Raw genomic sequence first — 72,089 nt, 5'->3', positions numbered from 1 at the left:
TATAAATCAGGTGGAAAGACTAAGAGAAGTCAGAGAAAAGGACAATTAATTTTTCTGCCAAAGAAGAAAAAACAACAACAGCAAAACCTGAAGGTAGAAAAAGTAATCTTGATAGGAAGACAGGAAGGTGTGTAGGGCAGATTACGTCTTCTTTACTATAAAAGAATCTTCTTGTGGTTTATCCATACTTTGAGCAGAATGGCAGTTGGTGAAACACAGGCAACAGAAGGCTTAAATGGGCAAAGGAAGTTGAGTGCTTTTTGCTTAGATCTAAATCGCATGTGAAGCAGGGGTGGGCTTCAAAAAAATTAGTAACCAGTTCTCTGCCCAGTTGCTGGGTAAGTGTGGCCATGGTGGGCATGGCCTAGTTGGCCTCCTCCTGCACCATGGCGGCAGTGGGGGTGTTTTCATCCTCCCCGCATTCTGGAGGCTTTCCTTGAGCCTTTGGGAGGGCAAAAACAGCATCCCTGGGCTCTGGACGCTCTCTGGAGGCTGGAAATGGGCCTGTTTCCAGCCTTCTGGAGCCTCTGGGAGGCCCATTTTTCACCCTCCCGAGCCTCTGTTAGGCTCTGCACTTACCTGGGATCCAAAACAGGCTGTGTGGTGACTCCTGGGAGGGCAGGATGGGGCGGGCAGGGCCAGCCGGTCATTGCAACTACCAGTTCGGTGAACCAGATGTACATTTAACATCCGGTTTGCACCGGTAGCAGCTCACCCCTGAGGTCTAAGGCATGATCACTGTGGAGGCAATCTTCTCCTCCCATTTGCAATAAGATATCCTTGAAGTAAAACCAGGGCCTTTCTACTCCCATTGATAGCTGTATAGAAACCATCTAGTTAATTAAATGAAATGACCACAGGATGCAAGTTCCCTTTAAAACTCAAGAGGAAGCAGAAAAGTGACTGGTGGTTTTGTAAGTGACATAAGCTGCCCAATTCTGTATAGCCATCCATTTAGAGTAGAGTGGACAAATGACTTTCAAGAATTCTCTACCAAGTACTGTGTGTGAGCAATTAGAAGGATGGTTTTTCACAACATCCCTAAGGGAAGAAGAATTTCTCAACCATTTCTCAAAAACTTCCGTGCTAATGAAAAGGCCAGATTGAAGGAAATCTCTTGTTGTACCTCTCCTAGGTTTTAATTGAAGCGTTGGGAATTCAGAGACTCTAGGGACTGTAGCATAAATGATTTAAAAAATGAAATTTAGGCGGTAAGAATACTGTACCTGGAAAATATTATCCAAATCCATTTATTCTTTAAATGAACACTTAAGATAAGTTGTCTTTAATGAGAACTGTTCTCTGCAATGAACTATAGAACTGGCAGAGGGAAAAACACTCAGTGGTAAGGATTGGTAGGAATTACTGCCAATCTGTCCCTCCCAACTATTGCAAAACTCATCAGACAGTGAAATGGGTGGCAGATAAATTTAATAAATAAATACATAGGTAAAACTTATATCTCTCAAACTACAAAATGGAATGCAACAGACCTTGGGAGAAAATCAGCTTGGATATCCCAAAACAATGCTAGCATCAAAATCTATGTGTTTGTGTGTGCGTTTCTTTTCTTTGGGGAGCAGACATAGGAATTTAATTTTATTATTATTATGAACAAGTTATTAAAGATCATTTTTATAGGGCCAATGAAAGGAAATTCCTTCTGAATTTCAGAAACAGAAATTTTGTATGTGTTCTGCTAAAGTTTTCCAGAAACAAGGAGTTTTAGATAGTTAAAACAGCAGTAGAAGGAAACGATTGTGTTCTCTGGAGACTCTAGAAGAAGGCAGAATGTGGTCTTTCCAATGTTGTGGATTTGGAAGGGGTTGTATTTTTTCTGTATCTCTCTTTAATGTTTAATTTCAATTAATTAAAAAAATAATAATCGCTGCCCAGTCATTTGAAATGAGATGGCTGGCAAATAAAATATAAAATCAAATGAAATAATAAAATAAAAAATAATTAAATTAAATCTAGAAATTCCTAGCACCTTTCATTAGTGGTCATACTAACCAGGTCTTCATGGTATTCAACAGCATCTGAAGATTTTATTTTTACCTATTCCTGTACTACAGCTGTCTTCTTGAATATGGTTACTTTATTTGTTTGGGGAAAACAATTAGGAGAATTTTTTTTCAAGTATTTTCAGTAGCTCAGGACATCAGTGGATTCTTCTTGTAGATATCTCATTTGGTTGAATTGGAACAAGACTGTTGGGCTAGATAGGCCTTGGTTGGCTTTGATAACACAAAGTGTTTTTTTTTTTTTTTTTTTTGATAGCTCACTTCCATTATCTGTTCAAGAATTATAAAAAATACATTTTCATAACTGTAAAATGAAGGAAGGTTTTGGTTTCCAAATTGCAGCATTAAAAAAAATGAAAAAGATAAGATTATATTTTAATTGGATGAGTGACCAATACAATTGTACATACTGCTGATGTAAGATTCACTCTTTATTCATTTAATAGAACTAATAAGAAAAATATAAGTGGTAACAGAAATTCATGCACAAGTGAAAATACAGGAAAGGCTCAGATAGCTCAATCTGTCTGTACTTTAGCTAATGGTACACTATCTTGATTAGGATTTTCAGATGCCATTTATTGATGTCATGCTTATGAATCATTTCTTAGTTATGTTTTATTTCCCTGCCAATTCCCATTCTGACAGTAAAGCAATCTGAGTTGGGCTGACTCATAGTTTGAATTCAAGGTAACTTGCAATCCAATGGAAAATTATAGAATGCTCACACATTTCTTCATTATATGTATTTTTTCCCCTTATGATGCATGCTTTGTGATGGCACGGGCAATTCTTAGGGCCTCTAGAATGGTCCAAGTTACCATGAACTGCACTGGTTGCTGGATTGCTTCCAGGTACAATTAAAACTGTTGGTTATCACCTTTAAAAACTACATGGCATGGATCCAGGTTACTTGTGGAACCACCTCACTCGATGGTACTGGCCCAACCTAGCTATCCTAGCAGATAGGGAATACTGTTGATCCCATCAGTCAAGGAATTTCGGCTGGCAGGGCCCAGGAAAAGAGCTTTCTCTGCCATGGTTTCTGCCCTTTGGAATACCTTAGAGGTCAGTTCCCACCCTTCTGACTTCCACAATCTTTTTAAAGACTTGGTTCTGCCAGATGGATTAGGGATCCAACAGGGAAGTATTACACTCAGTGGTAGGATTCTTTTTTTTTTTTTACTACCAGTTCTGTGAGTGTGGCTTGGTGGGTGTGGTGTGGCTTGGTGGGTGTGGTGTGGCTTGGTGGACGTGGCTTGGTGGACATGGCAGGGGAAGGATACTGAAAAAAAATCTCCATTTCCTCCCCACTCCTGGGGGAAGTTTATTGCAAAATCCCATTCCCTCTCCACCCCACTAACCTGCTTTCCAGCTCCATTCTGCTGTGCAGGGCAACAAAATAAGAGCCAGCTGATCAGCTGGGACTCAGGAGGCAGAGAATAGATGGGGGCAGGGCCAATCAGAGGTGGTATTTGCCGGTTCTCTGAACTACTCAAAATTTCTACTACCGGTTCTCCAGAACTGGTCAGAATCTGCTGAATACCGCCTCTGATTACACGGGAGGTAATGGATTAATCTTGTGATCATAATTTTACTTTGATTGCATTGTCATTTTATTGGATTAGGAATATTGATTCCTGATTATTTTAATGTTTTTATGCTATAAACCATCTAGAGTCCCTTTAAAACAAGATGGGTGGCCAATAAATGTAATTAATAAATACAAATTCTTTGCAGAAGTATAATAAAAAGTTTATTGTGTGTTTATGTATTAAACATTCACAGTAAAATAGTTCAATGAAAAGTTAAGGCTATGGTATGATTTATTAGCAGTAGTAGTAGTAGTAGCAACTGCTTTTCTGAACTCTAAACACTGCCACATTTAATGTAACTCAGTGTTTACAGTAGACTTGATGCAAGTCAGGGAAGGTTAAATTTGTTAAGCTAATAGCTGACTTGCAGGATGTAAGAAATAGATTCTAAGAGGGTATGTAAACAGAGGTAGCCTTTAGAATTAAGGTATACTATAATCAGAATCTTACAGTTTACATAAAATGGGAAGGAGAGCAAGTTGGTTTTGAGACAGGGGCGTCTCCAGAGAGTCATAAAAAAAACTGCAAGATGGCAGATAGATTGCTACGATTAATGCCCTGGTGCAATACCACACCTGTCAATGTACAGATTTTGACACACACACACATACACACACACATACACACACACACACACACACACACACATTTGCTTATCTATTTTGGGGACAAGAAGAGTATAAGAAACATTTAAAAATCCAGAAGTCCACAGATTGAGGATTTTGTCCGCTGAAGCATTTTCCCAAAGTGGGATTCAATTCTCTGCACCTACTGAAGAGATGAAGACAATTTGCAAAGAATATATTGGCAGCTCAGCCTGGAAGTAGCAGTTGAAAATTGCTAGAGATAGTTGGTAACCTGAACAAGAGGACTGCCCTTTCTCCCATTCTTGGTGTGCACCTCTGCATCTTGACCTTTGACTCAATGAATAATTTTTCACTGTCTGGAATATTTAGGGACTCTGCATTATTGTTTAAGAGATCAGCATGATGCCTGTTAACATGAGTGGAAATATAGAAAAGAGTGAGTGTGTGGACCAACAGCTGCAATTAATTCATTATTAATATCAGTGTCTTTCGTTAAATCATAGAGAGTCAAATCCTCCCCTTCTTTCAGATCTGAGAATATTAACTAAAAAGTAGCTTATTTTTCCTTCCCTTCCTATGGGATAAATTCGCTGAGCCATTTTTTGTTCCCCAGCCATCTCCTATTATGTTCCTATAGGTCACAAATTTATTTCTGGGCACAGTGCGAGCTGTTTCTTTGCCTTCAAAGCTCAACATGGCCTAAGGGTAGCAATTCTCAAATATTACCTTTCTCCAAATGAGTTTGCCTAGCAATTTTATTCAGAACTCTATTACTTCACCTTCACTGATTGGTGTTTTCAGCAGTGGCAGTATTTCTAGGAAGCCAAATAACACTTGGGATTATTCTTTTATTGCCTGGAATGAAAACTCTCAAGCCAGCAAACTGGTAATGGGGCTGCTTCCCTGTGTAATGTCAAGGCAATTGCCCTTCAAAGACCCTTGATCAGAGCCAGACACTGTCACCATTTCCAAATTTAAGGCCCTAAACAAAAGGGCAGGAGGTACCGAAGGAAAAGATTCTCACTCATATCAAAGCTCAGAATGGCTTATCAAGAATAGAAAAAATAGAGAAGCTATTCAACACAGCTAATTTTAACTAAGGGTGGACTGCACAGTAACGTCTAGATCATACTGTTGATAAAATGATATTTTCATGTCTCTGCTATATTAATCCTTATTCTGCTACAGTGAGAGACTGTTGTTTTTTTAAGTCCAGCCTACCTGAACAAAATTATATTCCAACCCCCATTTAATTTGTTAAACTGTTGCTGTGCTGTTTGCCCAGAGAGCTCAACGTTGCCACTGTCTAATTTGTTTTGTAAATACTTCACCAGTTCAGCAGCAGCTCTTCTGACTACACTTTCCATTACATTTCACTGCACATTTTGTAGAAATAATGCAACTGTCCCACTGTGATAGAGGTTGGAAAAGGGGTAAATTTAAAAGACTGCTTAAATTGGAAGAAGAATGTTTTTGAAAAGCAATCAATTCCCACTTAATCATCATATTTGCATTCCATATGGGCATTTCTAGAAACTGTGTTCGTTTCCATCACAGTTCTGTGCTGTCTATGGAATGTCAATTTCTCATTTCAGACTCCATATAGCTTTTGGTAATATAATAGGTTTATTACATATGCAATTCTCTGAAACAGCTAAAAAAAAAGTGGGAGGGGGGCTTTCAGTGAGATTACATAAGGAGAGAAAAAGGGAAGAGAGAACTGGGTCATGTTTAAAGCTTAGTAAATAAAGCATTTTTCACTATGTATCATAGATCTGAGAAATTGAAGAGTGTAGGTGCTGTGCAGGTTGTCTTAAATTGGCCACAGGGAAAAAGATTTGTCTGGTGGAAGTGAAGCAAAACACAATGTGGTTTGCAATATTCAGAGATGCTTCTTCCCTATCTTGCGCTCTTTTCTCACCAGATAGCCAGCGATAGCAGCTTTAGTGCAGGGGCTGCACCAGCCCATAAATCTCTTTTGCCTTTAATCTGAACGTAGTGGGGAGGGGAGAGTGATTCAGCCTCTGCAATCTAGAACCAAAGGTTGGGATAAGTACAGAGGTGGTATTCAGCAGGTTTTGACCAGTTGTAGAGAATGTGTAGCGGAAATTTTGAGTAGTTGATAGAACTGGCAAATACCATCTCTGACTGCCCCTGCCCCCATCTATTCTCTGCCTCCCGAGTCCCAGCTGATTGGCTGGGCCTTCTTTTGTTGCCCTACACAGGAGAACAGAGCTGGAAAGCAGGTTAGTGGGGTGGGGAGGGAATAGGATTTTGCAGTAACCTTCCCCCAGGAATGGGAAGGGAATTGAGATTTTGAAGTCTGGCACGTCTACCAAGCCACGCCATGCCCACCAAGCCACACCCATAGAACCACTAGTAAAAAAATTTGAATCCCACCACTGGATGAGTACAGAGAAACTGTGCTAATGAGTGTTTGTGAAGTATGGAAAGGTGCACAGCTCACTCTCTTCCCTTTGCTCACAGAGGTGTCAACAGGATGTTTTTGCTAGCAACTGTGAGGATTTGCCCAGTTCTAATGAATACACAAACTATAGTGGAATGAAATAATTATGGTACAAGATGAATGGTCTGCAACTATGCATTTTACTATTTCCGCTTTCCTTTGTTCCAATCTGGGTGAGTTCAGAACTCAGACTGCAGAAATGAAACAGGCTTGTAGGCCACTAAGTTCAATTTCCATTCAGTGGATTACATTCTCCCTACCCAGCTTCTGTCTATAGACATATTGCAAAGGGCAGTTGACTTGATATCTAAATGCTTTTACTATTAGAATTTTTTTATTATTTCTCAACTGGAATCCTATAACTTTATATCATCATTCTACATCCCCAATTTTGGGAAGATAGAAAACAGATTATGATCTTTATTTGTGATATTCTAACGCTTCTCAGATTTCTCTTTTCAAAGCTAAAAATATCCCATATCTGTTGATTTTGCCTGATGGAATTTCATTTTGAATTCTTTGATCATCCTTGTAAAACCTCTTTGTCTTCATCCTTCTTAAAGGAATATTACAATATTTGTTACAAGTTCAGTATGTCTTGATGAAAGTTTGTGAGATGAAAACATGGAAGTTCTCTCAAAAGCTATGTTTGCCTGTTATATAAATTTTATTAATAGTTTTGATGTTATTTGTACTCCCAGTCCCTGTGTGAAGTAGATGTAAAATATAAAATATAATCTATGAGTGGTCTTTAAATTTAGAAAGAAAGAAAAGAAAGAAGGGAGAAGAAAGAAAGAAAGAAAGAAAGAAAGAAAGAAAGAAAGAAAGAAAGAAAGAAAGAAAGAAAGAAGGAAGGAAGGAAGGAAGGAAGGAAGGAAGGAAGGAAGGAAGGAAGGAAGGAAGGAAGGAAGGAAAGAAAGAAAGAAAGAAAGAAAGAAAGAAAGAAAGAAAGAAAGAAAGAAAGAAAGAAAGAAAGAAAGAAAGAAAAAAAGAAATCTTTCCAACCTCCAGTCCACGGACCTGCACCAGTCCGTGGCATGCCAAAAACTGGGCCACGAAGTTCCATCTACAGGATGCAGGCAGCACGCAAAACCACACCCCTTCCAGTGCACGGAAAAAATGTCTCTCCATGAAAACAATCCCTTGTGCCCAAAACCTTGGAGACCACTGTTGTAAGATTTCAATCAATTTTTATTTTCATTTTTGGATGCATATATATTTAAAGGTAAAGGTTTCCCCGTTCAGTCATATCTGACTCTAGGGCAGAGACTTTGCAACTTTAAGACTTGTGGACTTCAATTCCCAGAAATCCTCAGACAGCAATTCTGGGAGTTGAAGTCCACAAGTTTTAAAGTTGCCAAGTTTGGGGACCCCTGCTCTAGGGGGTAGTGCTCATCTCAAGGTAGGCAGTGTTCTCCAAAGACATTTCCATTGTCTTGTGGCTAGCATGTCTATACTTCAAAGGTGCACAGAGTGCTATTACCTTCCCACCAAAGAAGTACCTGTTTATCTATTCATATTTGCATGCTTTCAAATTACTAGATCCGGGGTGAGCAACCTGCAGCTCTGAGCCACGTGTGGCTCTTTCATCCCTCTGCTGTGGCTCCCTGTCACTCAAAATATGTGTCACAACCGCCAATGTGCAGCACCCACCAGCACACGATTTATTGAACTTTTCGACCCTCATGAAGCCAACCATGGATAAATCCAAGAAAAGAAAAGTTTCAGAAGAAAATAGAACATTTAATTGTATGTGGGCAGATTCATTCAGGAGCAAAAGTCACATTAACCCTCCAGTACATGCAATGAAAGGATGACGGCACACAGAAGCAGACGGCATTTTGGTTTGTTGCAGGTAGATAATTTAAGTTTAGCTTTTTATTTCATAAATATGAGGAGGACTGAAATAGACATTGAGTATTTTATTTGAAAGTAACCTTCAACCTGGCGTCTTTTTTTTCTCTAACAGTTCACTGATTTGTTTATACATAGCATAAAGGTTAAAAATGATACACGCAGTGTTATCTTCATAATAGATGTCAACAGGGTTTTGTGGCTCCCAGTGTTTTCTTTCCTTTGGCAAAGGGTCCGAATGGCTCTGTGAGTGTTTAAGGTTGCCGACCCCTGTACTAGATGGACAGGAACTGGTCAAGTAATGGGAGCTCACCTTGTTGCTCTCCTGTCTTGAAACCAGGCTGTTGACTTTCCAGCTCTCAAGCCCAGTGTCTTTAACCACTGAGCCATTGCACTCCAGCATACATAATTACACAAGACTATACAACAAAATCAATCCTCCAAAAATATTTCTGATGCCTCTCGTGTGATACTAGATATTAGGGTATACTAGTCTTATGTTGTATATATGGCCTTCTTATATTCAAAGCAAAATTCTCATGTAAGAGAAACGATATAAAAAAATACAATAAAATAATTTACAGCATTCCACAACCTTATTAACCACATACATCACTGGCTTCTGATTTCAGTTCCTTGATATCACCACAGATGGACAATATACTTGCAGCATTGTTATGGAAATTTAGATTATATCAAATATCTCACCCTTCTCCACTCAGATATTTTTCTCAGATTATGGCCAAAAAGCTGGGAATTCTTAAATCTTAAAGTCTGTCAAAAGCCTGGAATGCTCATTTTCTTAAAATTTGTCAATAAAATATTGACAGACATGAAGGGCACCAATTTGGAGATGACTGACATGCATAATAAGTGTATAAGATATTATAAGGCAGCTGTTACTCTGACTTAGTAAGGAAAATGGAAATGGATCCAGTCAGCAAACTAGGGCACATCTATGCAAGGTTTCTGAAATATGGCCTTGCTTTGTAATTGATGGAGAAAAATACTGTAATTTCAGCACACCCTTACTTCTGAGCAATTGTCCAGGTTGGAGATTTACGATCACTGCCAAATGCTCTTTCATGCCCTATCAAAGATGCAAAAAAAGTTACTGTGAGTCTTCACACCCAAGTAAAAGCAAGAACTGCTTTTCATTTATATAATGCTACTGCTGTTTCTCAGAAATATTAATGAAATAGCCTTTAGATTTATAGCTGCTCAGTATGGATGACACCGGTGACTTTGGAAGGAGATAATCTAGAAACTACAGCTATTTTCTAAGTATGTTCAAAATGGGCAGGAATTCAGAGGCAAAGTTCTTGCTTAGCTCTCTTCTGTGATGACCCAGGGTGGGATACAAAACAAACACCATCACAGAAAACAGGTGAAGCCCCTTTTATTCCTTCATTTTGCTTCCAAGCTCCAAATATTCTTGAGAGAAGACAAAAAACTCCCACACAAACAGTTACAAGAAGAAGGGAAAAAGCAACACAAACCAGGCAAGATAAGGGCTGGAGGATGTCCACAGAAACAAACTGGGAAGGACGCCAAACTCAGAAAGGAACTATAAACTAGAAATATTTACATGCTTTATTTCCAGCATTTGCCAGTATGCAGGTCCAAACTCTTATCCAGTTGTCACACCCGCAGCCCATGAAGTGGATCAAGGCCCTTTCCTCCTGAGGAGACCATGTCTCTCCTTTATCCTCTCCTCCCTGCGTGCCCTAGGATGGATAGGGGATGGGCCTGGGTCCTCCTCTGACTGCTCAGCTGGCCTCTGCCCTTCCCCTGCCTCCTCTACAACCTCAGGAGCCACACTTCCACTCCCTGTCGGCTGTTCCTCCTCTCCCTCAGAGTCAATCTCCACAAGGGGCATGACATCTTCACGGGAATAAAACTTTTTGCTACTGGATGATGTTCTGTGCTGTCCTCAGTTCACCCAAAAATATTTATCAGAAATTCATTTTAGAGTTTTCTGTACATGTAAAAAAAAATGCTTCTAAAGAACAATTAGTTAAGGAAAACACTGACAGAATCTAAATATATAAATATAAATAAAAAAGATTTTATGCAGATTTTCCTCGGGTAGTCATTGCCAACTATAGAGAGTGGTGCTCATCTCCATTTCAAGGTCACTGAGTCAGTGTTGTCCAAAGACATTTCCACAGTCATGTGGCCAACAAGACATCATAGAACACTGTTACCTTCCCACCAAAGTGGTACCTATTTATCTACTTCCATTTGCATGCTTTTGAACTGCTAGGTTGGCAGTAGTCGAGGCAAGGATGGGAGCTCATCCTGTCATGTGGCACTCAGGCCTTGAACCTGGGCTGCTGGCTTTCCAGCCAAGAAGCCCAGTGTCTTAACTACTGAGCCACTGCATCACTGTATGTATGTATATATGTAGCTATGGGCTGCAGGGAATGGGGGAATGGAGTTGTCATGTAATGCTGGATGACAAATCAAGATATTAGGGCTTTGGAAAGGGGAGGATAGACTTTTTATTGTTATAAATATTTGCAACTTTTTTGGTTTTCTTTTTTAAAATATGGAGAATAACCGCTGTATGTGCCAGCAAATTTTTGTAGTACAATTCTGAGTTATTCTAGGATCCTTAGGTGCCTACAAAAGTAATGCAGCTCTGCTTTAAAGATTACCTACCTCCTGGCTGGTTTAAAGTGTTCACACAAAGACACATGTATTATGTAAAATAGAGTCCTGTACTGGTGTAAGAAAGTTTCTGTGTTCTGCTTAAGATAGTCCCACTGAAGGTGGGATACCATTTGAACTGGCAAGTATCAATAGTACAGGGATTTTCTCAGTTCTGGTTGATGTATGGATGCTACACATGCTGCATACTTTCTCTGACATCTGAAGAAACTTTCATCAGAAAAACAACCATCTGTCAGATCTTTATCTGCCTCCAAATAGAAGGATATAATGAGAAAGAGGAGAAAGATATTTGAGAGTCCATTAAGCATAGATGAAATAGAGTTGTTGATGAGAAAATGTGGTAGAAACAGGACAAATGGATACAGTTCCCAAGAGATATGCAACCACTACCATACTATAAACAGAAGTCAATCCTGAGAATGAAAGCTGATTCCCCAAGAGATTGGCCAAGAAGATTTCTCAGCTCCTATAGTTCATTGTTCTCAGTTTTCCACCAACTCTTTCCTGCATGGACATCTAGTAAGGCAAAAAAATGTCCTGCCTTTCTTTTGGACTCTTTTACAACATTGCTGTGCATTGTTAGAAACAGGAAAGAGAAAGAGACAAAATGTTCCAACCAGAATGATATGACTAAGAGCATCATCAATCTGCTGCAGTAGCACTATACTGCCTAAATGTGCTCATTCTAATTGTCACCATCAATATGTCTGGCCAACAATCCATTTATTTTCTCTCTATTTTGTTCAAGGTCTTCTTCCTTCTGGGATAAATCTCCAAAGTACTCCTCAGGTGAAACTTCCAACTCTTCACACATCATATTGACTTCATTGCCAAACATTGTCTGGTATCAATAAACCATCAACTTGAATATCCAGAAGCACTGTTTTCAAAATGCTGGGCACCTGACATGAATTCCATCCTTCCTGAAGAATCACCAGAGACAATAATTGATCTTGGCCTTCAAAGTTGCCAAAGAAAACTTCTCTGGACCTGTTACACCTGCCAATCAAGGCATAGACCATGCCATCAAAAGGTTCCCCTTTCCTGGATGAAAGACAATATGAGCTAAGGGGAAGAAGTATTATGGTAGCTAATAGGTACCATGTTAGCAATGCCTTAAACTCACTACAGTTTGTGCAACTTTAAAGAGGAATAGCTGTGGAACCTTTTGTCAATAATCTTAACAGTTTGTTCATAAATAATAGTTCTGTTTGGATCTGTATGTAATACTTCAATTCCTTCTACTGTACTACAGCGGTTGGGAATTTGGAGAGGCATGTATTCACATACCACATTCAGGTTTCATGCCTGAGTAGAGTTTTGAAAATTGGCTAACCTAGAATCAGAGGTGGGATTCTACCAGTTCGCACCTATTCACTAGAACTGGTTGTTAACATTCTAAGCAGTTCAGAGAACTGGTTGTTAGAAGAAATTACTGGCCTAATCCTGTAAGGAAGGCAGGAAGGAAACATTCTGGTGTTGTTTACAGAAACTGCCTCTCCATTAACCTTTATTACATTCTTGGCAGGACTAGACTTCCTGTCTCTGGAACTTCTCTGGAGGTTTTTCCCCTCCTTTGCTGGTACTTTGCTTGGGTGGAGTGACCATTCAAAGTTACAATGGCACTGAAAAAAGTGACTTATGACCATTTTTCACACTTATGACTGTTGCAACATCCCCACAGTCATGAGAGGCCAGGAGAGGAGATGCAAGCCTCGATATGGGTGATATTGAGTTGGCCACACCCAGCCAATAACATGACCACCAAGCCACATCCACCCAGTCACATGACCACCAAGCCATGCCCACCACCTAAGCCATGCCCACAGAACCAGTTGTTAAAAATTTTGAATCCCACCCCTGCCTAGAATCCATCATATTTCAAACCTTTGGCTTTTTGGCTAAAAACAAGTTAATTCAAATTAAACTTATCTAATATTACAGTACCTTTCAATCAAATATTTAATAATTTACTCTTCTGTCACATTTAATAATAATGATGATGATTACAATAATAACATGACTACTTTGAACAAAAATTGAGGCATCAATGAGGTTCAAGGGGACTTAGATCCTGCTTCTTGGTTTTTAAGCAAAATTACTTTGTGCCCTTGTGGAGAGGTGCAATGGCCTAAAAGTGGAAATACTTGCCTCACAGTCAGGAGCCTGTGAGTTCAATCTTAGGCATTGGCAAATGTTTCTCTGTCTGGGTACAAAGAGTAAATATCTACTGCAAACTCCAAGTAGGCATCGGGAAGGGCACTCAGCCAGTAAATGCTCACCTCCATTTGGATTCGAGGGTCATAAAAAAGATATATATAGAGAGAGTTTGTGCCATTGTGGACCAAGGTTCTAAAGCTGCTCAGAACAACTATTTGTTTAGCTATTGATTCTGACAAACTTTCCCTTAGCATGAGCATCAATATGGGGATCAGAAGACAGCTAATTCTAGCAGGACTATGACAAAAAGCAGTGTGTTTACATTGATCCTGCTGGCCCTTAGAATAGGCTTGAGAAAGCTGGGATGAGTGAGTCAATCCTAGGATGCCATTGGGTTGGCTTACTTTAACTGTAGTTTATTGGCCAAGCAAAATGGATTGGTCCATGCATCTTACTAAATTCAAAATGTGCATATCAGGTGGATGACTATATAAATTAAACACATAAATAAGTATCCCTTACACTATTAACCATGACAAAGAACAAAGAAGTGGTTTAAAAAGACAAGACAACCTTACAAAAAAGCAAAGCCTAATCCCTAGTTGCATGGGAAGGCCCACACCGAACATTTTTCTATCCTTCCTTTGAATTAAAGTCAGAATGGAGACTAATCCAGTCCCGCATGTGTAGTAGAAAGTACTTTATTAGACCTAAAGTCAAAGAGATTCTTATTTATTAGTAGTTGCTGGAATGAAAATGAAAAGGAGCATTTGCTGTCTAAATGTTATGTCAGTCAATGATATTACACTACATCATTCAGACAACGAGACACCAACGTTGGGGCTTAACAACTGCTGATTGTCATATTTACCCCAACAAGAGACATACGCCGGTCACATTAACAGTTCCTGCAAACAATGAGCTGCTAATGATCTCAACGCTGCCTTCTCGGGAGCTATTATTATCATATTAGACAAGCTCATTATAGATGTTAACACTCCACAAGATCCATCAGTCTCCATGAAAAACAAAGGCAACAAGAAAAGTACCAAACAGACAATTTTGCAGTAGTGTGACTGAACTTGTATTCATGCTTATTTGAACACTACAGCCTAATGCACCCAAGATGTGCATTTTTTTTATTTTTTGCTAAAGGATCCTCATATTTCGCATTTAGCTTAATTAATTAATTTTTTAAAGGGTGCCTTAATCATTCTCAGCACACTAATAATGTTAATGGTACCTAATGGTACATTGGACTTCCTCGCCCTTTTGAATCTGTTTTTTCAAACTCCTTCAGGTTTTAGGTTTTATTTTTTTTAATGTAGAAATGATGGATTATTCATTTAAGAAATACTTGCAGAAGTCTCTATGAAGATACGGTAATTGATGGGCTTAATGTGAAGTTAGAAAAACAATGGCTGAGAATATGAGATGTCAACTATACTATTTCCAAGTGCGATAAGGAAATGAATCTATTTCAAATTCATTTTATGTGGGTCTGACAACAATCTGCTATTAATAAATATCAATGTTTGTTTTAAAAGATTTTCTTGCTTTGTATATATACAACTGAACTAGACTATGTTGTTTCTCTGGGTCATATATGTGTCTATATATGGGTATATGCATAATTTGTTGTCATGTTTATGTTGTTAAAATTGGAAGTGGTTACCCTTTGAGAGCTGTATGTAATGAAATCTCATTTTAATGTGTGCTGATTAGTGCACATTTAAAGTGACAATAAAGTTATTATTCTATGCTATGCTATGCTATGCTATCCTATTCATGAGCCATGGTGGCACAGTGGTTAGAATGCAGTACTGCGGGCTACTTCTGCTGCCTACAGTTCGGCAGTTTGATTCTCACTGGCTCAAAGCTGACTCAGCCTTCCATCCTTCTGAGTTGGGTAAATTGAGGATCTGGATTGTTGGGGGAAATATGTGACTCTGTAAACCACTTAGAGACAGCTGTAAAGCACTGTCAAGTAGTATATAAGTCTAAATGCTATTGCAATTTCTATTCTATTCTATTCTATTCTATTCTATTCTATTCTATTCTATTCTATTCTATTCTATTCTACTCTACTCTACTCTACTCTACTCTACTCTACTCTACTCAAGATGGAAATTTATTTTTCCTGACCTTGGAAGTTTGCATCCAATGGATCCAATTCTGTTATGATTATCACATCATTTGTGGTGCAAATATCAACAAATATAGTACTTAAATCAATGTACAGCAAGGCTTTTTCACAATGACATCACCATGGAAATGCTGTCAATAATGCAAATCACATTATTTGTATTATTTCCATTACTATGATGACACATATGCTTCCATTTTATCAGACTTTGAGGAATCACATTTTTAGCTTACTAATTGGGCATTACCACCTAATTATTTGTTAAAATTCAGAGTTCACTGACATTTATCTCACTATTAGGCATTTATTTTCAATGGTCAAAAGTAATGCAAACTTAAACTCACATTCCAGGATCTTCCACATGATCTTTTTGTGAAAGGTTCTTTGTTTTGGAAAGATCTTTTCCTTCTGCACCAGTGCAGGCTTTGGAAAAGACAGTGACTTAGTTAATTTAAAATTTTCCCTATTCTTCAAAAGCAAGAATAATTAAAAATTGAGGACCAGGTTGTAGATGTCCAGAAGAGATTTCCAACAAAACGTATTTGATACATCTGCAAGATGTTGTCCAAACATATTTGATACATCTGCCAGATGTCAAGTAAATAGAAATCTCTTTAATTTTGAGTCTATCAGCTCTTCTATAATGACCCAAGAATGAACCCTTGTTTGATGCTTGGATGCTAAGTGAAACTGAGCTTCTGGGCAAGGTAAGATGCCAACTCTATGGTAGAAAACTTGCCTGAAGTTGTTGGCACTTCTTTTCTTCTTTTTTTCCCCTGAAGCTCGCTACTAATCTTCAAGCATTTTATTATGGTTGTGTTGGTTTTAAGTCTAATACTTAAAGTTATTAAGTAGATTTGCTTCTAACTTTATAGGCTCAATTTTACTTAATTTGAGTAGTGGGAAAATCAGCTCCTGTTATAATCCTATGTTGTAAAACTATCTTAGATATTGCAAAATATACTTCAAAATTCAGCAATGGAGGCTTAACCAAAAGACCATAAATCCTGATCTCTGTGGTCACAACAGCTTTTGCAAAAAATAGATGTGATTAGTTATTTTGCCTTATAATTCTATCTTCCATTATATCTCAAAAGTAACACTATTTATTTGCGTATTTAGGTGATTAAATGAGATGCAAAAATGCCACAGCTAGATGAATAAGTGTTGCCTCTGTACTGCAACACATACAAGAATTCCTGTTTTATGTATATTTAATTGATGCATTGTGTATTATCTGTTTCCCCCCTAAACACTCTGAGGACAATTGCTGTTAGAGTATTCGTATTATTATCAACATATATCATTTTTATTTATTTCTGTATGTGGATGTGTGATTTTACAGTACAAGACGTCAAATGTTTTTGATTAGTAGCTATATCACCAAAGGTAAGCATATGTTTACAGAAGAGTTTTATTCCAGAAAACTGCAAAAACAAAACAATATATCAAAAAGAATTTTATATTTGTCAGATAAGATCTTCCTAGCTGCACCAGATATCAGCTATGATCACATGTTCCGCTAAGCCATTATTTGGGCAGCTCAAAAGTAGTTTGAGATAGATGATGGATGGATGGATGGATGGAGGGAGGGAGGGAGGGAGGGAGGGAGAGAGAGAGAGAGAGAGAGATAACCAGCAACATGAGCAAAGAGATCCAACAGAAGATCATCCCAAGAGAAAAATTTTCCAGATGCCCCAAACTATACGATCTCCCCAAAATACACAAAGAAGGCATACCTCTCAGACCCATAGTCAGCTCCAGAGGAGCACCACTACAAAACTTAGCCAAATACCTAGCAAAGCAGCTACAGCCCCATGCTGAAGCAGCAGCTTCACATGTACAAATCTCTATACCACCTCTTGGAAATGATCAAAGATCTACACGTGGAACAAAAAGATCTGCTTGTAAGTTTCGATGAGGTTTCACTATTCACTCAAGTCCCGATAAAAGAAACCCTAGAAATCATCAAAAATCAATACCAACCACCCAAACACCTCATAGAACTAGCAGAACACTGCTTAACCAACACATATTTCATATACAAAGGACAAAGATACAAGCAAATTGAAGGAGCCCCTATGGGATCACCACTGTCATCCATCATTGCAAACCTGTTCATGGAAGAATTCAAATCCAGAGCCCTAGCCAATGCCACCCACAAACCCAAACTATGGCTAAGGTACATTGATGACACATTTGTTATTTGGCCCCATGGAAAAGAAAACCTAAACAATTTCCTAACACACCTAAACAGCACACAACCCAAAATCAAGTTCACCATGGAAACAGGAACAAACAACTACCATTCCTAGATGTACTAATCTACAAAAAAACAGATGGCACACTAGGACGCATCACATACCAGAAGAAAACACACACCAACCGCTACTTCAACACCCAATCCCACCATCACCCAGCACAGATAAACTCCATGGCCAAAACACTAATTGGCAGAACCAAACGCCTGGCAGACAAGACACACATAAAGACTGAACTATGCACCCTGACTAAAGTACTGACAGCCAACGGCTTCCACAAAAGCAAAATCACCGGCTTGATACACAAAAACACACTGAGACATAATGGAGACCTAGAAGATGAACAGACCTATGGAACAGCTGTCCTGCCCTACATAAGAAGTACTACAGACAAAATCAGTAAGATACTACACAGGCATCACATCAAGACTGCCTTCAAAACAGACAGAAAAATAGCAGCCATCCTAAGAAATCCCAAAAATAAAATTGACCTGGAAAACCAAGGCATATATGAAGTCCCCTGTGCATCATGCCCTGCCACATACATTGGACAGACCAATAGACGAATAAGTACTCGCCTAGATGAACACAAAAATGCAGTAAAAAAGCTGGGACACACTTCCTCACTAGTCCAACACATGAAAGCCACAGGTCATAGCATCGTCTTCAATGACACCAAAACCTGAGCCACTATAGAAAACCCCAGCTACAGAATTATCAGAGAAGCCATAGAGATTGAAAAAAGACCTGAAAGCATGAATAGTAGAGATGACTCCACCAGACTGTCAATTATCTGGAAGCCTGTACGCACAAACAAAAAAATCTCCACACCACACACCAGGCAAACACCTGGGCACAAACAGAACCCCCCCCCCGATACCTCCAACTCAAACACACCCCAACCAGGCACCCAGATGAAACCTAGCTTCCTAATAAATGATAGACATCCATTTACTAGAAGCCAAGCTACACTAAAAGCCTCCAAAACAGGAAACACAATGTTGCCAGCCAATCAAGACAAAAAAAATGCTACAAAACAGACAGAAGATAATAGAAACATCAATCAAGTAGAACACAGCAAACTCCAAGACCAATAAACACAGACCAAGACTCCCAACCAATCAGGATGATGAAAAAAACCATTCTAACACAGCAGTAGGCTAGCACCAAATTTAAAACAGAAATGGCTGTGAAAGCCTGACTCACAGACAAACACAATACAGAAGCCTGATGATGGCAGATGAGATTCTGTCAAAACGTCGCTACAACTTTAAAAGCATAACTATAATGATGTGGGAAAATATCCAAACAAAGCTGAATACCATACTTAGATAGATAGATAGATACAGGGGTGAGATTCTATAGGTTCGCACCTATTCTCTAGAACCAGTTGTTAATATTCTAAGCAGTTCAGAGAACCAGTTGTTAGAAGAAATTACTGGCCTAATCATGTAAAGAAAGCAGGAAGGAAACATTCTAGTGTTGCTCTCCATTAATTCTTATTACCTTCTTAGCAGGACTAGACTTCCTGTCTCTGGAACTTCTCTGGAGGTTTTACCCCTCCCTTGCTGGTGCTTTGCTTGTGTGGTGTGACCATTCAAAGTTACAATGGCACTGAAAAAAGTGACTTATGACCGTTTTTCACACTTACGACTGTTGCAGCATCCCCACAGTCATGAGAGGCCAGGCAAGGAGATGCGTGCCTCAATGTGAGTGATATTGAGTTGACCACACCCAGTCACATGACCACCAAGCCATGCCCACCAACTAAGCCACGCCCACAGAACCGGTTGTTAAAAAATTTGAATCCCACCCCTGCATAGATAGATAGGTAGATAGATGATAGGTAGGTAGGTAGGTAGATAGATATGGATGGATAGATGGATGGATAGATGGATGGATAGATGATAGATGATACACACACACATACACACAGAAAATAGTATACTTTGATTATAGGTCTATGCAGATGTAGATATGTAAAATGATAATAAAAATGTAATATGCAAGTGCTACTTTGGAATAATCCTGTTTTTTTTCATTGTTCTCTCTTTATGAGAACTAAGTAATTCAATTAATAATCCATGCATGAATCTAACAACAGTATTAACTTTGCTAAATTCATTAGACATTGTTCTGAAAAAGCAGTCAAAAATAAGAGAAGAATAAAAACCCCAAAAGCAAAGAAAATACAAAGGGACTTCACCTCTCACCCCAAAGAAATAATTTTATTCATTTAAAATTCAGATCAATAAAGTGATAGAAAACTGAAACAGCCTAGCAATTCTTGGATAAAATTGGATGCTATACCAGCAGGAATGTCTGCAGTTATGGAGAAAGGAATTGAAGAAATCAAGATGGAGGCTATCACTGAGCAACTGACTCTTCATAGCTTTGATTGCATTATCATTACTGCCATCTAGATTTTTTTTAACCCTAGACTAGTGCCCCCCCCCCCCCAACCTATTGGGTGCCAGGGAATGGTCACATGGACTGTATTTTTTTCCAGGGACTGGGCAAGGCATGGTTTCATATGCTGCCTAGATCCTGTGCATGCACAGGTGGATTTTTGCTCATTTGCATCACCCAGTTCCTGGTGGGCTGCAGACTGGTGCCACTCTGCAGTTCATGATTTGGGGAGACCTGCCCTAGACAACACTGGACAAGATACACTTTTTGTTGTTTATTTTCATCTTTCCTACGAAATACAGATTCAAAATCTTCTGCAAGAGGGTCAGGGAGCTTCCAATTAAATATTTGAAGAACATGGGTGGGCTGTGAAGAGAAACTTCTTTCTATTTCTCTGAAGGAATTTCAATTCTTCATGTTCAGATATATTATATAAACTGCCCTGAGATAGATTCAATGTTTGGCAGATTTGTTGGATGAGAAAGAAATGTTACCACTCCCAAAGGATTACAAAGTTGATTTATTGATTTTAATGCAAGCTGGGCAATATCGTCAATAACACAACTGATTGTAGTCTGGATATGTTCTTATTTGATTGGTGTTGAAAACAAGTTGGGAAACTGCCCAATACATGACTAGACTAGACTAGACTAGACTAGGAATAGAATAGAATAGTTGTAAGGGACCTTGTAGGTCATCGAGTCCAACCCCTTCCTCAAGCAGGAAACCCTATATCATTTCTGATAGATGGCTGTCCAGTCTCTTCTTGAAAGCTTCCAGTGATGAAGCTCCCACAACTTCTAAAGGAACACTGTTCCGTTGATTAATTGTTCTCACTGTCAGAAAATATCTCCTTATTTTTATGTTGAATCTCTCCTTGATCAGTTTCCATCCATTGTTCCTTGTTTGTTGCTAACTTAACAACTGTGGTGTTTAAATGAACAACTGTGACAAAGCTCAATTAAGACCTGACTTGCTTAGCAATTGAAATTTTGGGCTCAATTGTGGTTGAGGACTTCCTGTATTAATTCACAACAGGGATACAAGTTGTGTCCCCCAGTATTCTATTGTGTCCCCTGTGCTGTTTAACATCTATATGAATCCACTGGTGAGGTCATTTGAAGTATTACCGCAGGATGTCACGTTTATGATATTGAAAACCTGATCTAATCATCCTTTCCTCATTGACTATACATGGCATTGCTTTCCATGGTTATGGAAGACATATCTTTAACCATTCCATCTGTCATGCCCCTGGTGGAGACTGACTCTGAGGGAGAGGAGGAATAGCCGACAGGGAGTGGAAATGGGGCTCTGGAGATTGTGGAGGAGGCTGGGGCAGGGCAGAGGCCTGACCCAGGCCCATCCCCTCTCCATCCTAGGGAACTCAGGGAGGAGAGGATAAGGGAGAGACATGATCTACTAGGGAGGAGAGGGCCTTGATTCTCTTCATGGGCTGCAGCTGTGACAACTGAATAAGAGGACAAACATGCCTATGGGTGAGTGCTGGAAACAAAGCATGGAAATATCTTTAGTTTATTGTTCCTCTCTGAGTTTGGCATCCTTCCCAGTGTGTGTTCTGATATCTATGGATGTTTTCAAGCCCTTATCTTGCCTGGTTTGTGTTGTTTTTTACTCTTTATAATTTAAATGGCATTTCCTCCTTCTTGTAACTGCTTGTGTGGGAGTTTTTTTGTCTCCAGTCAAGGATATTTGGAGCTTGGAAGCAAAGTGAAGGAATAAAAGGGGCTTCACCTGTTTTTTGTGACTGTGTTTAATTTTCATCCCACCCTGGGTCATCACACCATCTGCCACTTCCCTTACAGTTTAGAAAATCTGTAAAGAGACAAGGCTTTCACCCAGTTCTTAAGTATTCAATCATTTGAGGACCTGTGTTCATATTAATGTATGCGTTCAGCTTTTCTTATTCTTTTTGGGATTGTTACTAGCAGCTGTTCCACATTTCCAGCATGGTATAAAAATAAAGTCAAAATCAAAGAAAGAGATTATCTAGAGAAGGGGTGCCAAACTTGTGGAGTCATGGTGGCATCATGTGACATATCATGACTTTTTCTCCCTTCGCTAAAATGGGCGTGGTAAGCATATGATGCATCCGGCCCACAGCCCACAAGTTTGGCAGCCCTGATCTAGAAAATCCCAGGTTTAATTCCTGCCTATTCATTTTTAAAATATTGGAAAAAGAATTTTCATTTGAAAATGTGGAGGGCTGCTGTAAGTTAGGACTGATTCAGATGGTAGATGTGACAAGATAAATCAAGTCCACATTTTTAATGAAGTATTTCTGTAGTGTCTGTAGTACATATAAAGCACCCTTTCCAACGAAGCATCTGTTTTCCAATTTACAACCTTTTTTCATGACATGGACATGATTTCAGGCTCTGCTAGAACAGTATGTGAAAATTCACTGCCTTTTGTCAGGCATCAATAGATGGGGTGACATATATTCCCAGTCCTAAAAATAATGTAAAGTAAAATAAAAAGGGGGAACAGAGGATCAAAACACTTAAAAAGGAAAGAACCAATTTTACAAGGGAACTCATGATTGACACATTGGCTTGTCAAATCATATTGTGATAGATTTCATAAGAATAAAATAACAATAAATAAAAACAAACGACAGATGGAGTGTGTAAATCAGAATATCCTTGACACCTGTGAATAAACAAGTGACAAGCAATTACAACTTTGCCCCAAAGTTAGGTTGTTAACTACTTCTTTGCTCCCATGCTCATACTTTCTATCCCATGTTTGTTTATTTAATGAATTCCAAAATAACAGCACAAGCCTTCATGGTTCTTATAATGAAGACTTCGTATATTATTCTTTCTAGCAATGGATCTATATTTTCAGTAGGAAAGGACTGGGATTAGACATAAACAGATACAATCACATCCCTGGATGTGACAGGCAGAATTAAACTTATGGTGATTATTGGTTACTCATCTCTTCCTAAAATGGGGCATTTGATGTTCTTAATCTTATTCCTTTTTTAAAAAGAACTGAATACTGATATTCTTAGGTTACATATTGCATGTATTTTAAAGGAAATTGGACTGTGTTGCTTTAAGAATTCCATTGACATCAATTTTCCTCTTAACATAACAGAAAGGACCTTAGAGATCTTCTAATCTAATCCCTTGTACTAGCAGGAGACCCTATACCATTTCAAACAAGTGGCTGTTTCTCACTTCCTGAACTCTTTTAGAAATGCCCACTGTTAGGCATCCAGAAATTAACCATAGTAATCAATCACTCCAAGACAAGCATAATCTCCAATTGATTTATTAGGAACAGCTCTGGTACATCTATGGAAATTTCCAAAACTGAAACTCATTCCCAGTGTATGACACAAATTCCTCCCTATCTCCTCCCACTATTATACTTTATAAATCATGAGAACCAATTAACTACAGCTGGAATTTTTTAATGCGACATAATAAATAACCTTCAACTCCCTCACTCTCCCTTTCATTGTTCACATTCTTGTGGAAGCTGATCTCCGAGCTGACACCCACATTGGTTCTTTTCTGATCTGGGGGTGCATTTTTTTTTAAAAAAGTGCAAGAATGGTGAAAAAAATCCATGCAGTAATACATTAGGAGAAATTGCTATAAAATGTGCCAGATTAGATAAAATATCAAGCAAAGGAAACCAGAATGACACTGTGAGCTGATGAAATTTACTTCTTTATTGCTGCATGCCTATTCACAAGAATCTTGCAGACTGACTGCCTTTTGTTGGGAACTGCCAGATAAGGATTTCGTGGATTTTGGAAGAGGTAAAATCTGGGTGGCTTCTTGCTATGAAAGGACACTAAGCTCAACTCCCTTACCCTTTCCATCCAAGTCACTGGTCACTCTGTCCAATCCAGGTGCTGGCTGGTTGCTTGGTTACTTCACTCCTCCTCTGGCCAGATCCCTGTGAGAATGACCTTGGTTCCTACAAGAAAGCTTTATTGTTTTGCCTACAAAACCCTATCTAACTATTTCCCCCCTCCCTCTGGTCTGAAGAAATCCTGAAGCTTCCAAGATGGCATGAGCCAGTTTCACTTCAGGGTTGACACCACCCTCTAGTTGGAGAGTCCGTCTCAGAAAAGCATATAACAAGGCAAGTAATTAGAGAGAAACATAAAATGTGGATGAATATTTTCTTGACTAATTCTGGAATAAAATAACAAAAAGCTACAGAAATAGGCCAAAATAAAGGAGAGAAAATTAGAAATAAAATTAAACAGATCATAGCAATTAACAAAGAAATAAAGTTAAGGAGCTAGTAGATATAAATGAACTGCTTTATTTTTATGATTCATAAAAAGACTTATTGAAAATAAATTCTGATAATTTAACGATATATACCTAAATATTCTATCTAAATGGAATGAGGTTCGCTACTTACTGTGGAATGTTAATGTTATAATTCAGGGTACATCTGAAGCACTTTGTCAAATTGGTAAGGTTTTTATTACAGATTTATTCATTTCCTGACAAATAATTCAGAAAGAAGCCAAACAGGACCTTCAAAATGTTTCTGAGAATGTGAAGTGATAAGGATTACCTTTTTATATTTTAATTTCCAATAGAAAAATATCATTATTCATAATAAGTACATGAATATAAAATATTAAAGATTTGCATTCCTAACGGTATTTTTTCACTACTATAATAAAATATCTCTCTCTTTCCTTCACACACACATCCACACACACCCACACACCCCTCAACTTACAACCACAACTGAGACCAACATTTCTGTTGTTAGGTCAGACATTTGTTAAGTGAGTTTTGCCTGATTTTACAACCTTTGCCACAGTTATTAAGTGAACCATTACAGTTGATAAATTGATAATCTGGTTGTTAAATGAATCTGACTTCCCCATTGACTTTGCTTGTCAGAAGGACACAAAAGGACACAAAAGGACACATGTCCTTGGACACAGCAATGGTTGCCAAATATCCAAATTTTGCTCATATGATCATAGGGATGCTGCAAAGATTGTAACTGTGAAAAATGGCCAGAAGGCATTTTTTCCAGTGCTGTTGTAACTTTGAATGGTCACTAAATGAGCCATTGTAAGTTGAGGACTACCTGTATGGGAAAATAAATATCTGGAGCAATAGTGTTTAGAAACCCTGCATCTATAATGCAAAAATACTTACCAGACCCTTGCAAAAATTGAACAAAAGATTCTTCAGCTGCAGTAGAAGTCAATCTTCTGAGACTGAGATAGAGTTAATTTTTGTAAGGGTTGATGCATACCAGAAATGGATGAATGTTAATGGGTCAATAACATGGTCTGTTAAAGAAAGCAAAGTTAAGCAAATATTATAGCCAGTACGCCCAAGTTTTGTTAGCTAATGTCAATGGCAAAGATTCACATAGGGTAGAACAAGGATGTCAAGACGCACATTCATTTTTTTTTCATTTTCAGTGTTTTTCTGTTGTTATTATTTTACATATGGAGAGCTTAACCAAAGCCCTACAACATGGTATTGTAAACGTTTCCTGACCAAAAGCCTTGCGAAATAGCAACATGCATTTTGATGGATTTGCTGCTGAATGTTGGCAATGCATATACAGATTAACAGAGTTGGAAGGACCTTGTAGGTTATTTAGTCCAACACCACCATCCCCACCAGGCAGGAAACCCTACACCATTTCTGACAGATGGCAGTTGAGTCTCTTCTTGAAGGCTTCCAATGATGAAGCTCCCACAACTTTTGAAGGTAAGCTGTTCCGTTGGTTGATTGCTCTCTCTGTCAGAAAAGTTCTCCTTATTTCCACGTTGAATCTCCCCTTGAACATTTCCCATCCATTATTCCTTGTCTGGCCTTCAAGTGCAATTCTGCAAAGTTCCAGAAACTGTCAAAAGAGGTATTCTGGTAGTGTCTGCAATGCTTGGAACATTGGTTATCAGAGTGTTTGTAGCATGACTACTATTGTGAGACAACCCAGGAGCAAAACACAGGACACAGAGGCTTTATCTTTTAACAAGACTGTTATATACATAGATACATGTGTTAGGCACATACCAGGCAAAATCAATCTTCAACTCTACAAAGAGAACTACAATGGAGATAGAACATGAGGAGAGAGAGAGAGATGCCGTCTCATGGCCTCCCTTATATAGACAGCTTCTTAAGGTGGCAATAACCCTGCTGACCCATCCTCAGTTGTAAAGCGTCAACAACCTTGCTGACTCATCCTCATGGCATCAGCATTTACAGCAGCCTTACAGCAGTTGGTCAGCTATTAAATCTTCATTACCTTAAGATTGGTTGTCCACCCTTCCTATGTTCCATAGGATGCCAAAAGATGTTGGACTACAAAACCCCTGGTTTGGTCAGAAGTCAAGTGCCTATAGAAGACTAAGCTTCCAATATCAATATGTGAAGAGAGAGAACACAATCAGGATAAGATCTGTCTGGATGATTAGAATGACCTCTTGTGAAGAAGTTCTAGTGATGGTCTGATGACCTTCCATTAACAGCTTTAAATTGCATTGAGCTAAATATTGAGAAGCAATTATAAAATTGTCCTATCTTTGCACAGGTATTGCTAAGGCCCTGATGCAGTATTGATTGTCTGTAGAACTAAGAAAGAAAGATTTCAAAATTAGTGGGATTGATTTTAAAATAACACTGGCATTTTGGAGAAAAAAATCCCTTGGTTTCCAAAGGTTTCTTACTATGTTGTGTCACAGGATACACATAAGGCAGTTCCAATTATTTTTATTATGTGTCATGGTTATTGATGGACTAAGGCTGGCTAGATATTTCACAACAAATTCTTTCATTGCCAACATATCCTTATCTACATTTAAAGTCCTTTTCTTTTAAAGTTCCTTTGACTGATTTAGTGGATAAGAAAGGAATGAAAAATAGCTGTGAGCTTAAGCTATAAAATGATAAAGGGTTTAGGTTTTCTCCACATGACCCCTTCATATCATAATAATATAATTATCACTGTGGTATTATTTACCCTTTGTAAGTAAGCTTTTAAGCATATTATTTGAGGTTAATATCTTCCATTATTATTATTATTTTTCTCGTTCACATTATGAAGGCTCATGAAATCTGACATAGGGGAGAAAAGAAAAGAAGAGAACAACATTCAGTAGTTACCCTGCAGGGAATTAATCCTCCATTATGAAACTGAAACCAGATTAATCTTCTAAACTAAATGACACACTTTTTCCAACAAGAAATTAAAGTTTAAGAAATAAAAAATAAATGTGGCACTTTTTCTGCTGTGGTAAATCGAAGTTATTTTTCCCACCATAAACACATACATTTTTTTTCCTTTTTATGACCTTGTACTCCCTTAATTGAGGGGTGGGATTGGGGTGAATAAATAGAGCTGAGCATTTACTGAGTAGATACCCTTCCTGACGCCACACAGAGTTCACAGCAGATATTTTCTCTTTGTGCCCTGAGAAACAACAATTTTTACCTAGGATTGAGCTCTCAACCTTCTGAGTGGGAGGCAAGCATCTTCACCACTAGGCCACCATGTATATCAAGAAATAAATCATTTTAGAGGAAGAATCCAGAATATGCAACTTCCAAATGTGTTAAATCACACGTTACAGCTTCATTCATCACTGAATGCAGTTCAACAACATCTGGATACCATGTTCCAGATTTGTATATACTCTGCAAATAGAAGGAAAATAAAAGTTCATTGGTGACTGTAGGCAATGAACAGGCTGAACCCAAGGATGGGGTCAAATGTAGCATCAATCTGGAGTCCCCATGGCCCCGAAAGAGATCTAAGTCTAACTCCCCTTGAAGTCTGTTGACTCTTTATCACTAATTTGCCTTGACCACTAGTAGATCAGATTCTTGTGTATTGGTTGCACAGAATAATCATTATTCTTTTAAACTCCAAACCCCTAAGGGTTTATTGTGCACAGCACTGGGTTAACTAGCTCCCAAGAGGTCTGCAAACATTTGTGACATACAATAATTCATGTTCTTATGTCTTCTATCCTATCAGGTGCAGTATAGAATACTTGATATATTGTAACCCCCTACATGACGATATTCAAGTTGAGTGCTGGTTTTAAAGGTCAAGATGTTGCTCATTGGTAATCAGATCTTACCCAACAGAGTACTGGTCATCTAGCATCATTCTGGGGACTCTTAAATCATTGCATCTCCATGACCACAAGAAAAGATGCTAAGACAATAAGGCATGAGCTCTATTATTTTTCAAATATTCATGCAGGCTTTTCCTGATGCAATCTCTTTCTGTTGCTATGACCAGTTGCTCTGGATGTTTATCTGCCATCACCCCCAAGTTATGCTCAAAGGTTGGACCTTCATTTATTATTCTCTTGCCATTTTATAAGCCCGTGCAGTGGTTCTCAGCGGTTTTATCTAGCAATAAGACAGAGTTCAAACTTGGGGGGAGAAGTTGTACTAAAATCTAATTGACTGGGTGAGAATTAAATGCAAGTGGGTCATATTACTCGGAGGTTGCTAACATTTCTTTCCTAAAGTTGCTTCTTCTTTTCTAATTCCTTCTGGCTTTATTAGATGTCATCAACTGCCAGCAGACTATTTCTGCCTTCAGGTTTTTCAATTATTTATGAACATGGAATATTTTCTCTGTTTCACCACTGATAATTTCCATTTCTCACCTAAATGATTTTGTGCAAGAACAGAAAAATTGGTTTAATTTTTGGAAGCACCTTTTGTCTTTAAAAAAAAAAAGGGTGTACTTTCATACATTCCCTTTCAGTAACCTATTACTGAACATTAATGTTAAGGAGTGTTTTTTTTTTAAATTGAAGTCTGCATGAAGAGATCTAAAAATCTGAGAACTGGGTTACAAAAATCTGGAAACTGGCCACCTGCATCCCTTGGAAATCCTCAATTTATATAATATTTTTGAACACAGACCTCCTTATAATGTAGCCACTTGTTTACAAAATACTGGAAAGCGTGCTGACTGTTTTTAGGCATAAGAGAGGCTGCTTATTTTGAGATAGTTCAGTCTACCAAAATCAGATTCCAGTTCCATGTGAATGTATTTCATTGAAATGTTAAGATAATCAAACTGTGAATGGGATTTGCATGACGAGTTAGTGAATTACTTAACAATGAACTTTATACAGGCCAGCTAAGTATCATTAATTCATTCTTCTTCACTTGGATATATTGTTTAGTTCTGCCATCTGGGCAAATACAGGCACTAGGGCAGTGTTAAGTGGAGCAGTGGGTTGTTATTACATTCTGGATAAACCCACTCGGTATGAATGTGGACTGTTTATTACCTTCTAACAGAATAAAATATCATTCATATTTGAAGTTAACCACCCTGCTGTTTGTTTGTTTTTATTTCTTAGCATGTATATACTACTAAAACTCTTATGTCTGTTTGATACTTTGTAACTTTCAATGGAGCAAAACTCTGGACAATAGGGCAAGACTTTATCAGCAAGATACCTCAAATAAGCTAATTTACCAAATGCTAAGATCTATTACCCCTCTGGGAATGAAATTTGGGGATATTTTTTGTCACTTCAGCACCACTGTGCTATTGCTGTTCAGCATCATCACACTGTTATGGTCAGCTATGATCACATGATCTTCATTTTTCAGCATTCCCTTACAGTATCCCACAAGTCAATGGGGAACGCGGAAGGAACGGATATGAATGGTGATTCTCTTTCCTACATTCCCACTAATAAAGTCTTTGCTTATAAGACACTTCAGGGAGAAGGTTAAGGGAGAAATGGTGCGTTCTATGTCAGTTCCATTGTAGTTGCACCACTGTAAGGCACTCAAGGACTCTCTCGCTCCCAAATCTGCTTGGTAGAAGCCACTTACCTGCCTGTTGGGAAGGGGAGGGGGAAGGGAATGGAAAGGAAAGGAAAAGAAAGGGGAAGTGGGAAGGGAAAGGGGGAAGTGGGAGGAAGTGGGAAGGGCGGAAGGAGTTAAGGGAGGAATGGGGGAAGTAGGAAGAGTGGAAGAAAGAGTAAATGAGAAAAACAAGCAAACAAGAAAGCAAGAAGGACAATGGAGGGAGGGATTCAACCTGAAGCAAAATTCTGCTGACCATGTTTTTCTTTTGTTTTGAATTTAATATTCCTGTACCTGCTTTTGATTAAAGTAAATTGGGAGTCTTTGATTCCTCTTCAATCATTTATAAGGTGCCACAACCACATCTTTCTTCCCGATGAAATCAGAGCTCAGAATTGGAGGAAGCGAGACCCAAAATTTTTCTATTCTTCCTGAAGGGCTTTTTTTGCACATCAACAGGAAAAGACATTGTAGCTTTTGGGAAAAAGCTTGGATCTTACCCTATATTCCATATTCCTTTTCTTTAAAGAGGTGAGTAACTTGTAAAATGTGGCTTGAAGTTTACGCATAACCAGAAAGCAATGTGATTGACACATTCATGAAAATGTTAAAAGACTTTTGAAAGTTAATGGCTTAGCTGAAGTCAGTAAATTCTCTCTATCCTAGCAAACTTGCCCTGCATTGTTCTTCAAAAATGTAATGGCTGCAAGAACTTTTATCAAGCTTGTCATTTTACTACGAAGAGTAAGAATGTTTTGCTTCTCATCCAAGAAGCTTCTTCAGAACTTCATTCAGTGCTGATACTGCAGCCATTATCCTAATAAAGATTAGTATGTTGATTTGTGAATGAAAAAAATGGATAGTTGTCTTCTATGGATTTAAACTAAAAATGGAACAGCATTCATTTAATATAAGATTTCTGAATTCAAGGAACACACAATGAATAATCTAAGGTTTTGCCCAGCAACAGTTCCTGCACGTTTTAGACAAAAACTTTTTTTCCACATTTGCAGACTGAGAACAAAAGTGGGGAAAACTGTCAGTTTCACTTTCTCACACATTTGTGAGCTTTTTTCTCCTTCAATTTCCCATGAAGAGATGTGAACTCAAATTCTCCTTCTCTCCATGAAGAAATGTCAGTCTTTAAAAAAAAATGAACAAAACCCTCATTATGTGAAAGTTCCAGCTATTCATAACCTAGTGATAAATATGCAAGAATTATTTCTTCTATATTCTGAAAAATATGACAAGCCTACCAAAAAAGGAAGGCAATCCAATCTCTATATGACAAGTGCAACTGAACATTAACAAATTCATTGACATTTGAATGACAAACCTTCACATTTGGGAGGTTTCTTTTGCTTTAAACACTCAGCATTTTTCATTACTATACATTTTCTTTAAAATAGTAAGTAAATGTTTGTTGATATTCTTGCTGTCTTGTTCTTACATTCTAACCCTGAACCTCCCTCTCCAGATCCATTCATTCTTGTCAAGGTACTTACCTGCAAACTTTGGAGAGTAAACTTGGGGCCATATTGCTAACTAATGTGGTCAACCACTGAGATATTAAGATCAGCTCATAATATCTTTTCTCTCTCCCTTACTTACTGAACTTCTACTTATTAATTATTGATTGAGTATATGCCATCAAATCCCTTTTTTACTACTAGAAACCACACTGATTTTCTCAAACCTGTAACAGGCACACAGGATGTTTTCAGCAGGAAGGTATTAATCCAGAAGAAACCTCAAGTTTTGAGCTAGTTCTATGTGGATGGTCACAACTCCGCTGCCAGTCAAGGATAGAATATCTCTGGAAGTAGATGCCTTATGAATCCATCTAGCTGGGATTCAGTCTAAGTTTATTTCTCTCCACCTAGAACTTGGTATTTTGTCTGGTTCTACATCACAGAATCTGTCCAACCAGAGTAGAGCTTTATAGCTGAATACCATCAATATACTGATGATATTTTACCATGGGGATCCCAAAGGTGCTTTTTCAAGAGGCAATTGGACTTTCTTTGTTTTTCCTTGAAGATGTTTCACTTGTCATCCAAGAAGCTTCTTCAGTTCTTCAAGGAAAAATAAAGAAAATCCAGCTGCCTCTTGAAAAAGCACCTTTGGGATAACCATGGCCTGGATGACTGAGAATCTCCATAGACATTCACCCTGGGCAAAACCAATGTTCAAAACTTTGTTATTACAAGTAATGACTGAGTGAGCTTTGATTTTTGTGAGGGCATAATAATGAAACCACAAATTGTATGAAGTTGTAAAAAGAATGCTCAGATATTACTTTAAGGCACGGGTGTCAAACTCATGGTGTCACGTTACCATCATGTGATGTTTCACAATGTTTTTCCGATTCACAGAGCTGGGGTGGACGTGATCTGCATGTGATTCCTTTGACCTGCAGGGCGTCAGTTTGATAACCCTGCTTTAAGGAAACCATTTCTGTAATGTGTTCCCCAACTCTCCATCCATACAGTTTTGTTTACTCCCCAAATACCTATGCCTTTGTGTTAACTGCATTTAAAATTAAATAACAGTGATTATCCAATGTCTATCACAATCTACAGAAACCTTTCTGGGAGCATGAAGTGAGAAATAAATAATCTATACAAAAAAGGAGTGACAAATTCCTATTCTCTATCCTTACAGGAAAAAAAAACCCTCTCTGCTCAGGCTATATCACTGATAAATAAGCTGAATAAGTAAAGTATTTATTTAAATATCTGGAATACTCTCACCTGATTCTGTGGTTTCTTCCCCAAACCCCAAAAACTTTAACCTTAGACTGTCTACGATTGACTTCACCCCTTTCCTAAGAGGTCTGTAGGGGGCATGCATAAGCGCACCAATCGTGCCTACCGTCCCGTCCTATTGTTTCTTTTTATTTTTCTTATATGTATCCGTTTCATGTATTCATAATTATGTTTCTACTTATAAGCAAATGACTTGTAAGCAAATGACAAATCAAATAAATAAATAAAAAAATCTATACCCTTTTCCACCTTTTTAAGGGTCAATATTCAATCTGAAGTTGAATATTTGCATATAATGCCATAATTAACATCAGTAATCTTTTGTCCAGTTTAACTTCTCTAATATAATCTATAGCTAATTATCAATAGCACCAAAGCCTACATGAAATGCAACAAATGCAGCAAACAATTTCTTTTAACACATTTCAGATACTTTTTTTTTAATTCAATGATCCAACAGACAATTGTTGAGTGTTTGCTGGCTGGATATTTTGCATATGTCTCAGCCATGCATACAATTAGGCTAGTTCATCTATAATTTTCTGGAAGATTTGATCAGCTTTGTTATAAATTAGCAACATGATGTTTGCGTTTCAACCTTGGAGGAATTGGCATGAACTACATTATTAAAAGGTTTAACTGAAATGAGCTTCCAGCAAAGGTTGTAAATTTTTAAGAAATCTCCTGAGATGATGTTTTTTCTAGAGCATTACCTTAGGGTAAGCCCAAAATCAAAACTTCAACTTCTTTTGGTGAGACAAGAGACCAGACTTTTCAATCATCTGGGAAATTAAGAGAGTAGAAAAGGGAGCAAACAATCTAATATGGCTTCTTGAGATTCATCAGTGCTTGTTTCCAGGCAAGGGAAATTATTACCTCACTCAAGGATGCATTTTCCACTCCACATATTGTATAAACTGTGGTTTCCCTAGCAGTTTTCCCTAGCCAGGTAGGGCAGAGATTGCCAAGCTAACAACTCAAAGAATTCTGTCTTTGCGTTCTGGATCCACAGAATGCAAATCCATCCCAGATAAGCTGGATGGTCTTGTCTCATCCAGCTGGCATCTAACAGTGAATGAAAGTGATATTTTGCCCCTCTAGATGTTATCCATATTCACTAGAAAGGCACATCAGATGGTCATCCATCTTGTTTTTCTCTAATAGGGGCCAAGTCACTTTTTTTTCCTGGAAATATTGTATTGCTCACTAGAGCTTAGCAAACATATGTTAGGCTAATCCTAGAATATTGTTCAATTGTTTGGAAACCTTACCACACATTGGACATTAATACAAGCGAGTTCAGAAGTATTTTACAAGAAAAGTCATGTACTCTTCCGCCCATGATAGAATACTTTATGCTACCAGGCTTTAATTTTTTTAAAATTGTAATTGTAATGTAACACATGCAAACAACTGCTTTAAACTTAATGTAAACCACTTTAAACTTTGAGTCTATCATCTGCACCTCTATTACTGTCTGATTTGGTTCTGCAACCCAACAGGACAGGCACAGACTTCAGAGGATAATTAGGACTGCAGAAAAAACAATTACTACCCACCTGCCTTCAGTCGAGGACCCGTATACTGCACGAGTCAAAAAGAGGGCTGTGAAAATATTTACAGACCCCTCACATCCTGTTTCAACTCCTTCCCTCAGAACAATGCTATAGAGCACTGCACAACAGAACAACTAGACTACAAGAAGAGTTTTTTCCCTGAAAGCCATCACTCTACTAAACAAATATTTCCCTCAACACTGTTCAACTATTTACAAAGCCTGCACAACTATTACTGGTAATCTTCTCATCACTCCTTATTACCCTTCCACTTGTGACTGTATGACTGCAACTTTGTTGTTTGTATCCTAACGATTTATATTGACTGTTTCCTAATATGGTTTGATTGCTTATTGTACCCTATGACTATTATTAAGTGTTGCACCTTATGATTCTTGACTCTTAACGAATGTATTTTTTCTTTTATGTACACTGAAAGCATTTGACAAATTCCCTGTGTGTCCAATCATACTTGGCCAATAAAGAATTCTATTCTATTCTATTCTATTCTAAACTTCATTGTAAAAAAAAAGATCAATTTTTTGTGACAGAGTTGTCAAGATCTGGATATCTTACCAGTCCAGTTGTCTCAACTACTAACTTTCATATTTTTAATTCTAACTTAACTTCTGTGGATCTCATCCAATATTTAAAAGGTCCCTAAGGGTGTGCGCATAAGTGCATTGACATGCCTATTGTCCCTGTCACATTTTTTTTTATTTTTTTTTCATTTTGTTCATTCAAATTCATAATTTTGGTTTGATAAATGAATGAATGAACAAACCAACATACAAACAGACCAGATAGCTATCTATGGATGCAGTAAGACTAAAGTAGACATGTTTTGCTGTTCTTAACATCATAGGGTAAGCTCTTATCCATGTGTGATCAAATTCACATCTATTTATGAATGCTCACACTGTAAAAGATGACTGTGTTAAGACTGAGAGCAGGGTCAAGTGTATCATCAGTTAAAGGTCTTTGTGCTCCCCAAAGGGTTCAGCACCTTATGAATTCTGTATACTCTTATCTAGCACCTATTTGCCTTGACTGTTAATAATTCAGATTCTTGTGTGTAGATAGCATGAAATAAACTCATTGTGCCTTTTACCACTACCCCAGCTACTGATTTATTACCCTTTACATAAGCAGCAGTCCTCAAATATTTTCATCTATAAATCACTTTACACTCTTAAAAATGATTGAAGGCTCCAGAGAACTTTGATTAATTTGTATGATACCTGAGAAAATTCATTCATTCATTCATTCATTCATCCATCCATCCATTCATTTGACTTTACAAACTCCTCTGAAAGAAACTTGGGAATCCCAGATCACACTTTGAGAATAACTGCTTTAGGCATCTGTTAAGGTATTTCAGAATTTTTTACCACTATATGAGAGGAAAGAGAATAAGATTATAAAAATAAATAAAATAGATTCATGGTTTTTTTTTTACTGTGTTTTATCATATTGTATAGTTTTAGATCCATTCTCTTAATCTACTATGCCATGGATGGGTTTGCAGTTCCAATCGCACATACTTTTTTTTCCTGATCTGTATGCTTCACACATGGTAACCCTTCACTAACTTATCCTTTTAACTTTCATTTGGAATTATGTGTTTGGGTGATATTGCAAAAACAAAAGTAGCGGATGAGCTTCAGCCATCAGATAGCCTTAATGGTCTCATTTATTTTAGCTACTCGATACGCCTTAACAATAAGCTATAGATTAGAATGGGATGACAATACGGCATTTGCAGAGGGTTTCACTTTTTTAATGTCTCAATAAGAAGGAAGCGATGCCCTGTCTCCACACCAAATTATCAGGATATCAAGTAAGAATATACATATGCACCCCCTTCACATCTGTATACAGGCATGTATGTGTGGGTGTGGGTCTACACACATGCACACACACAAGCACACATACATAATCCTGTTGTCAGTGTGGATTGGTCCCTGCAATTTTCTTGGCAAGATTTTTCTCCTAAAGCTGAGACGGAGTGGTGAGTTCAAGGTCACCCACTTGACACTGTGCCCAAGGCAGGACTAGAATTCACAATCTCCTGCCTAATATCTTAACCACTATACTAATTTGACTCTTTAAGAAAATATTAGCATTCCTGTTTGGTGCAATAAACTATGGCCTGTTGTCAAATAGTGTGTAAGCGCACCTTAGAGAAATTTCTGCTTCCCTGAATTTAATGAGAATGAGATTTAAATGTGTCTAGGATATTACTTAATAATGCTGGCTTTATGTAAGTCAAAGCCTGTAATTAGTACATGTACGCTGTTAAATTTGGAGACAGAAAATCAATTCGGGAGATCTTCCCTACCCCACTGCCCAAAGTGCTTTTCCTTAAGTTACTTGATTAAAAAAATAGCTGAAACTTTTTAACTTGGGATCACATCAATGATCCCCCTGTTTAACATGATCTAGGATTCACAGCATGTGTATATATAACTACATTTGGGGGGGCATAAGGACTGGTCTACCATCTAGACTTTTGTTTGGTCTAGACTGGAGGTGTCAAACTCAATTTCATTGAGGGCCGCATCAGAATTGTGTTTGACCTCAGGGGACTAGGGTGGCCATGGCCATGGTGGGTGTGGCCAGCTCGACGTCACTCATGGCAGGAGCACCTGTGGTGGCCTGAGTGATCTGCCAGTGAAAACAGGCTCCTGAGTTCTGTTTTTGGCTGTGATGGCCTCCTACAACCCTCTGCCAGTGAAATGCCCTCCCAGGCTCCATTTTTGCTGGCAGAGGCACTGCAGGTTGGTCCTTCGCTGCGATCCGTGGGCCTTGAGTTTAACACCCTTGGGCTAGACCCCAATAAAACAGTTTGGAACATGAGCTGCTAAATTGAAAATAACTTTCCCCAAACATGAATCTCTCAAAGTTACAGTATCTTTAGCAAGCTACATGAGGACAAATGAATTAGCAATACAGGAATTGCCTATTTTTATTTAGAACTAATATGGGAGTATAAATATGGTAAGATGTTAAGAGATTTTCTGATGCAGCTGACAGGAGGTGGGTCTTTTCTGTGATAAAGGGATAGACTGCAGTTGTGACTTCTGTATAGAACAGTTGCTTGAACCCTTTACAGTCTGAAAACCAACTCATCCATAGAAGATGTTAGCTGGATTCATAGTGAAGAGGAACATTTAGAAAAGGTACAATCTGAAACTATGTTATGGCAATGATGGCAGCAGATTGTCCATCTTTACAGAGCCCTGACTACTCAAGTTTAATTCCAGAACCACAGTGTAATAGAAAGAATGTTATATGTTCTACTTCATCATCAAGTTCCTCACTCTCAACAATCCATGAAACTGTTGCTTGCACATTCTTCATCAGTTAGTTTTTCTGCCATTACCCTTCTTTGTCTTCTCTATAGTTAATGATGGAGCATAGATATCTTTATATAGAATGTCCACTTTGACATAGCCATAGTGGAGAGGGAAATGGCTGCAGAAATGGCCTAGTCTACTGCTTCTTCTCCTCTTCCTCCCATCTCAAGGAAATACTCAAATACCATTACCGGGACAGATTGGTCTCAGTGGATACCATACTGGTTTCCAGTTTGCTTCTAGACACTAGATCTATTTCAGATCTGTTTTTGACCTTCAAAACTCTTCATGACATTGAACTACGTTATCTGAAGTAATACCTTCACCTAATTTCACCTGCCCAGCCCATCAAGACTGGCAGAAAAGTATGTTGTTGCTCCCATTTCTCTCTCTCTCTTTCTCTCTCTCCCTCCCTCCCTCCTTCTTCTCTCCTCTCTCTCTCTATCATCTATCAATTTTCCCTATCCCTCCCCACTTATCTATCTATCTATCTATCTATCTATCTATCTATCTATCTATCTATCTATCTACCTACCTACCTACCTACCTATCATCTCCCATCTGCAAAAGAGCCATGGTGGCTAGAATGTAGTATTGCAGATTAACTCTGCCAATTGCCAGCAGTTCTCACACATTCAGGTTGACTCAACCTTCCATCCTTCCAAGGTAAAAGGACCCAGATTGTTGGGGGCAATATGCTGACTCTGTAAACTGCTTAGAGAAGGTTAAAGCACTATGAAGCAATATACTGTATAAGTCTAAGTGCTATTGTTATCTGGCAGGACCCACAAGATCTTCCATGGCACACACCCTTGAAACATTGCTCTACCCCCTCAGGTGTGATTGGCCCCATCTTTGACATCTTTCCTGAAATCCTTTAAAAATGGCAATGTTATCAGACCTCAGGATCTCAAAGAAATGGCAATTTGATGAGATGTGCTGTTTTTAACATCAGTTCTCTCCACTATTTTGTTATTAATCATATTGTTATGTCACTTCAATGTAATTTTTAACATTTAGTTTTGATGGTTGGCCAACTAAAGTTGCTTTACTGTGAAAAGGCTAAACAAATGTGACTAATAAATAAATAAAACTACATTTAAGCTACACACACAAAAACACAACCCCAAAAATGGAAACGGATAATGTATGAAGTAGGCAAAGAACTGTGAAAATTAAATCAGACTGTCAAGAGGATATCACCAGCTGAGAAAGAAAGGGATCTTTTCTGGCAATCCTATGAGGCCAAAACCTTCCTAATGAAACAGAGTTATTAAGAGATGGGGTTTCAGAGAGCATTTAAACAACACATCCTTCTTCTTAGCTTTTTGAGATGCTAACGCCATTCTAAGAGAAGACAGATCTACAAAAGTCCCTATTTAAACCTTGCCTCTATAGTGTAATGAGTGTAATAATTAAGTCAACTCTTTAGCCACCATCTCCCCAACTAGTTGGCGTGTATATCCCTTACAGAGATAATATAACTTCCCTACCTTACAGGAATATAATATAATAGCAAGGGCTCATCGTACTCACAGCTTTATACAAATGCCAGCTATTATTACCATTACAACTTGCAATGATTGAATGTTTTCACCCCATCTACTCTGATAGCTACTTTTATATTTTCAGATAAGTACAAATTGTCTTGCCTTCTCTCTCCCATTAGAATATTATGCTTGAGAGAAACAGGCTATCTCAGGAGCCCAAAGTCAGGAGCAATATAAATATAACTTTATTATCACACATGAAAACATGTCACACTTGAAAAGCAAACATTAAGCACTCCTGTCCTGGCCCTCCATCATTTCAATCACTGCAATGATCAAACACATATATTTCCTGATAGTAATCCACATCTCAAAACAACAACAACAACAACAAACAAACAAAAAAGAGATTTACTGTATGTACAGATGGCTTTGTCATTCAAATGGCAATGAACAGGAAAATACATATTGCCTGATTGAATCATCAGCATAAATGGTTGGTTTGCTGCTACAGCAACAATAATAACAAATTCTTAGGCATAATCTTGATTTATTACATGTGAATACACATATCATTGCAAAAGGTTGTTCTTGGTCAGTAAGGAATTTCTTCATAAAATTTAGAAGGCACTAATAATTCTTATCATTATTTCAATGACCTATCTTTTCTAGGATTTATCGAAGTTACTGATATGAGGAACCTGTCTAATTTAAACCTCATGTCAACAATCTTTTGAGTGGAACTGGGCTAAAGGAGAGACTGATTCAAAGTTATCTAGTGAGCTCTGTCATTGATTTGGGACTTGATCTTGGGTATCTCAGGTCAAAGTCCAATATTTTGACATTGCATTGGAGCTTTTTGTAATCATTTAATTATAGGATAGACATGGCTAGGCAGCCAGGCCACACTAGAAGTGAGAATTAAAGCATTAGTTATTCTCCTTCAGTTCTATGTTACAAAACTTTGTAAGGTTTTGAGCTTCAAATCAGCACAGATATATGCCACTTTCTATTGAAGTTTGTAGATACTAGCTGTCTCCTTAACTCAGACCACAGTGGAAGATTGATGTTCTGCGTAACCCAACCAAGGCTAAATGTTTGCAAAAGCTAACTAATTTAAATGTGAGTAAATAGAGAGTTAGTCATAATCAGCAGGGAAGTTTTTTGCATAGATAGAAGTTGAAATTCTATTTCTTCTTTAAAAAATAGAGAATAGGGCCTCTCTCCCAAAGTACAAAAAAAAAGGAGGCTGTTAGAACTCTCCTAGATAGTGAATATCATCTTTTTCAGTAAATACTGCAACTTGTAACAGCGCTCCCAGGTCTTGCCAGAATGATAGAAACTTGAGAGATATTTGACAGTAGTATACAATATGCAGAAAGTTATCCATATAACTTATGTACCTTCAAAACCAGTAAAGTCTTGAGGCACAGTTAACACTAATAGAATTAAGTATAGGTCTGGTTTGATGACCTCTGATTAAATTTTAGTGACATGAATAAAAATACTCTTGCATTACTTTTTACCAGCTTTTTTTCATTTTATTAAGGTACTTCAAAATACTGTTCAGAAGAATTTCAGTGAAATTCTCATGGATGGTGTGTATCTTCCTTATACTCCTTAAATAAGAAGACAGATGTTTGAATGTTTTGTTTTTTGCTTATCTTGTAGAGTCATCTGTCCTGTTTGGCATTTCCTGGGGTTCCCATGCTTTGATTAAATTCCAAGAAAATGACAATATAAAAAAGTACCTTCAACAGAAATTTTTCAGAATTGAATTGCAAGCAACCTAAGGAGGTATCAGAAAGATTGAAAATTCAATTATCAAAATCAATTATCAGCACCAGCATCTCCTAAAATATTCTCTCTCCCTCTGTCGTGGCGTGTCAGGGTAGGTCATATTTTCAGAAAAACAGGTTATATCTATCTACCTATCTATCTATTATCTATCATATTTAAGAACTGCCCATGTCCCTCATAGGGGGATTCCAAAAGTAACATAAGTTCTAAAACTGTATCAGGATGGATCTGAGAATAAATATCCTAAAACAGAATAGAAATATGGAAGCATTATTCATAGGTGAAGAAAACTTCATAGAAATTATGAAGACTATTTTGGCATTTATTTGAACTTAAATATTTAAAGTCACAACCCTCATTTCCTGGGACCACATGCTCACAGTAATCAGATTAGATCAGCTTTTTAGAAGAAAATCCCATCTCAGAGATTGAAATCTAGCCTCATTAGCACCTTCTGAGCCCTTGGATTTTAAGAAAAGGGGAAATGGAAAAATTGAAGAAAAGTTCCCAGGTCACATCAGGAGAGCTTCCAATCCCCAGATATGATGGAACACCAGAAACAGAATGTAAAAAAGCAATATGGAAATAGCTTCAGAATAGCTCATCTACCTGACCTAAGCTTAGGACATAAAATTGACTGCTACAACGTCCTACCTGACAATGACTACATCAGGTTCAACCACAATAACACATGAGCAAACAATAGATACAAACTCAAAGTAAACCACTCCAAACTCGATTGCAGAAAATACGACTTCAGCAACAGAGTGGTCAATGCCTGGAACTCATTACCTGACTCTGTTGTTACAACCTCAAACCCCCAAAACTTTAACCTTAAGGTGTCTACCATGGGCCTCACTCCATTCCTAAGAGGTCTGTAAGGAGGCAGACTTATGCTGGTGCATAAGTGCACCAGCATGCCTATCATCCCTGTCCTACTGCTCCCATTTATTCGTACTCATTTATTATGTATATACTTATACCTATTTATATGTTAAGTTCATACTTATACTTGTTTTCTCATACATGCTTGACAAACTAAATAAAATAAAAATAAGAATGCACTTCTTGGTGTTTTGAAATTCTGTATGAACCACAGTCTGGACAGGCTGCAAAATCCAACTACTTTCACTATTTCATCCCTTCAACTGTCTCTCGATCCATGGAAGAGACCCCTGCAATTCAGCCATTTCTTTTTTGTCTTTCCCCTTCTTGTAGCTTGGTAGAAATAATCCTGAGTGTGCCTCTTTGAGAATGCATTTCATCAATCTTGTGATTTTGTTCTACAGAATTTTTTTTTTTTTTTTTTTTGCGAAAGGTAATGGTGATCTCTTTACATACTTGCTTGTTTGTGTGGACATCTTTCCTAAGGAGAGTATATATTTTGCAATGATAACCCAGAGAGACTTTTTCATGATCTTTGTATATGCATTCCATGTTGGCAGTAGCTAGTAAGAATGGAGAAAACACTGTTAGGAAAAGCACTACAGGAGCATTTATGTCAGTCCTAGAGCTGTGAGAAAAGGAAGGAGAAGAGGATTCTTACAAGCACAATAAAACTGTTCACGTCTTGGAGCTTCTGACTTTGCGGCTCTCAGAAATTGCAGGTATATTATATATATATATATCCCAATAAATTTTCTCTGCAGCATATTGTGAAGGCTATTAACACTAATGTAAACTTAGCATTCATTAACAGTCGTGAACTGTCTAAGGTTGTAGTTGGAAGGTTAACTTTATTGCAATTAGATTCCTAAATCTAGCACTTTACTTATTCAATAGAAGGAAATGGCAAGTCTTTGTATTGGAGATGAGATCTCAGTAATTATACTGAGAATTAAGTAGGTCTTGTATAAATAGCCTCATCCAAGTGGATCTAAGATTCATATTCATATGTACCATAATAGAATATTCCAAGCTAGACTTTGGAAAGGAAGAGGATGAGAAAGAGGATCTTACGTTTTATGTGGAAAATACAAATGCCCTCCAAGACAAATTATCCTCATCATAGATCAAGGCTGTCAAGTCCAACCTTGCCAAACTAGATTTCTCCCCAGCTTCAATACTCAAGTTGGACTACGACCAAGCAAAACAAACAAAACCTTGCAACAAAGGGCAGACGACATCGAAAGGCAAACAGACTTAGGGAAAGCTCTGCTGTTTCTGGCTCCAGACGCCATAAGATATGTTTTATTTATTTATTTGATTTGATTTGTCAATTGTTTACAAGATAATAAGTATAAGTGTATACATAGTTATGAATACATGAAATGGGTACATATAAGAAAAATAAAAGAAAAATAAAAGAAACAATAGGACAGGGACAGTAGGCACGTTGGCGCACTTATGCATGACCCCTAGAGACCTCTTAGGAAAGGGGTGAGGTCAATAGTAGACAGTCTAAGGTTAAAGTTTTTGGGGTTTGGGGAAGAAACTACAGAGTCGGGTAGAGTATTCCAGACATTGACCACTCTGTTGCTGAAGTCGTATTTCCTGCAATCAAGCTTGGTGCGGTTAACCTTGACTTTGTATCTGTTGTGTGCTCTTGTGTTGTTATGGTTGAAGCTGAAGTATTCATTGACAGGTAGGACCTCTTGTCAGCTATCTCAGCCAGTTGAAGACAGTAAATCACCAGAAAGGATTTTTGTTCGCATGTTGCCATGCACTTCCATCGGCCATCCTATACAGCAAGTATAAAAATATACCACTGACTGAAAGGTTCTGTTCCTGTGACTCAGGAGAGGCGGAGACTATGGGTCACATATTCCTTCAATGTTCCTTTTACACAAAGATTCAGGAAAAAAAAACATATCCTGCCAAAAACTGCTAGGTATCCTGGCCATTGCGACACTGCTTATCTCCAGTAGCATCTTTAAGGATGAACAGTCCATAACTACAGCTCAGGCGATGAAATTCTGCACAGCAGCACTGGGGATTTGTCGGGACCATGTGTCTAATCCACCACAGCTATTTTATGCAACAAATGTGGCAAACCCTTTGTGCTGCTTATTCCTTTCCCTTTTAGTATTAAACTGATTATGGATTGTAATTTAGTATAGTTAAACCATATGTAAGTCTCAGGTTGGATTTTATCATGTAGTTGTTATTTATTATTTATACTGGAATTTTTAATTGTATGTTTACAGAGTGTTTTTATTTGTTCTGGTCTATGACTATAATAAACTGAATTGAATTGAACGCATCCTTTACTTTTGCATAAGGAATTTGGGAAAGGTGAACATCAAGCTGAAGAATCACTTTTATGCACACTAGAGTTTTGTCCATGATTATCCTGCTGAAGGAAGATACCAAAGGAAATAAAGGAGAGGGAAATGGGGTGTAAGAAAAGATGTATGCGGGATTAAACAAGAAACTAAGCACCCATTGCCGATTCCAAGAAATTTTTACAGAAAAGGGACATGTTCCGTGAAAGAAATGGAAGTAGTGAAGGGATAATAGAGCCAGAGGGAGCTGCTAAAATAAGAATATCACATAGATTTTCATGTACACTTAGTAAAAGGAAACATCCCCTTACGATACGATATATTTCAAATGTTCCATATCAAAACTAAATGAAAATTTATCGCTTATATATTGGTCTTTGGGCCATTGTAGCTCAGAATATAATTATTTGTGACTGGTAAACTACCTTGTGATTTATAGTTTGGATATAAGTGTTAGTTTGAGGTATGATTTCTATTAGCTCCAAATATCTTACCAAACAAAACCAATTTGGGAGGCTTTGACAAACAAAGAAGCTAAAAAAAAGAGCACCAAAATAGCAAGTAATTTATACAACAATATTGTATTCCTCAACTATAGTTACTGAAATTCACATGCTCTCTACATTGTGATATAGAGGTAGTCCTCAACTTACAACAATTTGTTTAGTGACCGTTATACAACAGCACTGAAAAAAGACTTATGAGCGTTTTTCATACTTACAATATTGTACAGTCCACATCGTCCCAGGATCAAAATTCAGACAATTGGCAACTGATTCATTTTTATGACGGTTACAGGATCCCAGGATTATGTGATCCCCTTCTGTAATTTTCTGACAAGCAAAGTCAATGGACAATCCAGATTCATTTAACAACCGTTTGACTAACTTAACAACTGCAGAGATTCACTTAGCAACTATGGCAAGAAAGATCATAACACGGGGCAAAACTCATTTACTCATTCTGTCTTGCTTATCAACAGAAATTTTGGGTTCAATTCTGGTCATAAATTGAGGACCACTGATAGTGGCTAAGATATTGAACTAGAACATGATAGAGATGCACAACCACAAAAATGCAATCTTTTAGAGCAGGGGTGTCTGGCCTGCGGGCCAGATGTGTCACGTGCTGGCCCAGCCCCCGCCTGGTTTAGCAAAGGGGGAAAAAGTCCCGATCGTCATGTGACGCCGCCGTGATGACGCGAGTTTGACACCCCTGTTTTAGAGTGATCTTCTCTGCTGAACTTACCTCCTAGGATTCATTTCAGTGGTAGGATTCAACTTTTTTTACTACTGGTTCTGTGGGCATGGCTTATTGGGTGATGGGTGTGGCTTGGTGGGCGTGGCAAGGGAAGGATACTGTAAAATCTACATTCCCTCTCCACTCCTGGGGGAAGGTTGCTGCATAATCCCCATTCCCTCCCCATCCCACTAACCTGCTTTCCAGCTCCGTTCTCCTGTGCAGGGCAATGAAAGAAGACTCAGCCAATCAGCTGGGACTTGGGAGGCAGAGAATAGATGGGGCGGGGCCAGTCAGAGGTGGTATTTTTGCTGGTTCTCTGAACTACTCAAAATTTCTTCTACCAGTTTTCCAGAATCAGTCAGAACCTGATGAATACCACCTCTGGTTTATTGTTATGCAGATACAGTGAAGGGTCATGGAAGCTGCTTTGGATCCCTGGAGAAAAAGCAAAATATAATTACAACATAAAAACAAACCCTGAAAACATTAAAATAAATGGACCTCAATATTACATACCCCTATGTTTAGGGGAATACCCACTTACAATGACAACCACTGCAAGGCAACCTCATTAAATTCCAGGATTATCTAATTTATTTTTATTGTTCGCCTCTTTCTATCTTGGGCCACCTTAAACAGCTGATCCTCCATAAAGTTCATTTTACACTATTCTATTTGGTCCAGCCAAGCATAACTCAGGTCTCTATGATAGTGGTCACCAACTGGTGATCCATGGACCACTGGTGGTCCGCGAGAAAATTTTGGTGGTCTGCAGAAAAAATATTTGCATTTTCTATATTGCACTAAATACTATTTATCTTTTTTCAAAAATTCATATTAGTGATCTGTGGGACTAAAAATTATGAATTTAGTGGTCCCTGAGGTCCAAAAAGTTGGTGACTCCTGCTCTATGATATCCAAAATGGGGAAAATATTTGATAGATCTAAATACTTTCTATGGAAGTTAATTCAGCAATATACCATAACTGGGAAAGGAACTTGGGTAGAAGAAGCCAGAACTAAATGCTAAAAACAAATACTTCTTTAATCAATGCTAAAAATTACTACAGAATCTGAATTGGCCATGTCAGCAAGTATTCTAGGATGAGAACAAATGTCAATTAAACACTTTTCCTTGGCTAGAGCCTACTGCTTCTTTGCCCTTCTTATCATAAAGCTGACTCAACAGAAAGAGATTTTGCCTGCAAGAAGATTTTATTTTTAATGTTAAAAAGGGAGTTGAATACTCCAACTGTATGGGCTTTACAATTCACCTTTCAAATAGTGTCACTTAGCCTAAGGGAATAGTAACTTCTTAGCATGGTTGCTTATAACAGTGTTCCAGTTGTATAGTTAAAATATAACAAATCTGACTCAGCCAAATAAACTTTCAGAACACAGGGGGTAAGAGAAGCTACCATGGCTTATAAAAAGAAAAAGAAAATAATTACTGATTATGTTTGCGCATCTTGGTGAACCTTCATTATTTTGAACCATGATGATTATTCAACCCAATTTTCAGGGTTTGCGCAACTTCAGTCTGGGGGCACAGTAGGCTAAAATGTGCTTGGTATTTGGTGGTTCAGTACATCATCAGAACTCAGCTAATAAGCATTCTGGAACCTTGAAAAGCTTTGATAGCTATGTAAAATGTCTTTAAGATTAATGCATAAAACATATTCTAAGTATGAGAGATTAATCTAAGGAAGACAGTTCGATGCCATACAGATTTGGACTACAAAACCTATAAGTTCTTACCACTGCTGACCTGAGATAATTGAAATTCTAATCCAAAGCATGTAGAGGACACCAAGGTGCCTACCCTTATTCTGTACTACTGTATACCGATAACCAAACAATTGTTAGCCAGATCATAATATGGGTGATTTTGCATAGTCAAAAGTTAAATATCCTTGAAGGTCCTTGCTAGAACATTGATAATAATCCAGCAAGTCCTATCAGGGAGTGTCTCATGATATACTAGGATGTCTCCAAATAAATACTGATCATATATCATAAACCTTTGTCTTTCTCTGCAATTTTGCCTCAGCCCTTCTTACTGAAATAACCTTGTCAGAGGTGGTTTTCAGCAGGTTCCAACCAGTCCTGGAGAACTGGTAGCAGAAATTTTGAGTAGTTCATAGAACAGACAAATACCACCTCTGACTGGTTTTCCCCCGCATCTATTCTCTGCCTCCCGAGCCCCAGCTGATTGGCTGGGTCTTCTTTGGTTACCCTGCACAGGAGAACGGAGCTGAAAAGCAGGTTAGTAGAGTGGGGAGGGAATGGGGATTTCACAGTATCCTTCCCCTGCCCTTCCCACCAAGCCATGCCACCAAGCCACACCCACCAAACTACGCCCACAAACCAGTAATTAAAAAAAAATTGAATTCCACCACTGGACTTTCTTATGTGACGACCCCATTGCTATAGAACAGCTAGCCTCCCAAAAATGAGACCACACCTATGCCAACTATTTTCAAGAAGACAATCTTATTTTACTGAGAATTTGGGGTGCAAGTAGAAGTTTATTGGTCTGCTTTATTGTTGATTATTAATTATTGGCTGTGTGTGTGTGTGTTATCTTTAAGTAGAACTCTTGGAATTGGATTCTAGGGGCCATGTGGGTATGGTTTTAAGGTTTGTTTTAATTATTTTTATTGGTCATAAATTGCCCAGAGTTAGTGAAAGAAGATGAGAAAGAGTGTGTGTGAGAGAGTGTGAGAGTGAGGTATTATTCTACCATCCATTCAAAAGTACAGTATCCAAAATAAAATCAAACAACATAAAAGCAATGGAATGTACAATAAACACATTTAAAAGTAGGAGAATAAAAAAACTGAAAAAAAAAACAATTCACTAAAATGCCATGGCAAAGAACAATTTTCCTTTTCTCCTAATGCCTCAAAGACAGTTACATGTTGTAGTGGCATTGAAGAAGATCATTATATTTCAAGGAGTTAGTGACATATTTTGATTTCCCCTTCATTTTAGGATATATGAAGCTCATTCTGAATCTGTTTATATATTTCATTTTGTTGGGAGTTACGATTCCCCCTCTTCTAGGGAAACAGCCCACACCCTTAGTCAAGTAGGGCTATTAAAATAGCTGGAACTGAACCCAGAGGATATTTCTTCCAACAATTTGTTAAGTTGCAGATGCCTACCCTAGCTGGGATGAGGAAAAAAGCAAAAAGCAAAATGTGTATATAGAGAGTGGGCTTTGCTGAGGGATACAGGAAGACCAATTTGGCTAAATAAAGATACTTAAAAGGGCAATATATAAAATAGGATCACATGAGATTTTTTAACATTAATTATTTCCTTCTGTGTCTCATTATCTGTCTTCTATGCAACCATGTTGTTTGTTCCTTAAGATTTGTGCCTTCCCCAATTTAACTGAGATTTATTGTGGGAATGATCAGTGTTTGTGTGTAAACCTCAGTTTTGTTTTCCTCTTGGTATCCTTGTTTGTTTGTATGCGCGCACGCACGTGTGTGTCTAAATCTTTGTGTGTCCTCAATGTAACTTATTGCAACTGTTAAGTGTTCTGATCCCTTCAGATATTAATTTTAAATTGTTAAGAGTTGGAGACGCTGAGGGGAAAAGAAAATGTCTTTGCCCAGTCTGGTTAGGCCAATTAGAATAGATGAGGAACACAGTTCAATTTTCTTTCCTCTCTGTGCTTTTAAGAAAAACCCAAGGTTATTAACGAATGTTTTAACTTCATTTTCAAGAAAAGTTTCATCCTTGCATTTACTGTGTGTTTAAATAACTTTACTTGATCTTTTTTTTCTGAACCATGTGAGAAGTGAACCAATGTAACTCCATTTTAGATAAGCTCTCCATTTTGTATTCTGTACTTTTCCACTGTGTGTGTATGTGTGTGTGTGTTTCAAAAAGCAACCTCAGCGGTTTTTCGGAGAAACAAAGAACAAGGAAGTGGTTATTGCTTAACTAGTATACGTGCAAAGCCCCAGATAGATGAAGCAACAGAATGTTCCGTATTGCTGATACATTGTATCTTGCTTTTGTGTATTGGGAGTATAAGAATGTATGCTTGGCTTGGCTCTGTGTTCCATCTTGCTGCCTTGGATGTGAACCCGTTTCTGCAGAATCGTAACAATAAACTGCTTTGTTTGAAGAAGTTCCGTGTCGTGTCAGCTTCTTGTGCGAACGCAATACCACAAGTGGCGAGCCAATGCAGGAGATTCCACGGCGATCCTTGGGTCTCGGGGACAGGTGAGTAGTGGCCACTCTGTCTCCTTTTGTGAGACAAATCTCTCCCCGAATCCTGAGAGGTCCCAGGAGTCCCGAATCTTGCAAAACCCAGAGAGATAGACCGACCGGACTTCGGAAGCAGTCGAGACCGGTGTGAGAAAAAAATTGAGCAGGTGGTCTGGGACCACGGGAGAAAAGAAAAAAAGAGAAAAATTGAGCAGGTGGTCTGGGACCACGGAGAAAACCTGAGTTGGGGACGCCCACACATCCGCATACCTGAAGGAAGGTTCCCGGAGTGATCAGGTAATATTGTTTCTTTCCATTTGGGGTAGATAGAAAGCAAGTCCTTAAATTTTCTTTGGAAAAGAAAGTCCAGCGCCTGCTGGAGGATTGAGGCTAGGAGACTGGAAGAAAGAGGTCCTTAAACTCTCTGGGAGAATCCAGCGCTTGCTGGAGGACTGGGACTGGTGAGTCAAGGCTCTGGGAGCCTGAAAGAATAGAAATGGGGAAAGGACAAAGTAAAAAGTTAAGAGAAAACTTAGAGACTGAGATAAGAGATGAAGAAAAAGAAGGCAGAAAACCTATTCCAGTAGATTCGCCTTTGGGACAACTGTTGCAACAATGGTTCTCCCCGAATCTCAAACATTTTACTCAGAATCTTGAGAAGAAGCACATGATTTATTTGTGCAAATATAGGTGGCCGAAATATCCACTGATCCAAAATTTCCATATCACTGGAGTCCTGAGGGGGAAACCAGTACCTATTGGATGACCCAATTGCGAGACTATATTCTCCAACACAAAATGACCACCCAAATTGCATACATAGAGGTATGGTTTCATGTGAAATTTGCAACAGGAGGGCAATGAAAGCGAGATGGATGATTGGCTTCAGAGTCCGCCGCCCTCAAATCCTAACTTGAACAATGTTCCAGCGGCCCCGCCATTGCCGGCGCCACAGCCCCCTCCTCAGCCGCCTTATCCGAGGCTGAGAAAAGAAGTGGAACAGTTGAGAAGAGATGTTCAAAATTTTCCCTTCAGCCAAAAACCTGAAGTGGATGCATTTCCTCTTAGGGAAGTCCCTAATGGGATCAATGCTGCAGGCAATCCGGTGACAGTCTTTGTGGCTGTCCCCATAAAACCAGCCGAGTTGCGAGAATTGAAGAAGACTCTTCCAAAGCTTCATGAAAATGCTCATGAGGTGGCCGAACAGTTAGAGCTATGGTTGGGTCTGAATGATTACACTTATCAGGAGCTGATGTACATTTTGGGACATCTATTTACTCCTGAGGAGCGGAATCTCATCCAGACCTCAGCCTGGAGAGTGTGGAATGAAAGAGTGAATGGGCAACAAGGGGCAGTGGCAGGAGATCAAAAATTCCCCATAGAAAATTCAGAAAATGGATAATTGGGGAGCTGTGGGAATGGTTGATCTCCTGAAAGCAGCCCAACAAGTTTTTGTGAACAGAGACACTGTAAAAACCAGACAGAAATCACAAATGATGGTTGCAGCTGTACAGGCTGCAACAAAGAGCGAAGTAAAGAAAAGTGGGAATTTTGGGAAGGGTCCAATTGGAGAAAGAAGAGAGAATTTTGGGGGATACAATCAGGGAGGTTTTCGAGGTAGAAGAAGAGGTTCCAGAGGAAGAGGCATGGGAATGAGACAGCCTGGAATGGATAGGAGTTGCTTCAGGTGTGGGAAGGAAGGTCACTTTGCGCGCGAGTGTCCTACCAACCGAGAAGAGCGGAGTTATGCATTGTATGATGATTAGGGCTGTTCCGGCTCCTTTAAGAGGACCTGCGGGGAGCCATTGGTAAACATTTTAGTGGGTCCTAACCATCAGGAGCGGCTGTTCCTGATAGACACTGGCGCAAGCCAGACTTCTGTGTGTGACCCGGTAGAGGGTGCACATAAATCAAGGAAAGTGATAAAAGTAGTTGGGGTGAGTGGAAAATCGCAGGATGTGAATGTGTTTGAACAAATTAGACTGGAAATGAATGAAGTGGTGACTGAAGCTGAAGTGTTGTATATTCCTGATTCTGGAGTGAATTTGCTGGGGAGTGATTTGTTGCCTGTGTTTGGTATCCAGCTGTGGGATACTGGGAAGGGAATAAGGATGATTAGTTAATGATTTGAGGAGGATCTCCTGATCCCTATACTATCTTGGGACGAATTCCTCCCAAAGACAAATGGTTTACTGTGATAGATTTGAAGGATGCATTCTGGGCATGCCCCCTTGAGGAGGGAAGTAGAGACCTGTTTGCATTTGAATGGGATGACCCTGAGACTGGGAGAAAAGAGCAATTAAGGTGGACAGTACTTCCCCAGGGCTATACTGAGAGCCCTTTGTTGTTTGGACAGGCTCTGGAAGAAAAGTTAGTGTCTTTTGAGAAAGGGAAAGGGATCGTGTTGATTCAGCATGTGGATGACTTGTTGTTGACTGGGGAGAAAGAGAAAAGAGTTTAGAGCAGCATCTGTGGCTTTGCTAAATTGGCTGAAAGAGCAAGGATTGACAGTTTCAAGGGAAAAGATCCAGTTTGTGGAAAGGAAGGTGAAATATTTGGGGCATTAAGTCAAAAGCCTTTGGATTGTTGGGGTATTGCAGAGTCTGGGTGGACCAGTACACTGTGTTAGCTCAATTCCTGCACAGGAAGCTGGTAGGAGAAGGGAGAAGACAGGAGTGGGAAGCTGAGGATCATGATTGTTTGTTGCAAGTAGATTTGATGACAAAAGTGAGGGAGGATCTGGAAGAGACTCCTTTGAAAGATGGGGAAAGGTGGTTTGTGGATGGATCAAGCAGGGTTGAGGAAGGAAAAAGGAAGTCAGGATTTGCAGTCATGACAGGAGAAGGGGAGGTCATAGAAAAGGGCTCCCTTCCTTCCTCATGGTCTGCGCAGAAGTGCGAGTTGTTTGCTCTGGAAAGGGCCTTAGAGTTGGCTGAAGGTGTGGATGTGATGATATGGACAGATTCCAAGTACGCTTGGGGTGTGGTCCATACGTTTGGGAAAATTTGGCAAGAGAGAGGATTCATAAAATCCGATGGGAAGCAGATAGAACAATTACAGCTGGTGGAAGAGGTATTGAATGCATTACAGTATCCAAATCGGGTAGCTGTGGTGCATATCAATGCACATCAGAAAGGGATGGAGAAAGAGGTTGTTGGAAACAGATGGGCAGACAAATGGGCAAAAGAAGCAGCTGGGGAGGTAATCCTACAGATGGTATCAGTACCCATGTTGCAAGAAGAGCCCGAAGAAGTTTGGGAGCCAGATGAGAAGACTAGGGAAAAGTTGGAAAAAGAGGGATGTCACAAAGCTGAGAAAGGATGGGTAACAGCAGATGGGGTTAGAGTGTTGTCTGAAACCCAAATGAGGAATGTCATGCAGTACTTACATGAGGGAAGTCATTGGGGGACCGAAGCTTTAGTACAGGCAGTCAAGCCCACATATTGGAGTCTGAATATGTGGACTACTGCACATGCTATTTGTTGGAAATGTTTAATATGTCTTAAAGTGAATAAGTCATCGGCACGGAAGACTGACAAGGGGGGTAGACCCTTGGCAGTCTGGCTGTTCCAGAAGATACAGATTGATTACACTGAAGTGCCACCTAGTGAGAGTTGGAAATACTTGCTGGTTATTAAGGATCATTTGACTGGGTGGATGGAAGCCTACCCTGTCAGGCAGGCAACAGCTGCCACAGTGACTAAGATTCTGCTGGAACAAATCATACCCAGATATGGCATGCCAGAGGTAGTAGATTCAGACAGAGGCACACATTTTACACAAAAGATATTACAAGAAGTCATGAGGGCTGTGGGGGTGAAATGGGATTTACACACACCATGGCATCCCCAATCTTCTGGGAAAGTAGAACGTAGGAATTCTGAACTCAAGAAACAGTTGACAAAACTAGGTTTGGAAAATGGCCTGCCATGGACAAAGAATCTTCCCTTAGCATTGCTACGTATCCGCACTTGTCCAAGAAAAGATGTTAGAGTATCCCCTTTTGAAATGTTAATGGGACGACCCTATCTCACAAACTTCGGGGGTCCCATTCCTGAGTTTCATGATATGTTTGTGAGAAAATATCTACAGACACTGTCCAGGTCTTTATTGTCTCTCCATAAACAGGGACTTTTGGCACAACGACCACCTTTGGTAGGGACTCAGCATCCTTACGGAACCAGTGATTGGGTGCTTGTGAAGACTTGGAGGACTGAGAAATTGCAACCTAGCTGGGAAGGACCGTATCAAGTGCTTCTTACCACGGAGTCTGCTGTCCAGACGAAAGAAAGTGGATGGACTCACTACAGTCGTGTGAAAGCAGCTCCAGAACCTGAGAAGCCTTGGAGAAGCCACCCAGTGGAAGGACAACCTTTGAAATTGACTCTGAAAAAGAATCAGGACTGAGAAATATGTTTCTGTGTATTTCAACTGTACTTGTGAGTGTTTTTGTCTTGCAACAGGTTGAAAGAGCAGGAACCGAACAGACTGAGCATGTGCAAAAAGCTGGAGACCTGGGAAATGATTTGTGGACAGAGAATTCGTATATTAAAGACATTAGGGAGACCGCACAAACTTTGAATCTGACAAATTGTTGGTTGTGTATGCATATGCCTGGAACAGGGAGAGGAGGGGTTATATTGCATGGAATACCACTGACACAACAGATGATGGTGCTGGATGGGAAAACCAAAGCCAAGACTGGACCTATAGGAGGGACTGTAACGAAAAAGGTATTCATTCATTTGAGGGAGACAGCTTATGTTTGCTTTAAAAGAAGTGTTAAAGGAGGACCATTCCTTGGAGATTGGGAAAAGTGTAATAAGCTTGGGAAATGCCTGAAACATGTTTCAATCATAGTGTGGTTACCACTTATGAATGTAAGAATGAATATCTGCCATTCTGGAAATATTATTGTCAAATGTGTGTTGACTTCGAAGAAATGATTAACTGGACTAGAGTGTCAAACTTGACTTGGGTTATGAGAAGGAATAGATGACTGCTGTGTGGGAAATACGCTTACAGAGAAATACCAAAATTATGGTCAGGCACTTGCACTATAGGTTTTGTGTTACCTGCAGTTTACAAGTTGAACGAACTACCCAACACTCGAATCCGGAACAAAAGAAAGGTTGATACTGGAATACATCACAGGTCCTGGTATGAGGGACTAGCAAGAGCCTTAATATTCCCTCTTGGGGTAGGTATGAATTATAGGGATATGACTCAAATGAACAACTTTACTATTGCCATGTTTAATGACACTGTTAGAAGTATTAAAATGATTAATCAAGAATTATCTGAAGTCAGGCAAGTGACCCTGCAGAATAGATATGCTTTGGACATAATCCTTGCAGCAAAAGGAGGAGTATGTGCTCTGGTACATTCCCACTGTTGCACATATATCCATGACTATGAGCCCAATATTACCAGAACCATAAGAGATATGGAAGACCGAATTTATGAATATCAGAAGGAATGGGATGAGTCAGGTATAGCAGGATCTTTGTGGGACGCCCTATGGTCCTGGTTACCTGATGGTTCCTGGTGGAAATCCATATTAACTACTATTATAACCATAATAGTTGTTTTGATTTGCTTGTGCTGTTGCATACAATGCATTCCTAATTTGCTTAACATGAGTACTCAAGCTTGTAGGAAAATTAAATTTCATAATGGAAAAGGAGAGAAGCTTCTGTATAGTAACTCAAAAGTAGCTTTACAACAAGTAACAGCTGATTTATTTGCTTTTGAAACAAAGATGAACCAGAAAAGGGGGGAATTGTGAGAAGTGAACCAATGTAACTCCATTTTAGATAAGCTCTCCATTTTGTATTCTGTACTTTTCCACTGTGTGTATATGTGTGTGTGTGTGTTTCAAAAAGCAACCTCAGCGGTTTTTCGGAGAAACAAAGAACAAGGAAGTGGTTATTGCTTAACTAGTATACGTGCAAAGCCCCAGATAGATGAAGCAACAGAATGTTCCATATTGCTGATACATTGTATCTCGCTTTTGTGTATTGGGAGTATAAGAATGTATGCTTGGCTTGGCTCTGTGTTCCATCTTGCTGCCTTGGATGTGAACCCGTTTCTGCAGAATCGTAACAATAAACTGCTTTGTTTGAAGAAGTTCCGTGTCGTGTCAGCTTCTTGTGCGAACGCAATACCACAACCATGTGAAGACAGATTTTTTTCCCTTTCTCATCTATTATGTCCCCATTTTGTTGAAATTGATTTATCTGTTTAGATGTATTATTTTTCTTCCTACTCAAACCATGTCTGCAAGCTATCTACCCCCACTCCCCCCCAAAAAATCTCTAAACCCTTTACAATGCCTTTCCTGGTAGAATTACCAGTGAAGAGGGGAAGGGACCCTTGTTCTGTATCTTTCAGCCCTACAACGTGTGGAAGCAGATGCTACTCCCTAGAGACATTCCATCCATTAGAGCCAGGAACTGGTTTGGATCCAGCATCCACTGAAAGTCATTTCAGCAAACCAGAATGGAGCAGACCTTCCGAAGCCTGACTGACCACCCATACCACCAGGCCAAGCCTATGCCAGCCAGAGACATGAAGGAAAGGACCCTGAGATGGACCAGTAAAAGACTAAAACACTCTTTTCAATCTCCAGAAGATAGTTAAAAAGATTATGGGGCGGGGGGAAGGTGGAAATTCATTGTAATTGGAAATTCATTGTAATGTGAAATTTATTGTAATGTGTTTTTTTTTCTTGTATCGTTTATATTGTAACCAGTTTGATGTACTCATGTAAGGATTGTATTTGAGCGGCTGGCCCAGCAAGTTCTGCACACCTTGGACTTCTGTCTGGTGGGAGGGAAAATTGTACAGAATGTTTGTATTATCTGTATTGTGAAACTAGCTACATACACAGGCACATACACAGAGGTTATCCCTTTCACCTACCTCCACACAAAGCTGCTCCTAGTTTTTTTTTTTTTTTCTTTTTGCTGCTCCTAGCTTCCTCTTTTTTGTGTTTATTGCTTTTTTTTTGCTGCTCTGTGGCTTTAAGGCCCAAGCAAAACTCCCTGCTAATTCCATGGGGGAGGGGGCATCCCTCTCAGACAATTCCTGAGGAGATAGCAGAAAAGAGATCTCCAAATCCCAAGTCCTGACTGTGCCTCACAAATGATGCTGCCCAGTTGCCCAGTAAAGTAGAACATATTGTACTGGTGGTCTCATGAGTAGAAGTCCCAGGGCCCATCGTGTATAATTTTAAAAATACTAAACAGCTTGGATCGCACACTGACTAACCTCAATTTGGCCTCACAAACCCTGGAAGCTAAGAGCTAGGCAGTTAGTAACCATAACCTTGGAAATGAGCAGTCTGTAATTTAAAGGCTGTGGAAAATGTAGAGGCTTCTGCTTACCACCTGACTGTAAACTCATTCAAAAAGGGTACATCAAACATCTGAAAATTAATTGGCATGAAAAAATTGGATTACAACAAAAAAATAATAATTTGGGAGCCATTGAAAGAATCCTTTTCTGTTGCCTCTTTTTTCAAAGTCCTCCCTTTGCATCAGAAAAATTAAAAGCACCCATCAAGACTCCCTGATCTGATCACTTTTTAAACTTTTCTCAAAACATTCACGTGTTTTTGGGAAAAAAAAGAGGGATTGTTGGAAGTTACGATTCCACCCTCTTCTAGGGAAACAGCCCCCACCCTTTGTCAAGTAGGGCTGTTAAAATAGCTAGAGCCAGCTTACTTTTCACAACAAAGGAAGGAGAAAATTACAGGCATGAGATACAGAGAAAAAAAACCCTATAAACTAGCTAAGATCCTTTCCCATAGAAATCAAATCGATGGCAAGTTATAAAAACTTGTGAAAAGCAAACCAAAACGCATAACAGGAAACTCAGGATATTGCAACCTAATGCAACAAACAGCCACTATAAAACAATTACCAAGATCCCAATATCGAAAGACAGGAACTCATCACACACACACACAAATCAAAGACTTCAAAGGTTCATACTTACAAAAATCAAAGGATATGAAGGGTATAAAAAAAAGTTTCTCTACTCACAAGATTAGATTAATCCTAGGAACACTGTGAGATTTCTTTTCACCTGCCTTCCTATTAATAAACTGATTCTGACTTTCAACGCAGCTGACCAAATCATTTTGCATTTCTCCCAGCTGGGAAATTTGAATCCGCAAAAAGAAAGAACTTTGCCTATTACAAAAGGGCAAGGCTTCTTTTTCCTTTCCTCAATTCTTACTAAAAAAAATATGGGGGGATTTTTACACAGCTGCAGAGTATTACCTTATCAGAACTATTTTATGGCATTTTCGCACATGACAAAACACATGTCTGTAGAAAAGGTGGGTTAATTAAAGACATCTCCTCCCTTGTAACTCAGAGTCTATGAAAACTACTTGGAAGAGGACCTCCTTAGAAGATCTCATAGCCAACATAGGAAAGACAACCTTGAAAATGTTTGTGACATTTGGGCTTTCAGAGTGAATGCCAGAACTTTGAGTTGGTCCCTGAAGGGAATTGGCAACCAGTTGAATTCTATCACAATTAATGTGATCTGATCTGGTCATACCCATTTACAACCATGCACCTGAATTTAAACTTCTGGAACACTTTTCAGGGCGGATCTCCAAACATGTCCTTTCTGGAACCTGTAAGAACACATATTCAGTCTACAAACATATCTAGAAAAGTTTGTAGGTAACTAACGTGCCCATAACTACTAAAAAGCTCTCTTACTCACTAAAATAAGATATGAGCTTAACAAAACTGTTAAAATCAGTTTTGTTCAGTACTATCAGTACTATAGAGCATCACCTGCCTCTAATTTTCAAGCTGCATTAACTGAAATAATCTAAATGGGACAAATTGGGATTATTCTATCAGAACTATAAGACAGGCAGTGTAGAAGTGAGGAAATGTTGTCTTTGGAAAGATTCCCCAATGTCACCAACAAAGCAGAATTTGATAAACTATGGAACAATACAGAGCAGAGACATATTTATTGCTACTATACAAAAGAGCACAATAATGTACATTATTTCATGTAGTCTGTAAGGTCTTGGGCAAACTTGTGCAAGATAGCTATAAATTTCAGATTGTAAACATGAAAAACTTTACCTCACTAGGGTGCAGCAATGATCCAATTCATCTCATGAAGGCCTTTTGTATCATTTTGATAGTTATCTGTAACACTTCCAGGAAATTTGTTTGCATTTTATAGGATTAGATACCGGGCAGATTTTATTTTTTTCTGTACTTTTTACAGATCAGGATTTATCTTGAATGGATGTAATTTTGAGTTTTTATCACAGGCAATTGGAATGTATTTTACCTCCTTGCAGTATTAAATTACTGTAATAAACACAAAATACAGTATTAAACACTGAAATACATACAAAAAAAAATCAATAGGGAAAAAAAGAATATGTACACAAAATATTTGATACTTTTTTCAATGCTCAGGATATGATTCCCCTCTCGTATTTTGTTAAGCGTTATGTTCTAGTGATAAAACAGTTTGTCAGTAAAACACAGGATATCTGAGTTTTAATTTGCTATAGGGTAGTGCAAAATGGCTAATTACAAAAAAATAATCAGCTCATGAGGGAGAAAATACATTTTAGAAATATGCAAATGCATTTCCACTGCAAAGATGCTTTCAGCAAATTAAAACTCAACACCAATTGGTGCACAAGGCCCACCACTGACTGTAATTTATGCTTTCTTACTCTAAAAATGAAACATAACCCAGGGCAAGGCAATCACACCACCAGAGTAGCACTTTACATGAAGGGAGCATAATCATTTCATGCTAAGAGTTTTGTGGTAATTGTTTCACAGTTGTGAATATTGGACCATAGAAAAACTAGACAGAAGGAAAATCAGCTCATTCAAGCTGCGATGTTGGAGAAGGCTCTTGTGCATTCCTTGGACAGCAAAGGAGACAAACAAACAAGTGTTGGAGTATATAAAACCAGACATATCACTGGAAGGCAAAACCACAAAATTCCGACTTATTTATCTCAGCCATGTCATGTGTTCAAACTCATTGGAAATGGCAATGTTATTCTCAGAATGATCAGCTATTAAAGGAAACGAGGCCATCAAAAAGCACACTGGTTAGATAACCATCAAGGCTGACACCAGTCAGAACCTAAAACAGTTGAAAGAAGATCAGAAAATATGAAGACCCCTGGTCCATATGATCACAGAGAATTGGACATGATTGATAGATCGTATCAAAATCACCTAGAGCTATTTCATTTCATTTTATTTTGGAGTGGGGATATCTAGGAGGCATCTTTTGACTGTTAATAATGTCAACAATGGTAGCCATGTTCATGTGATCATAACTGCCATCTTGAAATATTTACTCCCACCCTTTGTCTGTTGGGTGGTATGCCAAGAAGAGCATTCCAGAAGATACCTGGGGCATATCAAGCTCTGGGTCTCAGATTGCAGAAGCATTCCATGTAGTTATCCAACAAGAGCAACTCCATGTTAGAAAATACTATAAATCACGAGAGATCCAGAATGAACCAAACATGTCTTCGAGATGAGTTCAGCACTGGCACTGGACAGGCATCAAAAGTTCTTACAAATTACTTGAAGCAAGCCAAACTTGGCAGAAGGTATCAAACTTTATGTTTTAACTCTTCCAAACTAATCAATGGCTGGCAAGCACAGAATGCAGGCATTTTTATTTAATCTTCTTCAGTTTTGCATGCTCAGTCCAACTTATTGTAGTTACAAAGGCAATTGCACAAGGTGACTGCAAATGTATGGAGAGGATTCAGCAAATGACCCTTTTTGTTTACTTACGCTTTTTGTAATAATCTTGTCTTAAGCCTTTCCCTTTCTTGCATTTTTCTCTTGAGTGCCTATCTGATCTTTAAGGTGCTTCCAGCTCAACTGCCTTTGAGTCCTATGAACAAGTGGTGCTGGAACTCTGCTTTTGTTCATTCATTCCTGCTTGAAATTCTTACTTCTCACTATTTCAGCATTTTCTTTGACACAGTCAGAACAAAGGAGATTAGAGTGGCTCTTAATTTTTTTTTTTTAACAGTATTGCTATCTTTTTCTTTTTGTTCCTTTTTTCTTATACACCGTGATCCAGCCAAGAGCACAGAATACAGGCCACTGAGAGATTGCCATGATTTATGGGTTCTAACACTCACATTTTAGGCTTAAGAGATCTATGTTCTCCTGCCCAGTTTGGTAAAAGCCAATGAACTATTTTATACAATATAAAGAGAAAATGCGAGATGTTCTGTGTATTTAAACATGTATGATTTACAATCGGTGGAATGACTTGCCTCCAGAAGTTGTGAATGCTCCAACCTGGATGTTTTTAAGAAGAGATTGGAAACCATTTGTCTGAAATGGTATAGGGTTTCCTGCCTGAGCAGATGGTTGTTGGACGTGAAGACCTCCAAGACAGTGGTAGGTTTCAATTTTTTTTACTACCAGCTCTGTGGGCGTGGCTTGATGAGCAGGGCAGGGGAAGGATACTGTAAAATCTCCAGTCAGAGGAGGTATTTGCCAGTCCTCTGAACTACTCAAAATTTCCGCTACCAGTTCTCTAGAACTGATGCTGAATACCATCTCTTCTCCAAGACCCTTTCCAACTCTGTTGTTCTGATTGTCTTTTATTGGTATCATGATCCATTCCAAAATGGAAGGTGAGGAAGGGCATTGGAGAGAAAGATATTTTTAAAACATTAACAATGTTATCTACATGCTTTAAACCCCCTTATCTGCTTTATCTGTTTTATCATATGAAGATTAATATAGCTAGTTCACCATCCATTTCTGACTATCTTGATTGACTGACTGACTGATTGATTGATTGCATGCCATCAAGTCATTGTTGACTCTTAGAGACTATATAGATTTTCTCTAGGCTGATCAGTCTCTAAACTGGTCCTTCCATTCTACCAACACTGCACTCGTGGCTACTGTGAAAGAGACTATCAACCTTGCTGTTGGTTGTCTTCCTCTCTTTCCTTCCACCTTTCCTAGGATTAGAGCCTTTCTTTCCCAGAGAGCTAGGTTTTTGAATAATGTGTCAGAATATTTTAAGCCTGGTGTCAATGCTGAATCAGACAATTTAATTGAACCTCCCAACTGAAATGAACATATTACAGTGTCTTGAGTTCAATTTCCAAAAGATGTTAGTTGCGCACTCCAAGGAGGAGAGATAACTGCTTTAAAGAGTTAATTTAAGACTAAGATGTATGTAGATAATTTGCCTACATAAGTGTGTTTTGTCATTCTACCACTTAAAAAGAAAAAAAGCATAGTCAGGTTGAACACTGGACAATAGTTTTTTTAAAAAAAATCCAAATATAGATTTTGGAGGAAGGAACACACAATTCATCCCATTGCTCACTCAGATTCAGGTGTCTCTTATCAATTAAGTTCCCGAAGTTCTGCAAACCAAGGACTTCCCCAAGACCAATTAACAGTAAGTGCCTGCTCACATCAAGAACTCTGACAGTTTTCCAAGACCAGCTGGACTCCAAATTGAATAGTTTATCAGATTATTGAGAAACTCCCCAAGTGCTCTTGGAAATTCTCCAAATGTATCAGATACATGGAATGGGTCATCTCAATAGATCCAGCCACCTGGCAAAGATCCTGGGGAGCTATAAGTTGCTTCCAGTCTAGAAAGTGAACTGACCATAACAAAGGGTTAAATCTAACATCCTTCATACCCAGATTAGAATATTGTCAAAGTAAACAAAAAACAGATATTATTTAAGGTAAACCCAAATGGTTGGCATGGAACCATAAATTCCAGAACCATCCCTGAGTCTAGTCCCAAGGCAGAGAGGTTAAAGTTCCCAAAACAGGAAGTTTGGGAAACCACACTCTTGACAAGAACCAGGAGCTCAGAAAGAGATCCTGATGGGCAGCTAAGTGCTGATACCCAAGTAAGATGCCTGACTTATTACCATATTAACATATAGGCTTTCACATTCTGTAACTCCTGGGGCAGATACCATGATAACAAGTAAAGTCTCTTTCACAACTATTCCTACCTGCTCCTCCTATCTCTAGAAATGAGGCTGCTGAAATAGCAGATGGGATAAATTGTAGAAAGGGCTTTCTTGTCCAAATTTGTGGCAATGCTCACCACACCTGCTTGTTCATCTGATCAAATCTACAACATATTTTGCACACCAAGGTCAGTTATTGGAATAAAGTTCGGTGGTTTTTTTTTTTATGAAGGTACTTGAAAATTCGATTTTTTTTTAATTCGAAGAAAATCACTTGTAGGAAGTTAGCACCCACCCCTCTCTAGAAAATTGAAATATCCTAGGAAATATTAAAAAGGCAGAATATTTCCCCTAAAAAGAGTAGAAACTCAAGAGCAGAAATACCTCAGAAGCAGAAACTCACCCCCACCTTTGTTAATGGGTGGGCCATTAAGGCCTGGGCCAGAATACTTCACATAACAAAGATCTCCAGGTAAAGCTATAGCAGTTGCCAAAAGCCCTTTTCAGTGCATTATCATCCAGCAAGGCTCAACCAAGCCTGGATTACCCCAAGTTTCCAATTTATATACATTTGCTTGGAATTGGGCTACTTGTACTGAAACAAATATCTGCTTATCTGTTCGCAGTTGATCAAGTTCTACTGCCATCTGTCTTTGGCCATTCTGAAACTGCTTGAATAAGCAAAGATGCAAATATAATTCTGAGGATTGCACCTCAGTAAATCCCTCTAAATAAATGATTGCAAATGATTTAAATGTGTGCTCACTGAGCATGCAATATATTTATTAGGAAACATTTCATTCCTGGTGGTTAAATACTGCAAAAGACCCAAAGGGAAGATTAGTACCTTTGATTTTAAATCTTAAAACATTTTTCTTTTCAATTTGAATGTTATTAAGCAGTCCATTGTAATAAAGTTGTAAGTGCTGTTTAACATATTTTATATGCCTTGAAGCTGTCTCTCTGACTGTCATACTCCAGGCAGTAAAAGTCAAGTTAGACATATCCTTTATCACTTTATGTTCTTTATCACACTTTTTTTTCTCTCAATTCACACAATATAGTATTTTGATTTCTCCTTTTTCTTTCTTTTTTTTGGGGGGGGGCAACAATCCTTGTCTTATATGCATTGTTCTTCATCAACAACCCATTGTCTTCTGCAATATAATTAGTTTCACTCTGTTCTGAGTGGTTTCCACATCCTCATTCCTTACATCCAATTCAGACTCCCTCTTTGGGAGATTAAACTTATCTTCAAATATTTTTCATGCAGGACATTTTCCTGAAGTCATTCTACTTTCACTGGCTGCTTTCACTTTCTTTATTTTTCTTCTCTTACCAGCAGGACCACCTAGGTTAGTTCTGGGAATCCTCAATTCCTGCCAATAGTATCTCTTATGCTGGGATCCCTTCCTCTATGTATGCTCAGGATTAGCCTCTTCAGGAATGACCATAGAAAGCCTTGTCTTCATTCTGTGGAACAGCATTTCTTCAAATATCCATACAGTTCATAAGATGTGGTTCTTCCATAGGAAGACTTGGAAGCTATGATGCTATTCCTTCCTAACTATGCTTTTTTGAGTGGGGATGATAGATTATCCTAGTGTTATATTTTGTATCAATATTTATTTAATTATTTAACTCACTTTTTTATTGTGTTAACTCAATTTATGTTGTTTGGGAAAGAACAATTCAGAGTCAATGGAACTGCCTATAAGATCACTAATGTGCATCCTTATTTTATTAATTCATAACAATAGATAAAAAGTAGGTGTTTATAGTACACGAGAAGAATTGCTGGCAATCTCCTTCTGAAACTTGAAGCCTATAAAATAAATAGATAAAATTATAATTATAAGGCAAAAAAAAGCTTATAACATATTCAGAACTTCTTATTAACCTTATAGCTTTCACTAATTATCTCAACCATTTATCATAAACAAATCAATCAACTTTTTTCATTCAGTCCTTTTCTGTTTTCTCATATGATTAATGCTTAACGCTATATATCCAAAACAACCTTTTTTTAAAGCAGTTTTTTTTTCTAAAGCAGATGCTCCCTAAACCATCACAATTCTCACTCAATTTTTGTTCTTTCTCATCCCATTTTCACTTACACCCAATAAAATAACTCAATTCCTCCCAGATCACATGCAAAGGTGGCAATTTGTTCCTCAAAGTCATCCCTAGTTCTTTAATTGCTACCTTTCATTAGAGGGTAACATTCAGCTATTTTCAACCTATGGGTTTTGATTCTCACACTTCATAACAATTTAGATGACCCCAGTTCATACTTTTTGACATACATTTTAGCCCTATCCTGCATAATTAAGTCTACATTTTTATCAACCCATGGATTCATCAACTATACTCCATAAGGTAAGCTCATCTTCTGTCAGACCTGTTCCACTGAGGTCCCTAGGAAAGAAAGACCCTCGCCTCCATTTGGGCTGTGCCAAGTAATTTTAGGAACTCTATTTTTTTTTTTTACAATTTTTACATTCTATGATTTTATTTTGCAAACACACTCATTCATTTCATTTATTAATTCAATCTATCTATCAATGTTATTACTATCAAGTCTCAGTCTATCTTATGCTATGGTCATCACCAGTTGAACCTATAGATTTGATCTCTGTTACCCATTATGGTTTTGGTCAATCATTTAATGTCTTTTTTTTTTTGTAAAAGAAGGGGGAAAATATGCTATTTATATCTCACTAACAACAGCGTGTCCTATTAATAGTGAGGACAATAGTGGTGAGTTTCATCACTTCTTGGCCAGTATACTATAAATGAAACCCAAGTCCACTTTCATCCTCATGCATGCTCATGCCATTTTATGCAAACAAAAACTGTCATCTAGAGATTATGTGGGGAGGTACAGTATATAATGCCATTTAAAGTGTGAAAATGAGATAATGATAATTCCTCAATTCCTGCACCATATTACAATTTTTCATTTTTTTGTAGATTAATGAAATTCTGTAAGTCATAAAAGTACTCATCTATGCAAACATAGTTAAACTGGAATTCACTCTCATCAAGCAAAGGTGATTTAATTAGGTAAATTAATTAGTCATTTAAAAAACTAAACAAATTCATGGAGTAAAGGAATATTAATGTACATTAGTCTTTATGACAGGCTGTTAATTTTAAATACCAGTTGATAAGGAACAAAAATAGAAGAGGGCCATTGCTCTTTATTTATAATTTTCTTGGAAGCCTTTAGTTGGCCATATATGTTGGCCGTATATGTTCACAAGGAGGGTTTTTCTTTTGTTCCATAAAACAAATTTTTATTGATTTTTATTTTTTATTTTATTGTTTTTTATTTATTGTTTTTTATTTTTTATGCTTATGTTCCTATTACACGAGTCAGGTTTGGGAGACTGAAAACTAGAAAGTAAGATTGTGATCGTGATAGAGAAACAATTTAACCAAGATACAAGTCATGAATATATTCCAGTGCTGTCAACAAACCTTCTTCATGTTTAAAAGGGAAATGTATGAGTAAATAAAGGACACTCCCATGGGATCCCTGATATTAGAAGGCATTGTTGAAACAGTCCTACATCAACTGGAACACCGTGCATTTCAAAACTATACACATACATTTTGGTGCCACTATGTTGTCACATTTGTTGTCATTAAAAGAACTGCATGGATTTTTCATACCATACTTATTGAATTCCATTTTCCCAGACATAAAATTCACAGTGGAGGAAGAAACAGCTAAACAATTGCCATTTTTAAATGTAATTAACAGATGGGAAGATTGGAAACTATGGTATAGTGCAAGGCTACCAACACTCCATGCATTTTGAGCTTCAACAGTAACCAACCACCGACACATAAAAAGTGTTGTGTCATAACCCTATACCACTGGGTAAGAACACAGTGTAGTACCCAGCAAGCAAAACACGTGGTGAGCAGGTACCTACATGAACAGTTTAGGCTGAATGGGTACCCACAAGCATTTATTGCAAGATGCCTGCACAATATGTTGGGAAGAAAAAGGAAGAAAGAAGGTATAAAACTATCTATATGGAACATCCTGTTATATATTAAAAACATTTCAGAAGCAGTAGAACACAACTTCCGAGATCTGCAAGTGGTCATTGCCCACTGCCCAGAGGGTACCATACGAGGACACTCAAAGATTGTTTGGAAGTGGGAGGAACTTTGAAAGTAATTTATCAGATTCCCTGCATTGCCTCTACTACTATATAGGAGAAATGGGGAGGAAATTACCAGATTGTGAGAACATGAGCGAGCAGTTAGATGAGGAGAGCCAAATTTATTGGTAGCCTCACATTGCAATGAACACGGACATGCATTCAATTTCACAAGTACTAGGATTGTTAGCCAAGAAGGGACAAAAATAGCAAGAGAAACCTAATAAATGGGCACCTCATCCAAGTGGCTGGATATTAAGTTGCTAATTGTTGTTTCCTTGTGCCACCATGCCTCAGCTCCTAAGTACCTGATAGGCTAGTGGTAAATCACTAGCCTATCAGGGATTTAGGAGCTGAGGCATGGTGGCACAAGGAAACAACAATTAGCAACTTAATATCCAGCCACTAACACCCTAATTAATAACTAAACACTGCATGCCACCAGGAATTATATAAATACAATGCATAATATGTATATTCTGGAGAGAAAAAGGTTCTCTGATGGTGTATTCCATCATGAGACCAAAAGCCTGGAAGAATAAATGTTTCGTTCCAGTAACCAACTCAGATTGGATCCCAATAGGAATTATTCTCATCTATTTCACAACTAGGGTCAAAGCAAGAAACTTTACCCAAATCACATTTACTAAAAAAAATTCCAATTTGAATAACTCTTTGAAAGCAGTTTGTTTCCTGTCAAGCTTGGGGCAAAACAAAGATGCATGCACATGTATAGATACAGTGCAAAATACATATTGGCAGAACATGTGTGTATGTGCATGTGTAAAAAACAAAGATTTCTTTTTCATAATTTTAAAAACTTTAGAAAAGTTTAAGGTTCTTCAGAGAATAAAAATGTTTTTTTTCCTGTAGTGTTTTTAAAGAACTTTATATTTTCTTTCTATTCTTAGTATTTATCACATTTAATGGAAAGAGCTCTTACAGTCAAAGGACATATGACAATAGTAACTCAGTTCAATACCCAAAACGTTTATGTGATCCTTAAAAATGGCAGTATACAGAGCAAAAGAAATTAACTTCAGTCAAATTTTCCTCATTTCAAAATGTAAAACTAGTCAGTTATCTGGTGCAAGAAATATTGGACGTGATATTCCAGATACTGTATTTTCTATTGCCAGTTATTTAAAAGACTGAGTAAAATTAATTATTCTTATGGTTCAGTTTTTAAAACTGAATATAATAGGAGCAGATTAAAAGGACAAACCACTTTCTTAATCTATGTAATATCAGATACTGTTTAATTTCAATTATTAATTTCATTTGAAAAATTAATGCTCTGCATTGATTCAGAAAATTCTGCAAATTTGATTTGGATATTCAATTAACTTATCAAATTGGATTGAGATGGTCTGGATTTCTGAAGTGATTCCAAAAAGGCCATTTCTGTATATGTGCAGAAGTGTCTCAATCAATTGAGAAGGATCCAATCAGATTTGACAATTCAATTTGATTTTCGCATTCAACTCAGAAAGTCCATTTCTTTTGAAGATTCAAATGATTACTAACTGGATAGCCGAAATTTTGCCCAGCCTTACTGGCTTCTGTTTTTCTAGTCATCAAAATGGAGAAAGAGTACCAAGATTTATATTAATGTAGAAGCTTTCTTCTCTTTCAGCTATTATAAAATAGTCCGAATATTGGAAATACATATCTCAAACTATGTGGAGGATGTTCTCGTGTCTTCCAGATATATACTGATTAAATCTAAGTGGGAATTCCGAGAGCTGTCATCTCATTATCTCTGGAGACCATCAAGTTAAGGAGAATTCAGCGTCAGAAATAAATTGACCAGAAGAATATCAAAACGGCTATTTAGAAAACCCTTTCGTTTGCAAAGAATCAGCTAATTCTCTCTCTCTCTAAATCTTGCAGATTGTTGATTTCATCTTTATTCTGGATCAAAACCTTTATTATAATTCATAAGAGTACAAAATATATAAAAATATTGATGCAATAAGACTTCATCCTATATCTTGCATGCAGGATGGAATGTACTGTATATTACCCTCAAGGATGCTAACAAATTGTCTATAAATATTAAACAGTTTAAACCACAAGACTATTTAACAAAAACACTCTAATCAAAAGGTATTTGGGTTTTTAAGATGAGCTTGGCTAGCCATTTTTTACACCTGTAAGATCTTTGAATAAACACCATTAGCATTCTCTGATTGACTTCAAGAGTAATACCTACTTTACTCACATTTCAATTTCAGATGCTTTCTCTATTCAAAAAAAGAATTAGCTGTGAACTGTGTCAGCTTTGGAAGCCATATTAAAACCAGAAGCTGTGTATTTTATGTCATTGCAGGGGTTTCTTTTCAAATGGGGGAGGACAGCCTATCAAGCCCAAAATTGACATATGTGTAGCCATTTAATTAGACTTAATATATATATTCTTTTTCTTACTTTCTCTGTGGCAGTCATGGGTCAGGGTTTTGGGCTTGCCACATTCCTAAGTGGGGAAGAGTGGAAATAAAGAGAGTTGTTTTGGCTAGGTGATTCTTCTTTCCATGGGAAACAAGCTATTTGTGTTTGGGCCCCTTGAGGTGGAGATTTACGACATTAAGCAACGTTGAATTACTTCAATTGGAGAATATGACTTTGGGAGTTTGTTTCTAACTTGTAATATTGTGCAGTAATTCTGGGTTGTGTCAGATCTGGAATTATCATGGACTTTGCCAGTTTGATGCTTTCCTAAATAAAAGAAATATTTTTTGAAGATGGACTTTGTTCTTTTCTTTTTAAATGTATTTCATCACTTGGAAACCTGACATCCACAGTGCCACATTCCTGTGACTGGGAAATTAGGAGGGAGATTTTTATAGTCTTAGTACTTAGACATAATAGCATTCTTCTTTTTGGTCAAGGTCATGTTCTTCAGTGATGGGATTCATTTTTTTTTTACTACCGGTTCTGTGGGCATGGCTTGGTGGGCATGGCAGGGGAAGAATAGTGTAAAATCTCCAGTCAGAGGTGCTATTTGCCGGTTCTCTGAACTACTCAAAATTTCCGCTACTGGTTCTCCAGAACTGGTCAGAACCTGCTGAATACCACCTCTGATGTTGTTCCTGCACCTGGAAGAGGAGTGGTTGATGGGATGTCTCAAGTTGGGACAGATAGTGATTGGACCATGTGATGGACTGATGGGTGCAGGGGTTGGGTTTTGAGTTTTGATTTACTGAGGAAAAACCCAGAACTCTCAGATTCAGGTTTTCCCAGATGTGTCAGTATGACTTTTCCAATAAAAAGAAACCTTGATAAAATGCTTGTCTTGGAGTTATTGATTGGACTCTGGTTTTGCTGGAATGCTGACATTCTGCCTTACTGTTCTGATTTCAAACATTCAAAATTTTTACTCACTCATATGAAAGTCATTGGTTTTTCGGCTTTGCCTGTATAGCTAGGGGCATGCTTTATTCCTAGGTTTATTGTGAAAATATGGCCCCTCCCACTTCCTCCTTTCCCTCCTTCTCATTGACTCACATACTCACATGCACACATACAAATACTAGATATATTAAGAACTTAAACTCAGAAGCAGAAATAAATAAATAAAAAACCACAGCTGTCTTCCAACATTAAAAGTTAGAACTGTTAAAAATAAGAGATATTTGCAATCTTTGCTTCAAATTTGGAATGCAGTGGCATCTTGAACATAATTTTATGCCCTTAGTTTTTGGATGCTGAATTCACCTGGTTATTATTAAGATATGCTATTTCCCCTTATGGTATGTGTATACGGTTGCATGTCTCAATATATTCTCATAGGAATGTAGAAGGTAAAATAAAGTTTATTATTATTTATTAGATGTGCACCTTAACTTTCTCCTCATATATAAACACTTGAGGCAGCTTGCAAGATATACGAAATAAAATATTTGTTGTTTAAACAGCAGAGGTATATTGAAAAAGGATTCTCTTCTTCAGATCTAAATGACCACACAAATTTTAGCGCATAATAAACTTTTAGCCATATAGAATAGAATAGAATAGAATAGAATAGAATAGAATAGAATAGAATAGAATTCTTTATTGGCCAAGTGTGATTGGACACACAAGGAATTTGTCTTGGTGCAAATACTGTCTGTATACATAAAAGAAAAGATACATAAGTCAAGAGTCAAGTATCATAAGGTACAACACTTAATGATAGTCATAGGGTACAATGAGCAATCAAATCGTATTAGGAAACAGTATGAACAATTTAGGGCTTTTGACAGACTTCTCTTATAACCATACGAATTGGAAATGTTAACCCAAAAGTGTATCTGAAAAATCTAAATCAAAAGATTTATTAGGAAAACAGCTGAAGTTTCAACATAAGGATTCTACTGCGGAAGCTAATTTCAAATGAAAAACCTATATATAGGCAAAAAAAACATATAGGTGAAGATAGCAAAACAATCCTTTTTTTCATGATTTTTCAATATACAAGGGGAGGGTGGTCTTTTAGTACCTATTAATTGTTTTAGAAATGATTACTAGATTTTTAATTGGTGTAGGAACCATCGGTCCAGTTTTGAAGATAAGTAGCCACACCTTGAATTGTTCCAATAGTTAACCAGTAGCTAATGAAATTTCTTCAAAACAGACATGTGATTCTTGTTACATTGTATTAGTACTACATAATGTAGTACATAAATACATAAATGTACATTACTCCATTTTCCATCAATTACAATTTGTAGATGCTTTTCAAAGATAATTCCACGTAAAGTACATTGAATTCACCCAAACAGAATATAGCTTCGAGGAGAAGAGAAAATACACAGACAGTTTTCGATTTACAACCTCGGTTGGAATTGGAACATCTGTTGCTAAGCAATACGGTTTTTAAATGAGTTGTGCCCAATTTTATGACATTTTTGCTGTGGTCATTACGTGAGTGTGGCTTTCCCCATTGACTTTGCTCGTCAAATGCCTCCTGAGAACTGTGTAAAGGATGATTGTGTGCAGTGGTGGGATTCAAATTTTTTGACCCCCGGTTCTGTGGGTGTGGCTTGGTAGGCATGGCAGGGGAATGAGACTGTAAAATCTCCAGTCAGAGGTGGCATTTGCTGATTCTCCCAACTACTCAAAATGTCCGCTACTGGTTCTCCAGAACTGGTCAGAACCTGCTGAACATCACCTCTGATTGTGTGACTTCAGAATTCTGAAAATGTCAGTAAGCCAAACTTTCAAATTTTGATCACATGACCACAGGAATGTT

This window comes from Pseudonaja textilis, chromosome 4 (genome assembly GCF_049901715.1).
Source record: "Pseudonaja textilis isolate UNSWEBS1 chromosome 4, rPseTex1.2, whole genome shotgun sequence".
Classification (NCBI taxonomy): Eukaryota; Metazoa; Chordata; class Lepidosauria; order Squamata; family Elapidae; genus Pseudonaja; species Pseudonaja textilis.
The sequence above is the reverse complement of the archived record's forward strand: the minus strand, read 5'-3'. Positions refer to the sequence as shown.